The sequence below is a fragment of the Dermochelys coriacea genome, chromosome 10 (assembly GCF_009764565.3).
Source record: "Dermochelys coriacea isolate rDerCor1 chromosome 10, rDerCor1.pri.v4, whole genome shotgun sequence".
NCBI classification, from domain to species: domain Eukaryota; kingdom Metazoa; phylum Chordata; order Testudines; family Dermochelyidae; genus Dermochelys; species Dermochelys coriacea.
This window is the reverse complement of record NC_050077.1, coordinates 78,814,875-78,873,099: the sequence shown is the minus strand read 5'-3', so window position 1 is coordinate 78,873,099 and position 58,225 is coordinate 78,814,875. Positions and strand designations below refer to the sequence as shown.

At 45.7% G+C, this 58,225-nt stretch overlaps 2 protein-coding genes across 10 annotated transcripts; one reads left to right on the top strand and one right to left on the bottom strand.

The window, feature by feature from the left end:
- Positions 1–285: 285 nt before the first annotated feature.
- Positions 286–20,565, top strand: SPG21 (SPG21 abhydrolase domain containing, maspardin). Of its 4 annotated transcripts, none has more exons than XM_038419460.2 (10): positions 286–551; positions 4,122–4,321; positions 4,424–4,516; positions 9,454–9,615; positions 11,807–11,887; positions 12,668–12,813; positions 13,441–13,549; positions 18,608–18,715; positions 19,364–19,504; positions 19,895–20,565. In XM_038419460.2, the coding sequence occupies exons 3-10, from the start codon at positions 4,454–4,456 to the stop codon at positions 20,003–20,005; spliced, it is 921 nt and encodes a 306-aa protein (XP_038275388.1). In that variant the 5' UTR covers positions 286–551; positions 4,122–4,321; positions 4,424–4,453; the 3' UTR covers positions 20,006–20,565. The 4 variants fall into 4 exon arrangements, with proteins under 4 accessions (XP_038275388.1, XP_038275391.1, XP_043349349.1 ...); XM_038419463.2 differs by having other exon boundaries at positions 334–551; positions 4,122–4,194; XM_038419461.2 differs by having other exon boundaries at positions 335–660.
- A 298-nt stretch (positions 20,566–20,863) lies between these two features.
- ANKDD1A (ankyrin repeat and death domain containing 1A) lies at positions 20,864–56,167 on the bottom strand. Of its 6 annotated transcripts, XM_038419445.2 has the most exons (15): positions 55,968–56,167; positions 43,571–43,674; positions 41,648–41,746; positions 40,944–41,042; positions 38,706–38,810; positions 37,017–37,115; positions 35,933–36,031; positions 33,416–33,514; positions 32,163–32,261; positions 30,727–30,825; positions 29,859–29,957; positions 26,958–27,053; positions 24,586–24,787; positions 22,583–22,714; positions 20,864–22,090 (listed from the first exon to the last, which is right to left on the bottom strand). In XM_038419445.2, the coding sequence occupies exons 1-15, from the start codon at positions 55,996–55,998 to the stop codon at positions 22,029–22,031; spliced, it is 1,524 nt and encodes a 507-aa protein (XP_038275373.1). In that variant the 5' UTR covers positions 55,999–56,167; the 3' UTR covers positions 20,864–22,028. The 6 variants fall into 6 exon arrangements, 5 of the variants coding, with proteins under 5 accessions (XP_038275373.1, XP_038275372.1, XP_043349346.1 ...); XM_038419444.2 differs by lacking the exon at positions 55,968–56,167 and having other exon boundaries at positions 43,571–43,771; XM_043493411.1 differs by lacking the exon at positions 55,968–56,167 and having other exon boundaries at positions 40,944–40,985; positions 43,571–43,771.
- Positions 56,168–58,225: the final 2,058 nt, after the last annotated feature.

Here is a 58,225-nt window from a genome sequence, read left to right as displayed (position 1 = left end):
TCTGTGTGTGTGTGTATATAAATCTCTCCTCTGTTTTTTCCACCAAATGCATCCGATGAAGTGAGCTGTAGCTCACGAAAGCTTATGCTCTAATAAATTTGTTAGTCTCTAAGGTGCCACAAGTCCTCCTTTTCTTTTTGCGAATACAGACTGACCCGGCTGCTACTCTGAAACCAATGCTTTGAGTGTCGGGGTGGCGGCCTGTCCCTCAGCCAGCAGGGTTGCCGGCCAAGGGTCACGTGCCCGCTGTACAAGTCATATGACCCTCTGCGTAGTCAAGGTCACGTGAGCCCTGCCCCCGAGGTCGTGGCCAAGGCCTCAGGTCACGTGTCGCCACTGTTCCGCCTCGGTAGCGATGGACGCCGTCCGCGGGGAACGCTCACCTGGGTGATCACGTGGTCCGCGTGTACGCTCCCTCCGCCCCCATCGGACGCAGGCCGAGCTCCCGGAAGCGGGCTCTTGGTCCGCTCCTCGCTGGGAGGACCCGGGAGCGAGGCTCGGCGACAGACACCCCACCCCCACCCCCGAGCCGCCACGCGCGGGAGGAGCCGGTAAGAAGCGGGAGGGGTTCGTCCGCGCGGGACCCCCCCTCCCCCGCACAGAGCCCTCCCCCCTTCTCTTCTGCCCGCAGAGAATGGGGCAGAGAGCGGAGAAGCCAAGGTACCGTGATGTGCCACGGGGTTCTCTCCCCGCGTATTGGGAGGGGGCGTGAAGGGGGGGGCTCTTGGGTCCCCGTGCTGGGGGTGGGGGGGAAGCGGAACGGTGGGGGGGGGCTCTTGGGCCCCCGTGCTGGAGGAGGGGGGGGAAGCGGAACGGTGGGGGGGCTCTTGGGCCCCCGTGCTGGGGGTGGGGGGGAAGCGGAACGGTGGGGGGGGCTCTTGGGTCCCCGTGCTGGAGGAGGGGGGGAAGCGGAACGGTGGAGGGGGCTCTTGGGTCCCCGTGCTGGGGGTGGGGGGGAAGCGGAACGGTGGAGGGGGCTCTTGGGAATGAAGTGAGCTTGTAGCTCAGGAAAGCTTATGCTCAAATAAATTTGTTAGTCTCTAAGGTGCCACAAGTACTCCTTTTCTTAATGAGGGAGCAGAGGGGCAAGAGGGCTCTTGGGCTCTGTGCTGGGGGAGGGGAGAGAATGGGGGGCAGGAATACGGAGAGGGTTGGGGCCTGTAATCTCATATCCCAAAAGGTGCTGTTTTAACTCTCTGCGGTGGCACTTTTAATTTATTTAGTAAGTTAAAGCGCCTGTAGCTGTGGTGACTATGCTGCCTGTACCAATATGAGCACAGTCTGTTTCAGACCCAATTTTACTGATTCAGGTTTTGTGTCCATGGGAGCAGGAATAGCATGGCTGATGCAGCAAAAAATGTCAGGAGAGCAAACATTTTGATGGGTGGGCTGAGTAGCGCTTCCTATGGGTCTGTTGCTTGCAGATCAAATGCAGCTTGGGGGAATAGATGTCCAAACAATTAACAGAATATATGCAGTTTTTCCTCTCCTGTGACAGGCTCAAAAGAATTTCGGACCGTTAATAATTGAAAGTTACTAGAGAGGTGTTGTGAATGAGTCTCAAAAAATGTATCAGACACAATTAATCTCTATTTCTACTTATGAGATGTACATCAGTAGGCAACATTTTCCTACATGTATTTGTTTAGAAGTAGTCTTTTTTTTTTTTTTTTAATTCAAATACACTAACTACACTGGCTTGATCATTAACTAGTCTGAGAGTTGTTGATATTCACTACATATGAGTTGTATTGATTAGTTGATTTCCCAGCTACCTTTCATGGCATTGTTTCTGTTTCATGACTTCAAAGAGTGTGCAAGCGTTAATGGCACATTTACGGGTGTGAACTTGTTGTTCTGTTTCTGTGCATACTTGCATATGTTGCTTTGAACGTTCACCGAAAGTGAATTTCATACCATTGAAATTCATATGTACAAGCATCCTTGAGAGACAAACACAAAAGGGGTACAGGCATGGTCAGAGCAAACTTTAAAAACCGAGCAAATTAAGGGGAAATGTTTTGCGGTGGTGATTGGCTTTAATTATCAATTGATGGACGGCTTCCTTACATGATGTGAGTTTGAGGATCTCAATCCAATTGCTAGTAGATAGCTGTCCATTGTACAAAATGCATTGATTGGGTTCTTTATTAGCAGTCTCAGTGGTGATCCCAAGGTTTGAATGGGCATGGAGATTGATGTGCTTTATCAGTACAATGAGGGGGTCTCTTCAGGTCATTGTTGAGATACATTGATAGGACAGTGAGAGTCAGAGGGAAAAGTTTGAACAGATGCTGCCTGTACCTAAGATTTGGATTGAGGAACCCTGTGTCCAAAGTTGTAACTGGCACCTATCACCATCATCTAATAATGGTACTAAAACAACAGATAGAAGAAGAGGAACAATGAGAACTGATTCTAGATAGAATTGATTTCTAATCCTTTTGTAATGAACAAAATTATTCTTTAGCATGCCATTCCTTTTAGCAGACTAAACAAATGCTTCCTGTTTAGCATTTCCTTACATTTGTTCATACAAGGTCTTGCTCAGTGGGATCCTGATTTGGGCTTCGGACTGCTACTATAATGTAAATAATAAATATAGTACAAAAGGATAAAGTTCATTGTACTTTTTTGTTTGCAGTTACTATTTTTGCTGTACTTCATTGCATCATCCCATCCCATATGTGTTTTTATATATGAACAGGGTAAGCCATACTTTTGGCAGGTGCAAATTAGTAGAATGAACTACTCTTCTTTTTCTAATGCACAGCTGCCCTTCCCATTCCAGTAATGTCTGAGCCTGTTGCACTTTGCAGTCTGTTGGGTGGAAGAGGCATTTGGCCTCCGTTATACCTTTTTTGTGCATCCAGAGTAGCACAAGTGGTAAAATAAGTGCTGTAAACAGTAATTTAGCCAAAATTGAAATGACAGCCAACACAGTTGGATGGGAAAACTCTGAATCTGGAAACATTTGTTGTATAGTGAAAATGAGACTTTCTACAGTACTGAAAACTGTAGGTAAGAGGGGTGCATTTTTCTTGATGGGTGGGGTGAGGGGAAATATGCCCTTCCTTCAGAGTTCACATGTCATTAAACAGCAGGAGAATGGGCATCTGAGTTCTGAAGACATGAAAGTGAATTGTAACTAATTCTTTAGTCCAGGTGCAAAATGAATTGGTTTTTAATGGATTTTATACACTGTCTAGACTAGCCCTCAGGGAAACTGACCAGAATCTGTTGCAGAATCAGCAATTGCCTTATTCTAATAAGAAAAATGAACAAGTGGCCATTAATTATAATTGGGTATTGATAATTAATAAAAGGAAATTTATTATGCATTCCTTATCCACTATATTCTTGTAAGCACATGAAAAGAATCACTGTAGCAGGATTTTCCTTGCAAACTAAAGTTAACAAGCAGTCAGCATACAGCTATGAATTAAAAAAAATTATCTGGCATCATTGGCTGTACAAATGGAAGTTCTTAATCAACTAGTGCTTAATCAGCCAGTGAAATGTAGGTCCCATGTCAGTCATGTAAGTTTCATTACTACAAATAAGTAGGATCCCATATAGAATATATAATAACTTATCTACGTGGGGAAACTGACTGGAATAGCTATTCCAGAAGAGTGCCTTTAGATACTTTGTTCTGGAATAAAAGTGATTTTATTCCAGAATAATACTCCCATTTTAGAAGCACACTAATTAATTATTCCAGAATAAAGTGATTTTTATTTTGGAATATTATCCACACAGGAAGCTATTTTGCAATAGTTATTCTGGTCAATTTCCCTATGTGGACAAGCCCTGAAGTTTCGACTGTTCTTTACAATAGGTATCATGTAATCTGAAGAGAGCATTTTAACATGTTTTAAGATGCTTTTAAGTTAATTATACTTAAATGAGAGGTTCTGTCTGAATGCTTGACTAAATGGACCGTAGACCTATGAAACATAAGTACTTATACAGTCCATTGTGTGAACTGTGAGCGAAGTACCAGCAAATTCAAATAGAGGCTACCTTGGAGCAGTTGATAAACGGGCTTAAAAGGAATGTTAAAATATAATTTCCTGTTTAAAAACATCTTAAACCCTGCAATACTATCTTCCTTTCAGAAGCTGCTACACTGGAATGCTTTGTTATGAAAAGGTCTTATTACAGAAGGCACCATCAAGTCCTAATTAGAGGGTTAGTAATATTTGATCAAGAGACTGCATTTTCTGACTATCCCTAAGTGGTTATAATTAAAGCTAAGGATAAGTAAACGCAGAACAAGTTAGAAGACTGACAAGGGAGGACAGTCAACTGAGAAGAGGTAAAAACAAACGTATCCTTTGTATACACAATGAGGCTTCTATGCACTGGATTAGTGTAAACCTACATTCTTGATCTGAAACATCACATGTCTGTGTTTCAGGTTTACGCAACCTCAGTTTCATCTAACATCATGGGAGAGATTAAAGTGTCTCCTGACTATAACTGGTTCAGAAGTACAGTTCCTCTTAAGAAGGTATGTACGGTTTTAGTTGTCTGTTTATGAAGTGGTATCTTACTTCTGAAGGGTCATGGGGTGCGGGGGTGGAAATTGCCTACGCAATGGGCCTATGTGGGTAATGGAAAATAGTCACGGGAAGTGGCAGATCTAGGTATCGACATGGCCCCCATCACCTTGGTATTTGAGTACTCGGCAAGTACTTTTATATTAATGTAGCTTTCATTGGAGGTGGTCTGTTACCTCTAATGGGATTCATGGTGCCATCTGAGCTTTGGGAGCCTTCTGGAAAGCAGTGTCTGTTGGGGGCCACGAGTGCGCTATTGTGGGAACAAACGTTTGAAGCTGAGATTAGAAAGGGGTTGTGGAGCTGAAAGGGTTGCTATGTACAATCATGGCTGGGGCTGGCTTTCCCTCTATGCCCAGCAATTCATATGCTTACACAGCACTACTGTCTTGACTCATCATCTAGATTTGTTGCTTGTTTTGGGTTTCAGCTCACCTTCCTCAGGGTTGAGCTGCTTTCTCGATTCCCACAAGTAGAAAGATGTATGGGCTGCATTGGAAAGCAAAATCATTATTTGCGATAATTGGGTGGGGGAGGATTTGAGAGCTTCTGCATGTTCACACTATCCAGCCATCTTCCCAGCTGGCCCAGAGCAAGTGTTTGGGATGTGCAGACCTTTTATTACCCCTGCTCTGGACATTAAGTGCTGCAAAAGGGTGCTTATATGATTCCCAAAGAGCACTGCTTTGCAGTGGGTCTTGTAGCCCAGTATGCTAGGGACTGCATCCGATGAAGTGAGCTGTAGCTCACGAAAGCTTATGCTCTAATAAATTTGTTAGTCTCTAAGGTGCCACAAGTACTCCTTTTCTTTATGCTAGGGCATTTCACCCAGGTCACTATGTAGAGATGACATATCTGAACCACAGTTATTGTGGATATCTTTGTTCTTAAATACAGCTTATGCTTGGTCCCAAATCTTCATGTGCAATTCTCCCCAAGAAGTGATTTTTTTTTTTTTTAAATAAAAGGCATGTGGGATTCTCTGCTCATTGTATCTCACTGATTTCCATGTCAAATTCATTCCTTTTGCAATTAGTAAAATACTTTTGCTGTCAGCTTCATAAATTCATCTTGGTTTCTGACAGTCAAGCTATGGACTCTTTCCATCTCATACATTATGAGTAGTAATGGTGCTGCAGGCCAAATTACCTTTTTGTAGTCCCATTGCCTCCAGATTATGCCCAAAATGGGTATGCACAGATGTAATTGCACTTAACCTGTAGGCCAAGAGATAGCATAGGTGTACGGAGGTCATAATTTAGCCTGCATATCATCATACTGGGGATTTAATGGGATGGAAATAACACCCATAAGATACAGTGAATGTGGAATACTGTGCCACTTTCTACAGGAACTGCATTGCATGTAAACTCTTGAGCAAATATAACTCTCTACTTGCTGATAATTGATTTATTAAATAAAAATATGCATAAATTGCAGGGTAATCAGTGAGGAAGGTTTTATATGAGCCTCCAAAGTATAACTTTCTTTACTGATTGTCGCTTTTTATTTTGAAGTAAGCAGAGTTAAAGATACCACCGTGATGAATATGGGTAGTGGGTGAGACCTAAACAAGCCAGTCTTGGTCTCTGATGGGGAAAAGCTCAATTTTAATTATACTTCATTGTGGGGGTTGTTTCTAGGAATAAGACCTTTCCCTCTTTGCCTGTGATTGTTAGCAATATGGTCAGTAAGGAGGAGGAGGCAAGGCTCTCTGATGCAGAGAGAGGGTAAACAGGGCTGGCAAGAAAACAGTATAGTTACTTCTTCCCTCCAGTCCTAGCTGCTGCTTTGTGCTGCCACCAGATCAATGTAGTGAGCTCCCACAGTTTGTTCTTTGTGGGGTAGTGGGGATGAGAGGCTTGGAGATATTAGGCTATTTCTCATTGCTTTTCCTGCACCCGTCACGTGTTGTCACTGCTACTTCTCCCCCTTCCTGCTTAGGTCACAAATAAATGGAAGCCAGTTCCTTTTAGAAAGAGGCTTAGCGGGATGCTGAAAATTGAATCCGTTTTTAAAGACTGTCTTTCACTCTGCCTCTGATCCTAGTTTGATGATGCTATCTGTTTATAGCCGTACTCTTTACTACCTGCGATCGATAACAACCAAAGAGTGCAATGGGATCAGGGATGAGAACTTACTGTGGCATACTGGCTAAAGTCCACTGCAGATAACTATGCTGCTTACATAAAATTTACCCTGCAGTTCTAACTGGAGAAATGGCTCTTCGCTTCCTCTCCTTAAAACTACTAGTACTTCTGGTGCAGAATGGCTTCTGCCTTCCACCCCACTGGCAATTGCATTTTCGAAATGTGAGAAGTCATTCCCATAGTTAGGCTGCAGTGTTGCAAAGAAAAGTGCTTTATAGGTACAAGTTGTAACTTACAGATGTGTATGGTGGGGAAGAAAGTTGGTTTTGTGGGTAGAGGACAGGGCTTGGAGCCAGGAGCCCTTGTGCTGTGTTCGTCATTCAGGAAGCCTTTGCAAAACATTGTGCAAGTCATTTAAACTGCATATAGCACAGTTTCCTGAGTGTAAAATGGGCTGGGGGTGGGGAGAACGCAGAGTTTAAATGAACTCAACTTCATAAAGTGCTTTGAGAGTCTCAGGTAGGAGGTGCTGTACGAGTGGAGTGTTCAGTCTCTTTAAAATGTCACACCGGCTATCTGTAAAACAGTATGTCTTACTATCTAAAATATTATCCTGCTCTGAGACAGTTATAGGGTGAAATTTTGGCTCTGACGTCAGTGGGAGTTTTGCCACTTATTTCACTGGAGCCAGATTTCACCCAAAATGTAAATTCAATGATCAATCAAGTGTGGTATAACAGAAGAAGGTCAGTAGTCTGTCTGAATCAACTGTTAATCGGTGTGACTCAACTATGCAACATTTATTGCAGATGAAAACACATCGCAGTAAATCTACATATTATATGATTCTATCAAATGGAACAAGTGCTTGCCACGCTCTGGGTGCCGCTAGTTGTCTGGCTTTGGGGAAAGTAATTTAATCTCTCTGGACCTCAGTTCCCCATTGCATGTATTGAGTCTTAATCATTTCTTTAACACTTGCTAATATCCTCAAGTGAAGTACTCAGTGTAAGGTATGTTTCATTTTAAAATCATGAAGATATGCTCTTGTTACACAAACACAAAGGGCCATGATGAGCAGATTCAATTAATAGTCTTGCATAGCAGAGGAGAACTTTCTTTTGCTTAATATAAAAGTAGAAATGTGAGTTCCTTAGCAGTTCCAGGGCTCTGAGAAGTCCTGGCACTAAGTCCTTTCTAAATTGCTTGGAAACTTTACAAAAATGACTGATGATGTGATAATCACATGCTCCCTGAACCTCAAGTACAGACTTCCTTGTAAACCACAGATTTGTCATCAGCCTGGCAGATTTTAGGATTTGTGATCTGGCATTCCCGGCGTATCAAGAGAGGGGTTGTACTACTATGACAATGAGAAAAAGCTTTTGGTGCCAACAGTTGAATAAGTTATAAATTTAAAATGGATCACAGCTACATAAACAGAAAGGTCATGCATCTGTTGTACTGCATAGGCTTTATCTTGAGGTTTTATGGTCACCGAGTTTATTTGGCCTATAGTCCTGTACTACTGGTGAGTTTTGTACCTTTAAAAAATCATCCTAAATATACACAGCAATATGTCTGAAAAGCAAACCCTGAAAATGGGGGATTGAGACTTCTCAAACTCTTATTCTTTAAAGATGCCACTTGTGCAGGATTTTCATTCTTGGATCTTGAATTCCTAGCATAAGACAGGCAGAACACAAAGGTCTGAAGGTTTTTGGCCTGTAAGGGCAACGGTAGTGGCCAGGGTCTAAGCTAGCCACCGCTTCTGTTGGTCATGTGCCGCTCTGCCTCTCCAACTTCTCTCCCTTGAACATTCTAGTGAATTCCTCCTTGACAATAAATCGGCTCCCTCTGTCCCATTACAGCTTGTACTACTTTGGGTATCTTCTGTACAGTGTCCCTGTTTTACAATCAGACCTCCATTGTTTCAAATTAGTGATCACAATTTTCTGGGTCTGTTTAAGACAGTAGTGTTGAATAGTCACCAGTCCTGCAAGTTCTTAGCCCACCCCCATCTACCTCCATACATCAGGACCTAGAAAAAATGAGTCGGTTGCAGGGTGCTGTCCTTTCAACCCAGAACTTTGGTGGTGTTTCACAGTCGGAGGAGGATGTTCTTGGCGGTATAGATTATCAGGCCTTTAGCAGGCAAGGGGCTAGTCAAACGATAGAAGGAGTTTTCTTCCTGGCCAAGCATGTGCTGCTACTTCTGAGAGTCGGTTCTGTTTGTAAACAGACTATTGGGATGTTCCCATGATTTATTCCTAGAGTAATTTTAGGTATGAAAATTGGTATATCTGATACAGAGGACCAGAGTGCCTGATTCAGGAAGCTGGTAAACTCAAACCGAACATTAGCTCAGCTGGGGTTATGTAACTTGTATATTGGTAAGGAAAAGATTCCTACATAAAACAATTTCTGCAACCTGACAATTTACTTCTGGCACTTGCCCTGGACTTCAGTTGTTCAGAACATCACAAACTTTGATAAGACAGTGACTGTTCTATTAACTAAAACCATACTGTTCAGAGATAAAGTAAGCTAGCTTGTATCAGGTAGTCTGACCAGCTTCTTTTCTATTTCACAACAAGATGTGTGTATGTGGACAGTGTAAACATCACATTTATTAAATAGGCAAGGGGTGAAAAGTTTTATTCTGAAGGAGAGCAAAGGGTGAATTTGTTTGAAAGAAAAATCTTGTATCACAGGTTTGTGAAAAACATTACTAGAAACTGAATGGGAGATATCTGGTATCAAGCTTATACAAATTTCACTAAATTTTCTTCTTCCAGATCATAGTAGATGATGATGATAGTAAAGTGTGGTCACTATATGATGCAGGACCTAAGATCATCAGGTGCCCACTCATATTTCTTCCACCTGTAAGTGGAACTGCAGATGTGTTTTTCCAGCAGATTTTGGCCCTGACCGGATGGGGTTACAGAGTTATTGCTGTGAGTATTCTCAATGCAACATCAAAATTCAGTGTTTGTTTGCTCTTACATTACAGTAAATAAAACTAGAGTTTTAGATGCATCTGGTAAAGGTCAGTTTCTAAGTCCATTTAGCTCATAATTTTTAGAGGAATCAAAGCAGAGAACTCCAGGGAAGGCTAATCTAAGGTATGTTCTGGGGTATGTAACATGCAAAACTGGGCGTAACCCAAACCTGTGCTCACAAAAGTGAGTACGTGAAACATACAAAAATGTATATTAGATTTATACCTAGTGAATTAATTCTGTGATCTGTTTTTTTTTTTCTTTACTCCATGAACATCAGGAGTTGGAGTTTGCTGATGTCTCATTCATAGGGTCTTACCAAATTCACAGTTCATTTTGGTTCAATTTCATGGTGATATGATTTTCATAATCATAAATTTCATGATTTCAGCTATTTAAATCTGAAATTTCAAGATGTTGTAATTGTAGGGGCCCTGAGCCAAAAAGGAGTCCGGGGGTAGGGGAGGGGGAAGGGTTGCAAGGTTGTTGTGTGTGGGGGTTGCGGTACAGCAACCCTTACTTTTGTGCTGCTGCTGACAGCAGTGCTGCCTTCAGAGCTGGGCAGCTGGAGAGCAGCAGCTGCTGACCAGGAGCCCAAGTCTGAAGGCAGAGCCGCCGGCAGCAGCAGCACAGAAGTAAGGATGGCCTGGCATGGTATTGCCGCCCTTACTTCTAAGCTTCTGCTGGCAGGGCACTGCCTTCGGAGCTGGGCACCCAGCCAACAGCCACCGCTCTCCAGCCACCCAGCTCTGAAGGCAGCGCCCTGCCAGCAGAAGCACAGAAGTAAGGGTGGCAATACTGCAATCCACCTAAAATAACCTTACAACCCCCCATGATCCCCTTTTGGGACAGGACCCCCAATTTGAGAAACACTGGTCTCCCCTGTGAAATCCGTATAATATACGGTAGAAGCGCACACAAAGATCAGATTTCATGGGGGGAGGCCAGATTTCACAGTCCGTGATGTGTTTTCATGGCCGTGAATTTGGTAGAATCCTACACATTCATTTCTCTTGGAGTTTTGTACAAGAGGAATTGTAAGTTTGCAGGTGACACTCTTTCCAGTGCAACCATTTCCCACTGCCTTGCTTTGTCTCCAGTTGGATCTCTGTTTGCTCCTCTGATTCAGCTTGATATTGGTCAGGAAAATAACCATGGTAGTTGGTTTCTCTGAAAGGCCAACATAACGTGAAGTAACTGGTCAAAATACAGCCAGACTACACCACTTATCCACATCATTTTAAGAAGTGTTACCTAGTGTTTAAAAATTTAACTAAGTGGGTAATTTCAGTCATACTGGAGCCTTTAGGTTAACTGTCCTCGTATAGTTATGGGTCTCTGCCCCTCAGGCCTTTACTGCCTTTGTTTTTCCTTGACCGCTTCTGGTCTTGTTCACCTTTCTGTGTCTGCTTCCATCATAGTTTGCACCTTTCACCTTCCATCTTTCAAAATGGAGCAAAGCTGATGGGTTTTTTTTAATATGGGTAGAATTTATAAGTCTTTCTACTGGATCAGACATTGGTCAATCTGGTTTCCCTCCAGCAGTGACCAGTGTCTGTTGTTTCAGAAGGAAACCTTTCATTTCTGCCTCCTGTTCCCATGTCAGTTGTACAGTAGATGAGGGGTTGCCATCCTTTATCTTAAGAGGATGAGTTTACTGAAAAGGCATACAACTTGATTACTCACTGGCCTAGCTAGCATGTCTGAAAATATTAAGTCACAAGATTTTTTTTTAGAAGGACTTAGTTGTAGTGTGTGTTTTGATGCCTCTCTGCTGCTGTGAATTCCACAAGGAGGATCTGAATTTTTTTAGTAGAAGCCTTATTTATGCAAACAGTTGTGTAGCTTTAAGTGACTCACTACATCTTTACTAGCTAATGATTTTATTTCTGCTGATTTTATATGGTATGGAAACCACCAAAACAACATCAGTCTATTATGCAAAATTCTCATTCTGTTGTACATCATCCAGTTATCATGTTGAACGTCTTATCTACATCTATTTGGCCAGGCTTTAATATGCAAGGCTTTAAATATTTTTAAGCAGAAAGCCAAAAGGTGCTTCTGGAGATATGAAAGAGCAGTTGCTCAAAGAACAGCTTCATTTGATTACTGACTATAGTTTAATTTTACTTTATTACTCTAGTTGCAGTATCCAGTGTATTGGGACCATCTTGAGTTCTGCGACGGATTCAGGAAACTACTAGACCACCTACAACTGGATAAAGTTAGTGCCCTGAGATTGGCAAATAACGTGGGGTTGCTTATAAAAAAGTTAGGTAAAAAAGCCTAGAGTTTATTAAGAACTAACATGCAGGAAACATCTATGCCATAATGCAAGCTAATTAAAAACCAGAAATTCAAATCGAAGCAAACACGATCCAAAAGTTGTCCTGCTTTGATTCATTAGTCGCTACTGTCAGGACTTTTTTTTTTTTTTTTAAATTGCGTGTGGTTTTTTATTTCTGTTTTTTAGTTAAAACCTCAGTTAATCCTATTAATTAATGACTTAAGTCTTTGGGGCAGAGACAGTCTTTTTATTCTGTTTGGACAGTCCATGGCACAATGGGTGCTACAATAATACACATAAACAATACTCGTAGTAAGTAATGGTAGTAAATGACCTATCATAGCATCATCAATCTGGAATAGCTATTGAAGAGTGGTTAAAATAAATGTTCATACCATATTGATTTTGGCATGATAAATATACTAAAGTCCTGATTTGAATTTTTGAGACAAATATGTTGCCTGTGCCTTTATTTTCAGTCCTTTAAAGTATCTTTTTTTTTAATTACAATATCTGAGAGGAATTTTAGGTTTTTGGGGTTGAAAATAAAATTTGTGAACTTCAGTTATTTCTAATAAGCTTTCAGTTTGTCAGAATACAAGGAAAGGAATAGCATTGTAATGTTGTTTGTTATGCTTTTTGTAATATGTTATATGGATATTCAGGATTGATTTAAGTTGTTACACGGCATGTACTTATGTTTTGGTTTTAAATTAGGTTCACCTTTTCGGAGCTTCTTTGGGAGGCTTTTTGGCTCAAAAATTTGCTGAGTATACACACAAATCCCCCAGAGTTCAGTCTCTGATCCTGTGTAATTCTTTCAGTGACACTTCCATTTTTAACCAGACATGGACTGCAAACAGGTGAGAAATACTGATAAGTCAAAGACTGACATTACATTTTATAGTAAAATGTCAGAGTTTTAGACAAACGCAGTTTCAAAAACCGATTACTTGCTGGTAATCTGAGCAAGCAATGGAAAAACAGGTGGCAAAATACTTTAAAAAGCCATGTTACAAGGAAGGTGCACTTTCACAATCGGAATTTTGAAACCTGGAATTATAACGTTGGAGAGGTTTTTGTTTTTTGTCTTAAACTTTTATGACTGATACAATCGGACCTGGGGAAGACTGGGTCAAGACTAGATCTTTGTTTTGCCTACCCGAGTATATTAAACTCTACATACAGAGAAGCTTGAATGAAACCACTGTGTGGCAAAGAATACCTTTAAAATACACTCGCAGGATAAAGTCAGTAACTTTCAGTGTATTATATTCCTATACATGCAGTTCTCTATCTGTTATCTTAAAAGCTTATGCAATGATTGCCCTAGTGAAGTCCTACACAAACAACTTGATTTGAAATGAAATGTGTTTTTGCAGAGCAGGGAGGGGGGAGAAGAGAGATGCATACCAGAAAACACAACTTTTTTTATTTTTGGAGGTCTTTAAACTTGAAGAGATTCATGTGATCTCTTGTTTATATTTCAGCTTTTGGCTAATGCCTGCATTTATGCTGAAGAAAATTGTTCTTGGAAACTTTGCTTCTGGTCCTGTAGATCCTGTAATGGCAGATGGAATCGATTTCATGGTTGATAGGGTGAGTCGTGGATGTCTAAGGGTATGTCTACACTATGAAATTAGGTCGAATTTATAAAAGTCGGTTTTGTAGAAAGCGTTTTTATACAGTCGTGTGTGTGTGTGTGTCCTCACACAAATGCTCTAAGTGCATGTAGTCGGCGGAGTGTGTCCACAGTACTGAGGCAACCGTCGACTTCCGGAGCTTGGCACTGTGGGTAGCTATCCCACAGTTCCCGCAGTCTCCACGGCTCATTTGAATTTTGGGTAGAAATCCTAGTGCCTGATGGGGCTAAAACATTGTCGCGGGTGGTTCTGGGTACATATCGTCAGGCCCCCGTTCCCTCCATAAAAGCAAGGGCAGACAATCGTCTTGCGCCTTTTTTTCTTGTTACCTGTGCAGACGCCATACCATGGCAGCATGGAGACCGCTCAGCTAACCGTCACCGTATGTCTCCTGGGTGCTGGCGGACATGGTACTGCATTGCTACACAGCAGCAGTTTATTGCCTTTTGGCAGCAGATAGTGCAGTATGACTGGTAGCCGTTGTCGATGTAGTCCTGGTTGCTTTTAACCAGGTGCCTGGACAAACATGGGAGTGACTCAGCCAGGTCATTTCCCTGGTTTCGTCTCATGGCGATGGAGTCCTACTGGCAGTGCACTGTCTTTTAATCTGCAGCCAACAGAAGATGATGACCAGCAATCATACTACACCGTCTTCTGCCGAGCACCCAGGAGGAGGTGATGGCTAGCGGTCTTACTGCACAGTCTGCTGCTAGCAAGATGTATAAAGATAGATGAAGTGGCTCAAAACAAGAAATAGACCAGATTTGTTTTGTATTCATTGTCTCCTCCCTCCCTCTGTGAAATCAATGGCCTGCTAAACCCAGTTTTGAGTTCTATCCTTGAGGCGACCATTCAGTTTTTCTCAAAGCCACCCCCTTTGTTGATTTGAATTCCCTGTAAGCCATGTCGTCAGTCGCCCCTCCCTCCGTCAGGGCAACAGCAGACAATTGTTCCGCGCCTTTTTTCTGTGCAGACACCATACCACAGCAAGCATGAAGCCCGCTCAAATCACTTTGGCAACTAGGAGCACATTAAACACCACACGCATTATCCAGCAGTATATGCAGCACCAGAACCTGGCAAAGCGAAACTGGGCAAGTAGGCGACGTCAGCACGGTTCCGAGAGTGATGAGGACATGGACACAGACTTCTCTCAAAGCACGTGCCCTGGCAATGTGGGCATCATGGTGCTAACGGGGCAGGCTCATGTGGTGGAATGCCAATTCTGGGCCCGGGAAACAAGCACAGACTGGTGGGACCGCATAGTGTTGCAGGTCTGGGACGATTCCCAGTGGTTGCGAAACTTTTGCATGCATAAAGGCACTTGAATGGAACTTTGACTTGCTTTCCCCTGCCCTGAGGCACAAGAATACCAAGATGAGAGCAGCCCTCACAGTTGAGAAGCGAGTGGCAATAGCCCTGTGGAAGCTTGCAACGCCAGACAGCTACCGGTCAGTCGGGAATCAATCTGGAGTGGGCAAATCTACTGTGGGGGCTGCTGTGATGCAAGTAGCCAACGCAATCAAAGATCTGCTGATATCAAGGGTAGTGACCCTGGGAAATGTGCAGTTCATAGTGGATGGCTTTGCTGCAATGGGATTCCCTAACTGTGTGGTGGGGCCATAGACGGAACCCATATCCCTATCTTGGCACCGGAGCACCAAGCCAGCGAGTACATAAACTGCAAGGGGTACTTTTCAATAGTGCTGCAAGCACTGGTGGATCACAAGGGACGTTTCACCAACATCAATGTGGGATGGCTGGGAAAGGTACATGACGCTCGCATCTTCAGGAACTCTGGTCTGTTTCAAAAGCTGCAGGAAGGGAAAAGCTGCTTTCTTCCCAGACCAGAAAATAACCATTGGGGATGTTGAAATGCCTATAGTTATCCTTGGGGACCCAGCCTACCCCTTAATGCCATGGCTCATGAAGCCATACATAGGCAGCCTGGAGAGTAGTCAGGAGCTGTTCAACTACAGGCTGAGCAAGTGCAGAATGGTGGTAGAATGTGCATTTGGACGTTTAAAAGCGCACTGGTGCAGTTTACTGACTCGGTTAGACCTCAGCGAAACCAATATTCCCACTGTTATTACTGCTTCCTGTGCGCTCCACAATATCTGTGAGAATAAGGGGGAGACGTTTATGGCGGGGTGGGAGGTTGAGGCAAATCGCCTGGCTGCTGGTTACGCACAGCCAGACACCAGGGCGGTTAGAAGAGCACAGGAGGGTGCGATGCACCTCAGAAGCTTTGAAAACCAGTTTCATGACTGGCCAGGCTATGGTGTAAAAGTTCTGTTTGTTTCTCCTTGATGAAACCCCCCGCCCCTTGGTTCACTCTACTTCCCTGTAAGCTAACCACTCTCCCCACCTCCCTTCGATCACAGCTTGCAGAGGCAATAAAGTCATTGTTGCTTCAAATTCATGCATTCTTTATTAATTCATCACACAAATAGGGGGATAATTACCAAGGTAGCCCAGGAGGGGTGGTAGAGGAGGGAAGGACAAAGCCACACAGCACTTTAAAAGTTTAAAACTTATTGAATGCCAGCCTTCTGTTACTTGGGCAATCCCCTGGGGTGGAGTGGCTGGGTGGCTGGCCCCCCACCGTGTTCTTGGGCATCTGGATGAGGCGGCTGTGGAACTTGGGGAGGGGAGGGTGGTTGGTTACACGGGCTGTAGCAACGGTCTGTGCTCCTGCTGCCTTTCCTGCAGCTCAACCATATGCTGGAGCATATTAGTTTGATCTTCCAGCAGCCTCAGCATTGAATCCTGCCTCCTCGCATCACGCTGCTGCCACCTTTCAGCTTCAGCCCTCTCTTCAGCCCGCCACCTCTCCTCCTGGGCATTTTATGCTTTCCTGCACTCTGACATTGTCTGCCTCCGTGCTTTGTCAGTGTGGGAAGACAGCATGAGCTCAGAGAACATTTCATCGTGACTGCGTTTTTTTCGCCTTCTAATCTTCGCTAGCCTCTGGGAAGGAGAAGATCCTGTGATCCTTGAAACGCATGCAGCTGGTGGAGTACGTGCTACTGGTCTGGAGTGGTAAAGTGTCCTACCATGGTGGATGGAATAAGGCTGCCCTCCCCAGAAACCTTTTGCAAAGGCTTTGGGAGTATATCCAGGAGAGCCACGAATGCCAGGGCAAATTAATCATTAAACATGCTGGCTTTTAAACCTTGTATAGTATTTTTAAAAGGTACACTCACCAGAGGTCCCTTCTCTGCCTGGTGGGTCTGGGAGACAGCCTTGGGTGGGTTCAGGGAGTACCGGCTCCAGGTCCAGATTGAGAAACAGTTCCTGGCTGTCGGGGAAAACTGGTTTCTCAGCTCACAGCAAACAAGCGATCTTCAACCTCATCATCATCATCTTCCTCGTCCCCAAAACCTGCTTCTCTGTTGCCTCCATCTCCATTGAAGGAGTCAAACAAGACGGCTGGGGTAGTGGTGGCTGAACCCCCTAAAATGGCATGCAGCTCATCATAGAAGCAGCATGTTTGGGGCTCTGACCCGAAGTGGCCGTTCGCCTCTCTGGTTTTCTGGTAGGCTTGCCTCAGCTTAAGTTTCACGTGGCACTGCTTCGGGTCCCTGTTATGGCCTCTGTCCTTCATGCCTTGGGAGATTTTCACAAATGTTTTGGCATTTCGAAAACTGGAACGTAGTTCTGATAGCACAGATTCCTCTCCCCATACAGCGATCAGATCCCGTACCTCCCGTTCGGTCCATACTGGAGCTCTTTTGCAATTCTGGGACTCCTGCATGGTCACCTGCAGCTTGCCACACTGGCCAAACAGGAAATTGAAATTCAGAAGTTCGCGGGCCTTTTCCTACTTGGTCAGTGCATCTGAGTTGAGAGTGCTGTCCAGAGCAGTCACAATGGAGCACTCTGAGATAGACGGTATTGGCCTCCGGGAAGCTAATTGCGTCCACAGTACCCCAAATTCGACCCAGCAAAACCGATTTTAGCGCTAATCCCCTTGTTGGGGGTGGAGTAAGGAAATCGACTTTAAGAGCCCTTTAAGTTGGAAAAAAGGGCTTTGTCATGTGGACGGGTGCAGGGTTAAATCGATTTAACGCTGCTAAATTCGACCTCAACGTCTAGTGTAGACCAGGGCTCATTCTGGTAATATTGGGCATGTTTAATCTTGCTTCTAGAGATAGCATAACATATATGCCATAGGTACACTGCTGCCATCTTTACTTACCTAATATAAAGGATAAACAATAAGTGGCAGACCCTGAGCAGGTGTTACTTTGCATAGCTCTATTGACTTCAATGGAGCTATGACCATTTACACCAGCTAAGGATCTGCCTCTTGTTTGTCTCCATTCCTTAAGGGACATTTGATATTTTCAAGATGCCATGCAAACAGTGTTACTTGCCTAACTAGCTGTGGTTAAGTTCAAGCTCCATTCAAGAGAGAGAGGCTAATGTACGTGGAAGTGTATTGACTCCCTTGCATCCTCTAGAGAAGCAGCACCTGGGACACTGGAGACCCTATGGGATGCCTCTGTCATTATGTAGTTGAGAATGCTTTGAAGTCTGCCTCTCATGCCTGGAAGGGGATACTGTAGGGATGTAAAACTGTAATTTAAGCCCTTCTTAAGGAAGTAGTGGTCAGGGCTCTTTTTAAAAATGACCAGTAGCCACCATATTTCTTTGCAGGGGTGCAGTGATTGGGTGGGGGGAGAGGTGGCTCTCCCAGACCAGATGATGGAGGGGCGGCCAGAACAATTGAGTGGCATTGTGACCCCATGCACCAGGGTGCAAAGTCATTTATTCATATTTGGCCTGGTCACCCTCCTCCTTGCCCCCCATCACGATGGACCAAATCTGAGGGAGTGTTGTGGCGACCTTGTGCCTTGGGTTGCAGTGCCACTCAAATTTGGGGCAATTGGACCTAACCTAGATCCCGCTCCTTAGCAAAATTTGGGTTCTGCCCATTTCTTCTGCTATATTACCATAAACCTACCCAAGTGAAACTGAATTCATAGTCTTTATTTCCATTTATTGAAAGCTGGAAAGCCTGGGCCAGAGTGAGTTAGCTTCAAGACTTACCCTCAACTGCCAGAACTCCTATGTGGAACCTCATAAAATTCGAGACATTCCTGTAACTATTATGGACGTAAGTTGTTTTTTTTTTTTTTTCTTTTAGCCTATTGCTTCACCTGGCTGGATTGGGTAGGATTTGGCTATTCCATGAGCAACTTTAATACTTTATCACCTATGTATAACAAAACAGGGAAGATCTAATTTCATGTTAGATGTTACTTTCTACTCGTTATGCAACCCTGTGAATTAAATGTAAAATGTCATTGGGGTATCATGCACAGTACAATCTGAGCTCAGCGTGCTATAAACTAGGGCAGCATGACTTCAATTTTCTGAATTATGACATGCCTATAAAATTAGTTGATCTTAAAGATGCAACTGTTCTCCATTCCTATCAATTTCAGCGTCATGTTGAGGTCAAACTGTAATAACTGCGGCAGATGTGAACAATATAGGAAATCACTCCTAGGCTTATTACTGGAGGGCAAAGCCTCACACGTTAAATAAGCATCAGAGGCTACGTGTAATTTATTTTATACAGTAAGACAGTGGGCTTTATTCTTGGAGATGGATTTCACTGTCAGGCAAATATCACACCACAAAGAAGCTAGAAAGCAGTGAGGTGATTGTTAGAATTATTCTAAGGGCAGCACGCTTCTAGTATGCTATGGTAAGTAGCTACAAAAAACTTGATTGGCTTCAGAATTACTCTGTTTTCAAGGTGTTTGATCAGAGTGCACTTTCAACTGAAGCAAAAGAAGAAATGTACAAACTGTACCCCAATGCCAGAAGAGCTCACCTTAAAACAGGAGGCAATTTCCCTTATCTCTGCAGAAGTGCTGAAGTCAATGTCTACATCCAGGTAAGCCTCTGAAATTCAAACCTTTCCTAGCAGAGTCCCATCTTTCTCATACCCTCATCTGCTGCTGTTCCCTAACCTTTGGGAGCTGCAGGCACTGAACCTAACTGGTGAGCAGGGGTCAGGGCTACACAGCAGCCACACTTATTGGTCCTGGGTTTGAGGTTGGCTTTCACGTGCCTGATGTCTCTGCAGTCCACCTGAGCTCTTGTGTTCCGTGTAGGTGGAGCAAATTTTGGTGTATGAACTAATGCTGTGCTTTGACTGAACTGTAATGGGGACCGGTTCCTGGATTTCACTGGCTGGGGTGGCAGTGCTGCTTTCCTTTTACCTTGTACCTTACCCATAATTCTGTATTACTGCTTCAGAATTACTGCTTTTCCTGTCCAACAGATACACTTACTGCAGTTCCACGGTACGCGATATGCAGCCATTGATCCTTCTATGGTTAGTGCAGAAGAACTGGAAGTCCAGAAAATCAAGCTTCAGAGCAGCAGTGAATAAGAGCCACAGTAGCTTTCTCAGCATCAGTTAAAGAAGTGAACCAATCTGGTTGTCTTCCTGTATATAAGCAGCTGTTTCCAATTTGCCTTTTCTTATGTTAGCCGGTTATCACTGTGTAACTCCAATAGGGTTGATATTATTCAGTGTAATGCAACCGAGAACAGTAATTTACAGAAGCGTACCAGGATACTTTGGTTTAAGCTTATCTTTAAATATAAGGAAGCACCTTTGAGAAGACTCCAGTTTTAAAGAATTGAGATACATTTTGCTACCAAAGTTTTCACTACCACGTTCTTAAAACGGAACCCCATTTCTTTTTTATATTTTTATTTAGCTGTATATATTGCACATGCAGGTTGGGTACTTAAAAGCGCATTTATAATTTTGTTGAATATTTGGATTAAAAAAATGAAGTGCCAATGTTGCCATCACTTATTTGCTTTATAAGTTGTGTTGCAAGTTAGTTACTTTATTTCTACCTGAAATATAAAGCATTAAAAATTTTTTAACTTTCTTGCTAGCTGTAACAATGGTTTTCAATAAAACTTCAATTTCAACAAGTGGCTTTTTTTCTAATTGACTAAATAGAATTACTGTAGTTTAACATGATCTTTCAGAGCTGCATGTGGATGTAAATAGCATCAAAGTGCAGAGCAACCATCAGAAAAGGTCTGTTGAAGTATCTTAAAGCAAATCTAAGCAGAATTTAACATTGTTTCTTGAACAGTAAAACAGCTTGAATCATAGTGAATTCCAATTTACTTGTGTTGGATAAGAGTTTTTTCAGCATGTGGATGTGAATTTTAAAAAGTGTTTTATAAAATACAGATTGAACTGAGAGAGAAATCGCCCATCACCTTACAAGAAAAATATTCTCGTTTATTGGAGAACAGATTTTATTGCCCCCTTAAAACTAAAAAATACAAAACTTCACAAGACAAATTGCTGAGTGTTTCTTAAGAAAAGAGTGCTCTTTGTGAGGGTTGGTATAAATAACAAATGATTATCTCTTCTGTACCGAAATCGAGTAAACCATGTACTGGCACTCAAGGCAAGGATACCTGTGTGGCGAAAACATGTTAGCATATATGCTGACGTTTTTCCCTTTAGGGAATATGCAGATGTTTATGTGCCAAGGAGGGGAACTGACTCTTCAAATCTCTCTTACTTTTGAGTTGTGCACTTTTAGAGCACAAAAAGTAAGTGGGGTTCATCTATATAAGGTAAAATGAATTGGAAAAGTATTGACTCTCTAACAAAACTGTATTTTGGTTTCCCTAAATTGTGTATTTGTGTGAAGATGGCTCAAATCTATAGTATGACTTTAACCTTGGAAAGGGCAGATTCTAAATAACAAACATTCAATTGCACAGGATTATGGAATTTGTAGCCTTTCAAATGCCAGCTAATGAGAAACTGTTGAGGCTTTGGGATCCAAAATCTGATCCCTTTTTTAATACAGTCCAGGTAACATCCACCCCTCCCCACCCCACAACAAATGTTTAGCTGCTGGTGTCGATACAATTTGAGCATTCCTCCAACAGATGACAGACCAACAGGTGACAGACAAAAATTGAAGATGTTTGGGTAAAGAACACATCTTACTACACGTTAAATAGAAAGATTCTCCCCTTTGTAACTTATAAAAAAAAAAATTATATACATACAAAAAATGAGATGTAAACAAATTACAGTAAGAAAATATCAGAGTCCTGATAGAAACATAGACACAGTATCACAAATGAGATTTCACCTAGCTTGTATTACAGTCACCAGCATCTATGCAACAGCAAATAAACCCCACACTTGTATAAAGAGGTTTTAAAATTATTAGCATGTGCTGATGTCTCCTCATTTACCTGAACTCAAGTGGAAGCAGCAGAAGTGCCACTTGTCATGACAAGAAGCCCTTAAGTTTTATGGCCACTTTTTAGTGAATAGTTCAATGATTTCGGTTCAATTGCTGTCGTTCTAGGGGGAAATCAGCTGAGGCAGCATTGTACAGTCATTTCCCCTTCAGCTGTTACATTGCTGTACACTTCCTTGGAGAAGTGGATTCTGCATTTGCCTTTTTCCTAATGCTTTCTGTAAAACAAACATCACAGGTGTTTTTCCTCTCACCCGTTAGGGGAAGCAGAATGAGAAATATCACTTGTACCTTTGTACTGAGTGGCAGCTTAACATCAGTGCTGATTTTTTAAATTTTACTCCTGATGGGTGTCTACTCAGTCTGGTTTTTAATCCTACTTACTTAAAGGAGGGTCTACGTGTCTGGGTGTGGGTATTTTAGCTCTAGTAAATGCTTCTGGTGAATGGGAGATACAAAGCGGCAGGAGAAACAGCCCGGCAGTACGTATAAATGTGCATACTTCATAAAACAAGGCGGGAAAAGACAACTTCCTAAGTACTAGAGGACTTTGAGGATGTTAATAGCTTAAGACTGTATTTAGAAAAAGCACTGGCTATACTTATATTACACAACAGCTATAGAAATTAAATACAGATGTATTAAAAGGTTAATTCAAATGGTGATAAGTTTGTATTACTCAAAGGAAAAGGAAAGTGATAGATTGTTACCTGCTAAGTCTCTTCTACAAATCCCCACCAGGCCTTCGTATAATCCTTTGATTGGATTTTCTCCTGCCATGATCACACCATGAAGCCAAATAAGCAACGTTCTGTGGCCATGCTCCCTGTAGCTTTTAGTACCTGGTAAGAATGATACATGGATGAAACCGTATTTCACTCTGCATGGTGGCCGTAGATTGCGTCAAATTCTGACTCTATACCCGTGGGAACTCCCTTCAACGGTGGTGGAAATTGAGTGAATGGATGTGAGGGTAAATTTGGCCCTATTTGCTGCCCAGCCACACTTTTTTTTTTGTTTTAATTGAAGCAATCTGATATGGAAATTAAACAAAGCTGCTCTTTAAACAGCAACTCCAACTTCTTAAACCATTTGGACTCTCAGCTGCCTGCACTCACACCAGGTAGCACATTGGTTCTGTTTTTGGCCAGGACAGAATGGGTTGGTGCTACAGTAGCTTTGATGCAGTCTGCATTTTGTAGGTGTAAGTACTTCATGTTCTGTTATTTTGCTGAATAACTTTCTCAGGTCCCTAAAACCAGAGCCCTGTCTCCCCCTTTCTGCACTGTTTTATGTATGGCTCTGCAGGAGGACAAACATCTTAACTGCTGCCCTGGCAGCATTCCCTGCTCTCCTGGAAGGACAGAGCTCAAAAGCTGCACAGGTATTTAGAAGGCTTCTAAGAGAGAACAAAATTGCAGGAAAGATAATGGTCTCTACTCCGATCTATTGGCCTAATCTATCTGGACACGCTAAGGATTACAGTCTCTTACTGATGGGACAAATTTATGTCGCTTTTAATGGGTCATGCTTACATCTTGTCTGAAAATATCTCAGCAGTGACATTCCCATAACCTTCATAGTGTGAATTTCAGAGCACCTCAGTCTTTGCTTACACTCTTAATCCCCAACTGCAGCTCCCTGGCAAAACAGGAGTAGGAAACAAGGCACGGACCTCGGGAAAGTGAATGAAATTGTGGTTAGCTGAAAGGATTGGGTCAAAATAGGTTGACTTCAACAAGAAATCTGGCCCCTTAAAAGCCTTGGTACTACATCCAAAGTAATGTCAAAGATGTAATGGAATAGGTTGCAAAAAAAAAAAAAAAAAAAGGTGTGTGTGACTTCACATAACTTATTTATGGCAACCCAGGCCCTTGAACTGAAAGTTTTCTGAAAGCCACCTGCAAGTAAATGACTGAATTTGGCAGAGCATGTTTTGTTCAAATGTATGACTCTTTGGGCTCTTCTATGCTTCCACTTAGAGCTGTGATTCGCAAACACAGGGATATTTCCAAACTCAGAATGCAGTCTGTCCTGACATACCCTTCTAACTGCCTCCATCGTTCTCCGTGTGCTGAGCCAAAAGGGAAAAAGAACTGCCTGTTCCTTGGGAGGGCAGGAATACGTTGCTGGGGTCACAGCGCAGGTTTCTCTTTGGTGGCCCTCCAAATGCTTTTCTCTAGATCTACACCTAATTATCAGAGGGGCAAGCTAAGAATAAACTGGCCCAGTGGGGCCAGGGTCTTTGGTGGAAGCTGGCTCCCCTTAAGACCACCACTAATAAAATCTCTCTATTGAAAGTCTGTGGTCTCCCTGTGCGGAACATTAAGGAATGTTTATCCGCTTGCCTGAAAATGCCCTCTCTCTGTAGGAAGGTGTTCAGACCTGTCTTGCTTTGTCAGTTACAGCAATCAAGTTTCCCTTTAGGGACAAGGACTCTTATGCTTGGGCTGTTTCTATAACAGCCAGGGAGAAGAAGCAGGCCCCTTGTTTAGGAGCTGTGGACTTCCCTACTAGTCATTTTCAGGTGAGTACATATTTTTGTATTTATTGTATAAAGCATTTCAAACGCAAGCTTGTGGCTGCTCCATCTGAACCAGGTGGCTTCCTTAGCATGTGGCCCAGTGCCACTGCTGGAGAATTATCTACTAGCAATATATAGATTAAAGAGATGGAAATGCTTGGCGTAGATGAGAGGCCATCTGATTTATACCTGCCCACTGCTGCTCAATGGCTCTGATATGTGCATCAGTGAATTTCCAGTAATGTGCAAGCTTCTTCCATTCGTTGGGTTTGAGGTATTTAGTAGCTAATCTCCACATCACTGAGCGAATGTGCTGTGTTTCCAGCCTGTGATCTTGTTTAAAGGTTAAGCGTTTTGCCACCCAGGAGTCAGAGTCACTGTTGAGATTGTCCTATGATGTTAAAATGGGAGTTTCAGTGTGAGGCTTCACATTTTTTCTAGGGTCAGAGAACACCCCCACCCCCAAAACATCACAACCCTGAACAATGAATCCCTTCACTTCCAAAAAGCAATTTAACGTTCCTGCTAGCAGTGCTATGCTGAACTATGCCCTCTGTTCGCATTACCTGATTATAGGCTATAATGTTCCACATGCTGACATTCTGATGACAACAGGAAACTAACACTGGATAGTTAGCAGCAGCAGTAGCATCATCCTTAATAACATTTCCTGGACTAAAACGACCATGTGCTCTTCCAGCAGTAGACTGACCATGCTTTTGTTTGTAATGGCTGGTCTGTAATATCCACAGCCTTGCCACTGGGCAGTTTAAGTTCATTCTGACATAGCACGTTTCTGTTTTACTAACTGTCCTGTTTCATCCTAGCCCAATTCTGTGGGTTAATAAATCTTGTTAATGGCATCCTGGCTACAGAAGCCCATGCAGGTAACACTTTGCATTTCTGCAGTGCTTTCTGTCTGATGCTCTTGAATAATGTGCTTCAGTAACATGGATGAAAGCTCACAACTGCCTGTGATGTAGGCAAGTGACTATCCAACGCCACACAGGTAGCCTGTCTAAGGGCCTGGAATAGAATCCAATAGCCTGGCTCTAGGCCTTCGCTACAAGACCATCCTCCAAGAACTCCTGCTGGGATTTACAAGGAAGCCTAAACAGGTCAGGTGCTGCTTGGGGTGGTGATCTGGGAAACCTATTTACAATTTAAGAACTCTGGCTGATAATATCCTGTTGCTATGAAAGCTGCGGTATCAGGAATGCCTCTCCGTCAGTGTGTATCTACCATGCTGACAAGCCTACCTCCCAGACAAGGGACAATGCTGGGCCATTGGAACTCAGCTATGGGTCTACTCAGAGTGAAGCACCTTGGGCCAATGGGTTTGTTTGAGTTGGGAGAATGATACTTTCTCCTCTGGTCTGAAGGAAGTCAGGGAGTGGAGAGAGCTGAAATTCTCCAGCTTGGAGACAGGGCTGACAAAGCAGGCAGTTATAACTCCTGGGGGGTGGAGGGGAGACAGACAGGATGTTTTGGGCAGGTAGAAGGAAGGGGATGGACTGGCAAAGAGAGAAGAAGTGAGGTGGGGGAGAAGGCTCTGTGTTTCTGAACCCAAGCCATGCACTGCAACAGGAAGACACTGGATGACCCCAGACGCCCAATCCCCCAGAAGACTTTGGAGTGGTGAGGGAACTGAGGTAAGAAGGTGCTAGGTTTGCTGATTTTGGATGGATGTAATTTTGGAGGTTTCATCACATGACCATCTTTAATTGAAGATTCATCTTTAATTCCTGGAGACTCCAGGGCATTCCTGGTAGGATTTATTTTTTTTAGAACTTTGTGTGTGTCGTGCTATTAAAGAAAGAGCAGTAAAGTGTTAGGATCCTGTGCAGAGTGTCTGTACATTATCTGCTATACCTAGCACGTACCCCTGCGAGCAGTAAACTATAGCCAGAATACTCATGCAGCAGGAGTTTTGGAAGAAGGTGTTAAGCTATGAGCGTATCTTGGGGGTCAGCATTGGTTCCAGGGACTAAGCAGTTGGACTGCGAGGTCTGAGCTCTTAGGAGGGGCTGCTAGGTAGATGATACCAAGAGCATGTCTAGGGGCCCCAAGATAAGAACAGTGCATGGGATCTATTCAGACTCCAGAGGCTTAAAACGTCCGGGGGATTCACTGGCGGGATCTCCTCACAGCAGTCTGGTAAGTGGCCAAGAGGGGGCGCTTGACTGGGAGTTGTGACAGTGTCTAACTCCCTTTGACTTTCAATGGGGGCTAGATGCGTAATCTTCTTAGGTGCTTTATAAACTCCCACTAGGCACCAATCTGGATCTTTTGGTAACTAAATATCTGTGAAAATCCAGCTTCCCTTCCTCCCAGTGCAGCCTGGGATATTTAACAGCAGGGACTTCTATATTAATAAGCAAAGGCTTTGTACAGTTGTGGGCTGCTTTGTTTGTTTGTTTTTCTAAGGGGGCAGTGAAAACAAAGAGCTGTTTGCCATGGGATTTTCTGCATTTCTCTTCCCCTCGTACTGGTGAGCACAGAGAATTGTCTCCGTAGGAAGGATGCTTTTCGGGATACTCGGCTCAGTGCATGATCCCTACCTTCTCCCATTTGTAAAATCGATCCGCTTTGATAATCATGTCCGCCAAGTTGATATGGTTGCCCCGGGCAGCTACATCCAGGGATGTTTTTCCTTGCTGAAATTGAGGGGATTAAAAAAAACAAAAAACAAACAATTGTGTCCAAAATATATATTTGCCATTTGTCTCTTTAAGGGAATAATCGGATCCCCCTGTCACCATAGTCTTTGAGCACCTCCCAGTCTTTAATGTAGGGATTATGCTATTATCCCCAGTTTACAGATGGGAAACTGCGGCCCAGAAAGACAAAAGTGATGTCTCAGAGGTTACACAAGAAGTCTGGGGTGGAGCTGGGACTTGAACGCATGTCCTAGGCCAGCACGTTTACCATTGGACTATCCTTCCATTTCATCAATCTGCAGTGATTATGGAGCTTCCATCATATGTTGGAGCTGAAACACCCTGTTTACTACTGGTGCTAGACAAATGTGATCCACCATTACTTTATTCCCTGTTCTTTAAGAGGATAAAGCAGAATTATTTTTACCTGTTGTTATAGGAGAAGGGTTTACAGAAGCCAAATTAAGGGGATCAGCAACATTTATATAGGCAAGGTGGATTTGCAAAAAGAAAAGGAGTACTTGTGGCACCTTTTGAGACTAACAACTTTATCTGAGCATAAGCTTTCGTGAGCTACAGCTCACTTCTTCAGATGAAAAGTACTCCTTTTCTTTTTGCGAATACAGATTAACACAGCTGCTACTCTGAAAGGTGGATTAGGGTGCATTGCAAGCCTAGTGCCACCAGGGGGTGCTAGAGGGAGTCTCAAAATGGCACTTGCTGCACCACTGAGCACTAAGTGCAGGGGGCAGGCTCTAGCCACTCTCCCAACCCAGCCGGTCATCTGTCCCTTTAGAGTGCTGAATGCCACTCAGTGCTCGCCTTCTCTTCCGCTCTGGGAGCCCAGTGGTAGCTTTGCTAATTGCCTTGTGCCCCGCCCAGATCCAGGTTCCCTATGCCTCTCTCCGACAGCAACCATGCCCTCTCTGCATGCCCTCTCCCGCCCAGGCAGGAGCAACCACAACTTGGCCCAAAATGTCTCTGATCTCACCACTGAGAGAATAGGGGGCTTCAAAGCGCTTTACAGACATTCACAGAGTAACGAACGCTTGCACCCTGTGTCTTCGAGGGCACAACCCAGTACATGTTAAGACTGAGAAAAACTATGGCCCTTTGTTCAACAGATTCATTGAGGTGTATGAATCGGAACTGATCTGTGTAATCCCACAAAGTTCTGCAATTCGTGCATGAACAGAAACCATCTCCTAGAAAACGACACAGGTCAATTTGACTATTAATGTATGAACAGTATGTTGCATGAACTCTGTGTGTGCATAGATAGATAGATATGTATTCCAGTCCCATTCCTATCTATCTATCTATCTATCAAAAAGAAAAGGAGTACTTGTGGCACCTTAGAGACTAACAAATTTATTAGAGCATAAGCTTTCGTGAGCTACAGCTCACTTCATCGGCATCCGATGAAGTGAGCTGTAGCTCACGAAAGCTTATGCTCTAATAAATTTGTTAGTCTCTAAGGTGCCACAAGTACTCCTTTTCTTTTTGCGAATACAGACTAACACGGCTGCTACTCTGAAACCTATCTATCTATCAGTTATCAAAAATAAATGCAGCATACCAGGAGAGGAATTCTGGGTTGGGGTTGGCTTTTTGGTAACGAAGAGTTCTCACTTTGTACTGAGGATAAAATGTCCTCAATATAGCAAGCACGTTTTCTCTGTGCAGTGTCTTCCTCCAGGTCAGTGGGTCTCAACCAGGGATATGCGTACCCCTGGGGGTACACAGAGGTCTTCCAGGCGGTACATCAATTCATCTAGATATTTACCTAGTTTTACAACAGGCTACTTAAAAAGCACTAGCGAAGTCAGTACAAACTAACATTTCATACAGACAATGACTTGTTTACACTGCTCTATATACTATACGCTGAATTGTAAGTACAATATTTATATTCCAATTGACTTGTTTTATAATTATATGGTAAAAATGAGAACATCAACAATGTTTCAGTCATGGTTTGCTGTGACACTTTTGTATTTTTATGTCTGATTTTGTAAGCAAGTAGTTTTTAAGTTTGGAGGTTCCCAAGACAAATCAGACTCCTGAAAGGGGTACAGTAGTCTGGAAAGGTTGAGCACCGCTGCTCTAGTTCCAAGAGCTGCCAGATGGTGGCAACAACAAACAGTTATTTCGGTTCTGTACCTAAGGCTAAGTCATTGGATTTGGTTTTTGTTTATAAAACATGCTGTTGTTTAACTTTATAGCAAATTGTAGCTCTGATCCTAACCTGTGGCTGAATGCTCTTGAGTTTTCTTCCTGAATATGCAAATATGTCCAGCTACACTCTCAGAACAAAGAACAGAATTTGCCAGGTCGTCTTAAAATTCTTTTAGTTAATTGGAGTTCTGGGATTTCTTTTTTCTCCCCAGCAAGCAGAGCACTGAATGCTGGGCATTTCAGATCTACAGACACTGGATCTTTTATTTTTTTACCCATTAAAATGTTTCTTTGCACTATAATCCCTATACTTTATATGATTGTTACAAAATAACATTGTTCAGTTATTATAAGTGAAAATATGTGGCAGTAGCAGGAGTCGGATCTGAGAACTTTGCATAGCAAAGTGTGAACTACCCTGTACTTTTCTAAGACTCATTCACATCCCCTTCAAAAATTCAACACCCTCTGCTCCCTCCCCAAAAAGCATTATTTTAACTGTTTATTCCTTGAAAATGTTTGTATGTTAAGAACACTGTCAGTTTTACTAATGGGCTGAGATCAAACAAAACATGGCTTTCCTCCCAATCCCCATGCATCTATCCCATCCCTAAGGATATTTACCTTATCAATTAACTTCAAGTTAACTCCTGCTATGAGAATCATCTCAGCTATGTCTTGTCTCCCGTGTTCTGCAGCAATATGGAGTGGTGTCTGCTGCCTCTGTGTAAAAAGAAAGCAGAAGCAAGATGAAATACCTGGGAGGAAATGCTTGCCAGGAACGATGGGAAGAAACATGGCCATTTATAACAGTAATGGGAGACAAGGCTAAGTGTGTACAGAGGAGCATGTTCCGCTCTCCCTCATGCCATTCAACATCAATGTAATTCTCCCATCAACATTCTATGGCACGCAAGGCCGCAGGTCAATATGAATACCACTGTAGTGATTTTTTTTTTTCATACTGAAGGACTTCTGGAAAATCCCAGGAAATTTAAAAGAAACCAAACAAAATAATGTGGCAATTTGATGCAGGCATGAAGCAAGCAAGTGTGCATTGAGATAACTGCAAGAGTAGAATGAATAATAACTAAAATCAAATGCTGGGTGATAAAGATCTATTTGTGTTACCAAATCCATCCTTACTCCCCATTTTCAGTCATTCTTAATGGTCTCAAAATATCCTTCTGTGCTGAAATTCTCTCGTTGTGTACAGCTCAGAGGTGAGGGGCTGAATTGGCAAACTTTGTGTCTCCATCACCCAAGAAACTCAACAAGAATTCCATGTACAGAGAGCACTTGCAGGGCCAGGCCCTGCATTTGCTTGGAAAATGTGAACAATTCAGCTGTTTTCATGTTTCAGGAGCTGAACTTCCACGTTTTCCACATTTAAAAGTGTTGTTCTTTTCCCCACCCCTGCTCAGAACTGGCTGATTTAAAACCTTGGTTAATGTGGTTCACGTCTCAGAGATGGAAGGGTTCCCAGCCTTACTTTATCCGGGATGTCCAAGTTGCACTCTGTGTCGATGAGGAGTTTAACAATGGCTGGGAAGTTCTGCAGCACTGCAGTGTGCATAGCTGATGCATTTTGCTGTGGAAAGAAGGTGCATTATTTGCATATGAGGGGGAAAAGACATTGGGATCTCTAGCTCACACACAGCCTGGGTTCCTGGAGTCTGCTTGTAAGGGGGGAAATGTAAGGATCCAAGGTTGCAGGTCTGCATCCTGGGGCTATGGGGGCCATGGCTTGCTGACGCTAACTTGTCAGCACCAAGGGAGATGAGCAAAGCACCATCTTGTTAAACCTGGAAAGTCAATCACCACAGGACGGTCTATCAGAGCCCCCAAGGCCTGCAGCTGCCTGATTGGCTCAGACCCTCTACCTAAGCCAGGAAGTGAGCCACGTGGGCTGTCTGAGCAGCTGTGCAGACTTCCTGCTGCTGCCTCCATGTTGGCCCCTGCTCTTGCCTGCCTCTTGCAATTCTGATCCAGCCCTGTTCCTGACCAGCTCCTCGCTCCCGCCTTGCTCCTGCTCCATGTCTGATCCATGCCACTCTCCAGTTCCTGCCCTTTCACCTTGCTCCTGACCACTGGCTACCAATCCTGGCTCTGCCCCCGTGTTCTGACTTCTGGCTCCACCCTTGGCTCTGGCATTTGGTATCCGACCCCAGCTCCAATCCTTATCTTTGATTACTGGTCCTGACTCTGGCTCAACCCTCTAGCTCTGGGACTTGGCAGTTGACTCTGGCTCTTACCCCCACTTCCATTCTCTGACCTGGATGCCTGCTCTGCCCACTAGGCCAGACAGCCTACGTCCCGGTTCCTAACAGCAAGGGCATCTTGGCTGGAACACAATGGCTACTTCTGAAACTTAACTTCCATTCATGCAGCCTTTGGCTTAATGAATAAACTACAACCGGGATTGTTCCAGGTTCTACCAGGGAATGATGTACAGCTAGGTTTAGCCTTCTTCCCGCTGAAGTCAATGGGAACAAGCTTGCAGCTACTGTTGTCATATAAAACCCAACCAGCAACTGAACTCTGCTTTCTTGGAACCAGCTCTCTTGACAATGCCTGGTGATAGTCTACACACAGGTGCATACAGACTCAGGGTGGCCTGAAGGAGCAGCAGTTTTCTACCCAATTCTGGCCCCGCGACATGAAGGGACCCTCCATATGGTAAGCACTCCATAACTGAGCTGGCCAGGGGCATTCTCAGGCAGGGCCCAGGATCAGAGGACATGTTCTCCCTGACACAGATCTTGCCTTGGCTGAGTGGAGTGCTGTGATTAGCCACAATACGGCTCGCAGCAATACATACTTTTGCAGTGTTGAATGGAGCCCCGTATTTTTTTTGAAGAAAGAAAAGAAAGCTGGAATTTGGCTCTATCTGTTCATCAATGCTTAAAGCCATTTAATGTGACTTACATGATTAACTGCATCTATGTAGATTCCTGCATCAACAAGGACCCTGGCCATGTCTTCATAGCCATGGAGAGCTGCATAATGAAGGCAGGTCATTGCTTTCTGAGAAAGACAGCAACACAGCTGATATTAGTTGGGACCTTTATCAAGCCAAAGGACATATTTCCAGCAGGGCCTCTGTTCGTTTTGCTTCCCAGTGATCCCTGTTGTTTTAGAGGCCACCCCAAGAGTTCTCCCTGCATTCCTTCCACTGGGGAGAAAGGGAGGAAAGCAGTGCACACAGTTAAGGATGCGACAATTCTAGGATGATAGATTTCAACTGGCTAGCTCCACAACCAAAGCCATAACTACTTTCACATGGGAATGCAACGATTTGGTTGAATGGCCTTGATTGCCCATGTCCTGCAGTGATATCAGGAGTTTTGGCAGTACAAGGAATGCAGGACTGACCCATTTAGAGGGAATCTTCTCTAAGATACAAAATTCAGATGAGTTTCACCATCTCCCAATTGCCCCCATATCATTCAGAAAACACTAATGATCTTTCACTGGGTATTGTTTTTTCCCTGTAATATTCTTATATCTCTCTGGGCTGTCCTCTTCTCTCAGACAGTGTGTGTTTTCAGAGGGAAGATGATACCTGTTCAATCAGCCTGATGCGACAGCACTATTAGATTCCATCCCCATGGAGGGAACTTCAGTTTAATTGCTGGTGAACAATTCTCCCATCCTGGGCCAGACTTTACATGACAAAAAGATGGCATGCTTGTTCCCTTTGGCATGGCACTGAAGAAGTGCTTCATCTGTTGGCTGATTCCCAGCTGCACTGTCCCCTGAGAAGGTGAATTACCATGTTCTGCAAGGCAGGGTTACTAAGAGAACAAGTCAGTCTGTGTTTGGTGACAGAATAACAGGAAGTTAATGACCCTCCAAAGCTGGGATTGAAAGTGAGACCTTGCTACAAATTCCAGGGTACTTGTAGACAAAATACCATAATGGCAACTGCCTGGGCCAGGACCTTCTGGGTAAAGCATCTCACATTCAAGTGTTTGAGGCCTCGCCTTTTGGCAAATGGCTTTCCCACCTGCACTGATACTTTATTAACAGAAGTAGCATTCCAGAAGGTGAATGGAGATTAGCCGTGTGTGTGCATTGCTGACCTCGCGTGAAAGGCTGTGCCAGCCACACAGTTGCTACAGGTAGCACAAACGTGAAGTGCTCAGAGACAGAATCATCTTCAGACCGTTCCTGCTCACCTGGGTTTGGGCATTAACGTCACAACCAGCTTCCAAGAGGAGTTTCACGCAGTCGTAGTGGCCACCTTCCACAGCCAAGTGCAGAGCAGTCAGACCTTCCTGGAAACACAGCAGAACGAGCTTGACATGGGCATGCTAGTTTAGGGTGTTAGAGCCTCTAATAAAGCAAGTGTCACTCTCTGTTTCAGAGGGAAGGACAAGCCACAGTTGTGGGGTGGGAGAGTCCACTTATTAACTTGGGCTTCTTTGGCAACTTGTCTTCCCGACCACTGATGTGTTAAAATCATGGTTCTAAGGACCAGGGATTCATTCTCCCTCCAGCCTACAGTTAGAAAAAGGAAGGAAATTAACACACACTGCTAACAATACAGTGACGGCCTCGCTCCGTACTGACTGCAGTGGCAGTTTTGAGTCCAGCATGGGACTCTGAATGTTCTGATCAGTCATATCTAATACACTGTTCTTTAATCCATCTGCCAGAGGGTCTGTAAGCAAAGTGATTTTACCCACACGTATTAGCTAGTGCAATTCTACCTAGGCACAAAAGAGTGAGTTTGAAAAGGACTCCATGCCTAACCCTGTAATTTACTAGCTTTGATTAAAAAAGGTCACAATCTTAATCTTAATATCTAAAGATATTTTTGTGCATCAACAAGAACACACTATAATAAAGTAATTAAAACATATACTCCCAGGGAGTATCAAATGTCACATTACCAGAATCTTATTTACTCTGCAAAGAGAGCGTTAAATAGGATATAAGGGGAACCTGATAAACTTAACTAGTAGTGTGCCCTGCAATTGCTAAGGACTTTCTGAGCCAGTATTTGCTATCCAGGGTTTTAACTATGTTTAGGTCTCCTGATTTTAGGTTTAACTGACAAAATATCCCCAATACTGATTTCTTTTTTGTTTTTGTTTATCCAATAAACAGCAGAAATGCTTCCTTGTATCTAATGGCTTGTCTACATGCAGCAGTAATGTGGACTATGGGAGTATGATTTCTGAAGCACGCTAATGTCTTGCACATTAATTGGTCCATGTAGACCCTGCTGGTGTGCACTAAAGGTTCCCTAATGTGCTTTAACGTAGTGCTGTTTGAACCAGTACTGTTATTGCACTAGGGAACATTACAAAGAGATTACGCATTACACTGTATATTACTGTATATACAAAGAGAAAGCCCTGAATCTCCCCTGATTTTTGGACATTACATAAAAATCAAAAATTGCTAAGAAAATAAACACCCAAAATGAAATGCATAAACCTCAAAAAACCAGAAAGACTTAACTATGTTCCAATCACAGACTCTTTCGATGTTTGTCTGTAGAGAGAAAGATCTCAGATAGAAGGGTGATTTGTTCAGTGACTAAGTCAACATTGTTTCAGCACGATTTATTTGAAAACAAAATTCATTAGCTGCTTAGGCATCCCGAATGTGCAGGGGTGAGAAGATAAACAAGCGTCACAATGAGGGATTTTGGTCTTGGCTGTTAGTCCAACAGGTATTTTGTCTTTCACCGATATTCTGTGCACATGCCCCGCACTTTGGATCAGTGCATTTTAAATAAAACCAGATAGCTACATAAACTTGTTCTAGATACAGTCCCTGTGGTGAGCCGGTGTGGGTCTCCGCCGCCCCAGAGAGAGACGAGCCCCTCCAGACACCAGAGTGGGCGGAGCCTGGGAGCTCTGAGCTCACCCCCAAGAGGGTCAGGCGTGGCACAAGAAGTATAAAGGCCCGACCCCCGAGCTCACTGAGAGAGCAGCCACAGGGGAGACCAGACGCCTCCAGCCTCCCGGTTGGGAAGCCCCGGCGACCTATGGCAGACGCAAGGGCTGGCCGAGCCTGCTCCAGGCCAGCTACCTGGAGGAGTGGCCAAGCCTGCCCTGCACCCGCGATCCCAAGGAACCCATGGTGCTGGACCCCCCGAGGACACCACCCTGACCCAGGTCCCTCAAGAGGGGGACTCCGGAAGTAGCCCGGGGGCAGCCGACCCTAGTCTGGCTGCAGCACTGCCAGATCCCCCGTCAGTGTGTTGTGGCTAGGATCCCCACCGACACAGCAGCCGGTCTTCTGCTGCTGCTGGGGCCCCGGGCTGGGACGCGGTGGAGTGGGAGGGCCTGCGTCCCCCCCCTGCCACCCAACTCATGGGTAGCCGTCTCCCCCTCTCACTGTGGATAAACTGTTCTTGCTCAGCCCCTGCCTGAGGCCGTGAGCACCTGACTCACCATTGCCCCGCCCTGACCTAGGACCTGGGCTGCCGACTGTGTTGTTTCTGCCCTCACAAAGGCCGTGGAGGAAGACTCATGTGGCCAGACTAATTCCCTGCTAGACCTCCTCCCAAACTTAGTGAGGCTGTGGGGGTCCCCGCCGCCCTAGAGAGAGACAAGCCCCGGCTAACCTCATTACAGTCCCCATCAGTCCTGGCCAGTAGGGTTGGTTAAATCAGCTGGTGTGGGAGATCACCACTAAGGACGAAAGGGAGGCTCTGGTCTGGTTTGTTTTTCACTCACCGTGTTCTTTTCTTCTAGGCCCAGTCCAGTTTCTACAATCTTTTGCAGCACTGTGGGGTGCCCATTTTTAGCAGCCAAATGTAGGGCTGTGTTCTTTTCCTGCAAATAAACATTGCTTTGTGTGTAAATAAACTACATGATCAAGTACCCAGACAAAGCAACTCTCTGCAAACCAATATTTAGGGTGATTTCGTCTGACTGCAATTCCTGTAGTCATTCTCTTATCTACTAATCATCATTTAAGAAAAAAAACGATCACATTCTGATGAAAATGCTTTAGTGCATCAAAGGGAGGTCTAGGAGTCTCTTAATATACTTTGAACATTACTTTGTAACAATAATATGCTTCTCCCAGATTCCCAAATTTATATCCTAGCTGATGTGAATTATTACTGTTACGGAACACGTATCAGTCCCCCATTGGGGTAGGATCTTGTTATCACTGTAGTGTCAGTAATGCCTCAGATTTCACACTACAGATAATTGGTGCATTGGTCTCGTGGACCTTCTCTGAATGGGGCAAATGTCTTCTGTCTCCTTTGTGTAGATACCGAGACATCTCCCATAAAGTTAATATAGGAGTGCCCCTAATGTTCAGCAAATCATAGGAGTATGTACATTCCTTGATCTAGGTGACTGAACAGATGATTCTTTCATCTGTCATTCCTCTCAGTCTGGGCCCAAGCATAGAAATCCCACTGTGTCCTTCTCCCCACTAGGGGCCTACCATCTACCTGCAGACAAGCCAATGGGATGGCTTTTTCTGGTAGAGTCAGGTTGCAACTTCATCGCAATGTACCTTAGAGTTACGACATCCAGAAAGCTCAGGGAAGAGTGTCACCCCTGTCCTTGCCCCACTACACCACTACGGTGGTGTACTTGGACTGTAAACAGCTGGGCAGAAATTTCCTTGGCACAGACAATGCAGACCACTGTGTGACTAGCTGATGAGCTTATGCTCACAACCCACTTGCGCTAGATTTCAGCCAGCTACCCAGCTCCATATCCCATTAACAGTCCCTCAAGCCATCTAGTCCCTGGTTACATTTCTCTGGCCCTGTCCAATGGCTTTTGCTTTCCATACCTTGTCTTTAACACTGTGACTACAACCTGACCCAATCAGGAACTCCACCACTTCTAACCTCCCATGCTCTGCAGCCAGATGAAACGCCGTCTTGTCCATCTTTAGGTAAAAGAAAAAAGAAAAAAAGAAGAAATGTGGAAAACTGGGAAAGCACAAACACCATGATTTTTGCTAAAGGCCCAAAAATAATGTCTCTGTGAATACTCACATCCTGGCAGGCTGTTTGTATTTCAACCCCCAGTTATTAGTGCTGTAACTTAAAGGTAATAATATAAATCACCAGTAGCAAAATATTTTTTGTTTTAAATTTAGAGGCGATCCTATAGAAATAAGCTGATCTGAACCACCCCCGGGTATGAACATTTTGGTGTACTTTGGTTTCTTCTGGCACAATAAAAGGGCAAGTTAATCTCAATATTTATTTCACAGGCAGAGGGGAAAGTAAAAGGCTTATCACAAGGAAACTACAGTTTAAAAAAGAGAAAAGGAAAACTATCTGCAGCATCAATTATCTGGTGAGTCATTTATTTTAATAAAGGTTTCGGCTAAAGGTAATTTGCACAATCGACCCACTTTTCTGAGCAGCAAAATGAATGAATCACTACAGGAACTGTGTGGTAAGGAAAGAAAGGGCTGGTATTGACATCAGTGAGGGTTCTGTGTGCAGGAGGGCAGAATGTGGTGCTGGAATTGTGCCTTGTGAATGCAAGTGCTTTCTTTATTAACAGATTGAAAAAGAGGCCTGCACCTTGAACACATCAGCAGCAATCAATCAGTAAAAGACCTGTGGGAGATATAATAATAAGAAAAGGAATCTATTACCCATGCCCCACTGCATCAGCTATGTTAGGGAAGCAGGCTTCAATTAATGGAACCTGGATTGAAACTCCAAGGGACTAGCATGGGAGAGAGGGTGTTAGCTGCAGAGTTCTCTACTGACTGGAGCCAGAGTCAAATCACCATTGAGGTGGGATTCAGGGCTTTGGAGCGGAGCTGGAGCATGGAGCAGCTCCAGAGCAGTGGAGCTGCAGGTTTTTGCCTGAAGCTGGAGCAGAGCCAGAGCACAGCTCCGAAGTCCTGGTGGGATATAAGATTCACCTCCTGCTGCAGGTCTTTGCTTGAAAACCAGAGGTTGGAGTGTGATACCCTTAATTTTAATAATCCCCAGCTCCTACGCAGCACTTTTCATCCATAGATCTCAAAGCACTTCACAAATGAGGTCAGTATCATTATCCTCATTTTACAGATGAGGAAACTGAGGCTCAGAGAGGGAAGTGACTTGCCCAGGGTCCCCCAACAAACCGGTGGCAGGTCTGGGAATTGAACCCTGATCTCCTCAGTAATGGTTAAGTGTCCTGTTTGCTAGGCCACACTGCTTCCCTTGCCCATGTTGTCTAGCACCTTACTCCATGAGTGGCATCATTGACTTTAATAGGCGTGCAGTATTGTTAGAATGAGGTGCTATTTAACATCAGTAAAGGTATCAAGAATCTGGGTGTGAATAAGGAGTCAGCCCTGCTATGTTCTTAAAGCCACAACCCAGATTTGCCCCCTGTGTGCATCTGAGTGCAAAATCTGGCCCCGAGGACTTGATCCTGCTCCTGTTGAAGTCCATGGGAATGTTCCCATTAATGTCAATGGAGCAAGATTAGGCCCTATGAAACTGGAAGTGGTCCAACATCTTGCTACCTTGTCTGTCTTATCCACATGCACATCCTCCAGGTCCTCCATAATGAACTCCATCACCTTGATGTGCCCTCTCTGAGCTGCACAGTGCAGCAGGTTCCTGCCATTCTGCAGAGGGAGAAAATCACACTTCTTTACTGAATCGGCAGTTGAAATGCTTGATTTTTTCTTAACAGCTTGTTCCTTTTAGAAAACCTATCTGGCACTACCTAGCAGCTAGGTCAGCATGTGCTGCAGATGGCTGCTCACTGCTTCTACGAACCGATGTGCTCTGGCCCAACTGAGGTTGTTTTTTAAACACATCTAATGCTTATTTATTAATACAGTAGGACCTCAGAGTTATGAACACCAGAGTTACGAACTGACTAGTCAACCACACCCCTCATTTGAAACCGGAAGTACACAATCAGGCAGCAGGAGAGACCAAAAAATAAAATAAAAGGCAAATACAGTACAGTGCTGTGTTAAACATAAACTACTAAAAAAGTAAAGGGAAAGCAGCATGTTTCTTCTGCATAGTAAAGCTTCAAAGCTGTATTAAGTCACTGTTCCGTTGTAAACTTTTGAAAGAACGACCATAACGTTTTGTTCAGCGTTACGAACATTTCAGAGTTACGAACAATCTCCATTCTCCCGGTGTTTGTAACTCTGAGGTTCGACTGTAATATTGTCCATTTCTATAGCACCTTCCATCTTACACTTTCAAAGTGCCATACAAACCTGAGCTGATAAAGCTGTATACAGCTTTGCAGCAAAAATTATTATAGCCATTTTACAGATGAACACAGATGCGAAGAGATGAAGTAATTTATCCAGCCGTACACTGAGTCAGAGTCAGGAACAGAACCTGGACAGCTACTCCCCCACTCCAACCATTATACCGTATCTCCTCTCTGAAATTAGTACAGAATACCAATAGCTGATGAGAGGGACTAAAGCAGCTGATAATGGTAGTGAGTGTTGCAATGTTTCTTCCTAATGCCATGTAAACCTTTCTCTGCATTACACAGTCATGGGAGTTTACAGCATGTGTTTATCATAGACCGGGCAAAAAATGTACAATCACCACAAAGAAACTGTCCCATCACGATAATAAACTCACTGTCTATCTCTAGCTGTTTTGTATAGTTGCCATAAAAATGGCTCAAGTCTTCTGATTTCATCGTTAGTAAAAGGTTCGTGTTCTCTGTTGTGCAGGGTGGGTGTACTGGCTTGTGGACCTCTCTCATAAAAATACAAGTTCCCAACACACACACATGCTGGTTTCAAAGGTTTCTGACAGAGATTAGAACAGCTCCAAACTGGGAAGGCCACTTCAACTCATTTAGGTTGAATCCCCAAAATTCCCTGCAGCTTGGCTATAAGGTCCACTCTCCAGGCCAGATCCTCTTCAGAGAGGATGGAGTCGAATGTCAGATATCGCAGAGGGAACAGCAGCTACTGGAATTGCTGGCTGCTGCCCCTGCCATGTCACAGGAGGTAATAACCTTTAACCATCAACCTCTTACAGATGCTCCTGCATGTCACACCCTCATCACCAGAGCAGCCAGACTGTGCAAACACCATAACCGTGACATAATGTAACATGAATTAATTTTATAACACTCTCCTGGGAAGTGACCTTCCTTCAGCAGGAATGTCATGTATACAGATGGCATGAGTCTGGGTGTGCGGGAATGTGGAAGCTGCGATACGACACCCAATCACTTCTCTCAAAAGCAGTGATACAGCACAGAATACGGACCGTCATATTCCCCTGGGTTTGCTACACATATTCGACTGCTGAGAGATCTGGAAGAGTTTATTGCCCATGGCAGGGAGGAAGAGTTATAGCTCGATTTAAGCGCATGGGTATATTCTTCTTATAATATTACAAAAATGAACTATAAGATTCGAACACCCCCAGACAGCAATGGAATCATGTAAGAGGAGGACTAATGGCATTAGAACTATGAGACAGATGCTTCAGAAGACACCGGTATGGGTACAACTATCATGCTCTGTGCGGAAGCTCAAAAGCGACCCTTGCAACAGGGTCCTCAGTGTAGACAGCCCTGCAGTGCTTATAAAGATCAGGTTTCCTAGTCATTTCCTGGTTCCTGCTTTCTCAGCACTCCCAGGTTTTCCCCACTGTAATTACACACAGGAGACTAGATTGAAATTACCCCTCGCCTCTCTCTCTCCCTGTCACCTACTGGCAATGAATAGCTGATATCAGAATGCATGAGGAAGTTGCCTCACCTTGTTGACACAGCTGACCTTGGCACCGGCGTTCACGAGGATCTGAAGAACACGCAGATGGCCAAACCAAGCAGAGAGGAGAAGCGCGTTCATTCCGAACTGTGCCAAAGGAAACAGAGCCATTTCCACCCTTCCTGCGATGGCCCTTCCCTGCCCCGCCCGCTCCCCCAAACATTGCTGCGGGTCGTCATTCTTCAAAATGTCAAAGGAAATTTGAATGGAGATAAAAAAATAAAGAAAGAAAATGTTTCAGTGTTTTCCCGTTTTCTGGCCCCACTCCCTGTCTCATCACCAGGAACCCAGCTCTGGGTGCGAGCTGCATCAGTGACCGCTAAGCAGCCTTTTGCCTCTAGGCTAGCATCTAGTAGCCACTGGCAGAAAGTTGTTCCCATCTGCTGGCTTGGTTTGCTGGGCTCCATTCGCTACCGAGCGGACTCATCCAGCTGGTCCCCCCTGGCAGCCTGGTTCACAGCCTCAGCAGAGAGGTGAAGGATTTTCATAGATTCATAGATTCATAGATACTAAGGTCAGAAGGGATTTCATTGACCCTGAATGACTTTCTCACCCCTAGTGCTTTGAGACAATCAGAAGGAAGCTTGGCTGATGCGGATCCCTTGCCTTCTACCAGCACTACATTAAATTTAGGACAAATGCCCCGCCCCCAACCCCTGCAGATAGGCTGCAAAGGAGAGTCATACTCATACACTGTCTTTGTCGTCCACCGGGACTTCGAGCTCCAGCAGCAGCCGCACGGCTTGCTCGTTCCCAGCTCCAGCGGCCCAGTGCAGGGCAGTCCTGTCTGTCTGGAAAGGAGGAAAGGGAAAGGGAAGATGGATACAAGCACAGTGTGAAATCCCAGTGCAGCAGAGTCAATGGCAAACCTCCTATTGCTTCCGTGGGGCCAGGATATCACCCACAGTGCGTATTCATGCACCACGCTGCATCTTGCACCATGCGGTACTGCAACGAAACAGAAAATGAAGGGCAAGTGGACACCCTGGATTTTGCAGGTTCAGGGCCAGACCCTGGAATCTAAATGCAGGCAAAGCTCCCATTGCAATGCAAGGACTGTAGGATTGAGCCACTAAGGTCTTTGGGCCATATAGCTTTATATTGTGGGGAAACACACTTTCTTTTAAAAACTGGAGTGAGTTGGAAGCAAGTAGGACTGATGCTAAATGCATGAGATCTCTCCGAAGGGAAACAAAGTGAGGGACAATCTCAACCTATGGCCTTCAGGGGTAATTTTCCAAAGCACTTCTGTAAATACTTGGGAGGGACCCATTTGTTCATGCAGCGCCCCATCCAGTGAGTAAGTACAATGGGTTCTTGTGCAAGGACCTGCTCTGGAATAGGGGCCTGGGCACATATTGCAAACACATTGTTCTTGGAAAAGTCAGCCCGTAAAAGGAGTGGTACCGTCCAAAGAACAAGCTGCTCAGATTCTGCAATCAGGAGAGCTATGGCGGCACCTGGATAAAGGGATGGATTGAACAAATCTTCAGGTATGGCCCCAAGTCTGAATTCCTTGTGCACCCCAATTTCCCACGACTCTGCTGACCAGTACAGGGGAGTTCTGAGTGTGGGATCAAAGCCTGTCTTTGGAGCTGCAACATACTCTGTGCATCATCACCCAGGGAGACTGATGTGACCCTCACTATTAGTAAACATCCTGACATTTTTAGTTATGTCCCCTCAAAATCACCCTAATCAACTCCTCTCATTCCGCAGTGTTTACAGCTTTCAAATCCTTTTAGGCCATGGGGTGTTTGTGCCATACATGCTGTGAAAGGGTGAACATGGGCCCGAGAGGCCAATTAACCAGGAGGATGGGCCAGGACTAATTAGAGATAAAGGCCAGCTGGGTGAGAGGGGAACTGTTTCCCCCATCCATGAAAAACTGGGTGAGCCCAGTTGGCAGGGGGAAGACCAAGATGTGAAGTGAGGGGGAGTGGAGCGTTTCCTCTCTCTGGGAAGCAGCCCGAAGGAAGGCTGAGAGGAGCAGACAGGCTACTCCAGCGGGGGAGCCAGAAGCCTGACTGGGGCCAAGGGCCCTGAGGAGCTGTAGCCCTGCCTGGACCCTTGAGTGAGGGGAGGAGTGTGCCAGCCCCTGAGCCCCCGGGGTTGACCAAGGCACAGAAGCCTGTGTCTAGGCAGGCGGCCATAACAGAGCAGGAGCGGCATGTCTGTGACAAGATGACTGTCTGCTAAGCCCAGCTGGGCTAAAGATTTGGTTCTGTTTACATTTGTTGGACTTCGGTGAAGGACTCTGTGGCAAAGTGCTGCGGCCGGAGAGTCAGGACGCTACTATGGCTGCAGTAGGCTAAAAGACAGTGGGGGGAAACTGAGGCAAAGATGCTGCAATGCCGCATACAGCCAGGAGGGGTTGCATTGGGGCAGCAACTTTGATACAGGGTGCAACTCCCTGGATTTCAATGCACTGAAGAATGTGCTCTACCATTGACTACTTGGCCCTGGGTCGATGCTTTTACGCTTTGCCCAGAGGAGCAACTAATGAGGAGAGTAACATTTCTTTTATGTCTGGAGACACAGTTTGGATGCTAACGCTTTCAGCTGGCTGCAGCTCCGAGGGTCCCCTCTGCAGCTAGAAAGCAAAAGGCACCTACATTGTTTCTGGCTTTGACGTTAACCCTTGTCCTGATAAGCTCTTCCATCCTGGCTATGTCGTTCCGCTTTGCTGCATCGTGGAATTCTTTTTCTGAATGAAGCACTGAAGCACGAGAAAAGACAAGACAAGCAGTATGGTAAGTGGTGGTGCTGAGCAGAAGCAAGAAGTAATCGCCATTCCTGTTGAATGTTTCCTGCATCTCACTCACGCATCATAAATGGGCTTTAGGAAGGATAATTCACTGGCTAGGTTTCTACCTGGTCTAGTGCCTGCTAAAGTCCCAGCCCTCCAGACTTCAGTGTGTGTACAATGCTGCTCCATGCATTCCCACACGTACAGCAGCATGAATGCGTCACCACAGTCCTCTTCCAGCTCCACCAGCTTTTCATCCATTTCAGGAGCCAGACTGAAATTGCCTTCCTGGTTTCCAAACCTGCCTCATGGACTTGCTCTTGCCTATCTTGTTTCTCCATGGCCCTTTTGCTCCCACTGTCATTCAGCACTGGCCTCCTGTGTCCCCCCACACAGTCTCCTCCCTGTAGGCACAAGGGCCTTCTCCTCTGCACTTCCTGCCATGAAGAACACGTACTCTCCACCTCTCTGTCTTCTTGACTCTCCCATTCTTTGCAAACCTCAGCTGCAAACACATCCTTTCTCTCTTTCCTACACATCCCTATCTTGCTCTCCCTCTGCAGTTCTTTGTTCCGACCCTCTGTAATTGTCTTACTACCTTCATTTTGCTGCTGAGGAAACTGAGGCACAGAAAGCTCGTGATTTACCCAAGGTCACTTCAGCAGGTCAGCGGCAGAGATGGAAATAAGCCTCCTCCCCTCTTCATCCCCAATCCTGTATATCCGCTATAACCCCACGCTTCCTTTTCTCTCTGTTACAGGAAGGTTGTCCGACACTTCCCATTAGAAGACTCTGTTTCTAATTGCTTATAACTTTGCCAAACTTTTAAGTATTTAGGATGAAATATATTGGGGAAAGTTTCAGCAAGAACAGTCCAGCTGTTCTGAGAATGAGATTGGGGCAAAAATACAGTGTTTTGCCCATGTTCAAAAAATTCTTACAATCATTTGATTGAGAACCTCTAGCGCCTCCATGCTTTGGAGCAGGGGCTTGGAATTTGGCAGGGGGTCAAAGGATGTCCCTTGGTGTCAGGGATGTGCCTTTGAATGTGATAATGTAGTTAAAGATTGTATCATATGCACATGTAGGGGCTGAATTAAGGTTGCACAGGCAACCTTAATACTGGCCTATCCTAATCTCTGAGTGCTTGACTTTGCAACCTTGATGTTCTTTTAATGAGGTTTTCATATGTAATTAAAATAGGAAGACCCTGATTTTTATTTACACCTAGGGTCCTTTACACTGCTGTCAAGGGGTCTTAAAGTGAGTGTAAATTACAGTTATGCTCACTTTAAGGCCTCTTTATATGGCCAGAGCAAAGTAAAGGGGCCTTAGAGTTAATAAGAATCTGGCCCCTTGTCTTAATTAAACAGTAACTGCTTCAGGGCGAACATGAGTCAGCAGCGTTGCATAGTATAGAGAGGTTCCTTAAGTATCTCCTAGCATGGGCAGGGACTAGTTTTTAAATACGTTAATAGACTATGTTTCAGAGTAGTAGCCCTGTTAGTCTGTATTCTCAAAAAGAAAAGAAGTACTTGTGGCACCTTAGAGACTAACAAATTTATTTGAGCATAATGCAATAGACTATGGTTATTGTGAACATCACTTCTGCTAAGAATAACTGCACTAATCCTGCAGCAGTAGGAGTGAGTTAAATGGCTTTACTTTTCAGATGGGGCACTGGGTTAACACATTACACCAGTTCCCTGCTTTGTTGAATAAACCTTCCTGCTAACTAATGAGATCAAACCCCAGTTCTGCATTCTGCATCTTTCCAGCGTGTTTGACAGAGAGGCTCTACAGCTGGATTTGTAAGGAAGAAACATGTTTGGCCATTTTGCAGAGGGATTTTTTCCTGGATCACATTCTGTCTGTGCCGCTGCTCTTCCAGGGGAATTCCTCTGACAAGTTATTAATTCAGACACTAAACCTGTTTCATCAGATTGTGGATCCATCTTAGCCGCTCTGCACTGCTCTACTTTTGCCTCTTAATATTAAAGTGAAAATCCTTAGTATAGAGTGATGGTCTCAACGGCCCACTCTTGCCATCCTTCTGCCATTCAGGATTACAGATCTCTGGGGGCCGCTTTTTTCACTTCAGATGTAGATGTTGCCTCCTGAACTTCCTCATCATAGGCCAGATCATCCCCTCTGACATTGATGGACAAGGAATCCACCTCAAATCTATTGTACAGCAGCCTCCCCTCAAAACCCCCCTTCCATGAACTCTTCAGTGTTCAAGTCCCGCTAGCTGGCTGAGCAGGAATGGGACAGAGCCATGACAGCTTCCACTCTGTACCTCCTCCCCCCTGGACAGTGATGTTAGACCAGATACCAATGAAGAAGCCCCAGTGGATGTGGGGCTCAGGGTGTCTGGGCCTCCCAGTCCGCAAGGATCTCTTGATCTATGGGATTTCCCCAAGGAACTCAGGATACACCAGGGGTTAGAAAAGTCATGCCCCTGCCCAATCCACAATTGGCCAATCCATGCCCCCGCTGAACACACCAGGTTTAGAGGCTGTAGATTTTCCTACCTAACTTTGGCTCGTCAATGAATTTTTCTCTGGGGGAACATGTTCTGGGCTCAAATTTTCACGTGTTCCATCTCCATTGTTCCAAATGAGTTTAACCTTGAATTTGGGACTAGATTTTCCACTACAATTAGTGTGATGTTACCATTTCCTTCCCTGTCTTTCCACCTACTTTCCCCTGACTTCTTACAATGGGCAGCGGACTCAGGACATGCATGTCAGCAAGAAGAAAAGAGGAAGATGAAGGATGTGATAGGCCAGTATTTGCCCGTTCAAGAATCCACCCAAGGAAGTGTGACATTCTCTGATGCGTCTGCGCAGCACAAGGACCATGTAACTAACTCAGTGTCCAGCTTAATTTTTGGGAAGATCTGTGTTGACAGACCGGCGAAAGGTTGGTTTTTCTGACATTTCTGTTAGTCAAATCAAGCATGGTCAGATTTTAACCCATTCTTGAGTCTTTATGTAGTTTGTGAATTATACCTCTTTGCTCCTACAATGTGCCTCATTCTGGCTTTCAAATACAAATGGGGATTTCTAGTTCTTGCTTTACCTATGACAGCAATGATCACCTTTCTAACTCTCTGAATGGCATTGTCCAAAGAATAATAGGATGTTAGACAATCCAGCATGGTCCCAACAGCTAGCCCTGAAGTGATAGTCAAGGGAGAATCCTAGACAATAGTTAGAATAAACATACAAGTGGGGGATCCCAGAAGCCCTTACTCAGGTAAATTATCCTTACTCTCCAGGGCGATCCTACTGACTGTCATGGGCTTACCTCTGTACTAGGACTTCTCAGGCATGACCCGCTTTGAAGAATTGGGCATCACATTTCGAAACAGAAAAATCTAATTTCTACCTTGCCCACAACTAACTCTCAAGTCATACTCCTTAATTGCTGGGAATGTCAGAGTTTCAGATGGACAATGTCATTTATGATTCATTCTAGTCAATATTTGTTCAGGCGTCACCTAGAAACTCATCCCTGGCTTTTAACACCAGCAAGTTTCTTTGTCTTGTCATTTACAGCACTGTATCTGTGGATGGATGAGAGTTCTTGGACTCCTGCTTTTATTGCGTCCATTAAACAGTTGGCTTATAGTGGTCTGTGAGCTAACAGAAAAGTTACAAAAGGTTAGAGAACAGATGTTGTCAAACACTACAGATATGCAATATTTGTATTCGTCACCTACCATATGTCACCATTACATGTGTAATAGAGTATGTAGCTTAATATAGCTGTATTGCCTTTCATAGAAAGCTATGATCCACCTTACAATGAATGCAATAAAAACAGGACTCTGGGGAAATGTACATGCCATTATATAATGAAACCGATAGAAACAAATCAGCACGAGATCTCTAGCCAGTGTATCTGTATGTTATTAACAGGGTTACCTTCATCCTCTCAATCCCTTCCCATCTATTTATTAAAGCAACTTGTCTTACATTAGATTATAAATGCTTTGGGGGCAGGGGTGATGTCGTCTGTTACATTTGTACAGCACCTAACTAGTGGGGTCCTGATCCAGACTGGAGCTTTTGGGCATTACTGCAATACAAGAAATAAACAGTAATGGGCCAGTTTCATTGTTACAAACTAATACTCTGTGTCTGACAACGTTTGAGGGTAAAGTTTGAGAGATTTCCAAAGTCACACATGAGCGAGATAGACAGTGCCCTACCGGCTAAACTGCTATAAATACATCAGAAATTGGTTCCAAATCAGCATATGAAGAACTTCAGCTTTCTGGTTTTGCTTATTTTGGGGCAGGACAAAACCCATTTTTTATGAAGCAGCTATGCTTTTGGGCGGGATGTTGTAACCTGGGTGAATAATACCATGTGTAAGGAGCTTGCCCTCTCATCCCACCTTGCCTAACTGACTGTCAAGCCAAAGAGCACAGCAGGGCAGATGGCGGAACCGGATGGATGGTTTCGACTTGACAAATCTGCTGCATGGATGAGCGCTGGGGATTTTAAAGGCAGATGATGATGGTAGAAATGTTGGGCCAGATCCTCAGTGGCTGTAAATGGATGTAGCTCCATTGACTTCACTGTGGTTTTACATCAGAGGAAGGTGCATAGTGTGTGTTTATATATGTGCTCTCTCTATATCTATATAAGTAAGATACAATTAAGCATCACCTGTGTACCCTTTGCCATACATTCTGATAATCCATATGCCAGGCTTTTCATGAGTGGCAGAGACATAACTTCAACTTCCCTTTTGCTCATTCCTCCCTTTCCACGACCCTCCGCCCCCCCATCTCCCAAAACAGCTTGCCAAGATTTTCCATCAACAGAGCCACGATTAACACAAAGCTGAATGGGGAAAAGTAGTATCCTAGAGGGGACGGCCCTGCTGCTCCCACAGAAGACAAGGGGAGTTTGGGCACTAGCTTCAATCGTCATAGAAGCAGGATTATTATGTATTACATCCTCCCCTATTAGATCAGGGATGTCAATGAGGCAGTTGTTTCCACAGCACATGGGCATTTCACCAAATTGGCAATACCAGCATTACTTGGAAAGATGGGGGTAGCTTACGTAAATTGTTAATGCTGCTGATTACACATAGAGTGCCCTTGCTCCAGATGTTCATTTCTGTATATCAGGGTAAATTCCATTGCATCTCTGTTGAGCTAGTGACACCTCATGGAGGTGTCTTCATACCCTGTAAATTCATGAAGTGGCATTTCTGATTAGTCAAAAGATGCTAAAAAAAGCCACTGATTCATTCATTCACCTGGCTCAACATACAGTAAGGAGCCCTAAACCCCTAGTTCAAACATAGCCTCCGTCTGTAGTGGCTGGAATTTATTACCCTTTGACAGTGTAACATCAAACAAGTTAGTAGCCTTAATCCTGTTCTTAGAGAAAAAAAATCCACATTACTAAAACCACAAACCCAAATGAATCTTTCGTCACTGCACACACCTGGGCAATGACCAATGATTTGGGATATGCAGCAGCTTTTGAGATTAGACTCCACAGCAGCTGTGATGGTGCGACTGTGAGGAAGGTGGTGGGCAATGTGGAGGTCTATGGGTGGGGGAATTCAGTAACTCGGGAATATGAATTCTGTTATCCCAAACTATGCTCAAAATAATCTGAACAATTTAACATCAGTGCACTTGCAGAAAGCTTATTGGGCAAGAGATTTTGAAAAATAGCAAAGGAAATTTATGGGCAAAAATGTATTAAAATAACAGTCTTTGTTTTATTTAAATCAGTGGAACACAAAGAAGATCAATTATTGTGGTTGCTTCAGCCTTGCAGTGTTACCATCACTCCATGCTGTGCTTAGAGGGATCATGAATTAGTATGTGATGAAAATAGGATGATGATTGGTATTAAATCTACCATCACAGAAGTGCATGATGCATTACAGAAAATAAAAAACCGAAAAGATCCCTGTCCAGATTTTACAAAGCCTATGTATGAATGGAATTTTCTGAGGTTTCTTTAGTTCAAACCATCACCTGCTTTACTGGAGACCTAAGATTCAAAAGCTGACACTGACTATAAATAAAAATGAAAACTAACCAGTTTCGTTTCAGTAGCCAAACTGAGAGAAATGCAAAAGTAAGAAAATCGAAGAAATTGTGCAAAGTAAATTAGATGCTTAAAATTCTGTTTCAATAGTCTAATATGTTAGTAATTGGAGTGAGGAAAATTTAAAACTATAGTCCACATCCCACTTGCCTTACTGTTTATGCACTGAGAATGATCTCAGAACCTATCCAATTCCATATAAAAATGTATGCAATCCCCACTTGCTACAATGGGGTGAATTAAAATGTGAGTTTCATTTCTTCCAAATTTCCTGTCTAATTGTCCCTGGCTTTCAGCCATACCCTGAGTGTTACTTTAATATCTTGGAGTGCCGCAGTTATTTGTAATGCATGGAGCACTCAGTGTCTACAAGGGGCTCTACATAAGAATGGGCCCATTTTTCTAACGTTTCCTGTGAAAATAAAATATTAAAAAAGTAACATCCCTGATTTCACCGAGTGGGCCAAATTGCCCTAAATCAGCCCAGTGTACAGTCAATCTAGAGCTAAGGATCTCTTGATCTATGGGAGTACTTGTGGCACCTTAGAGACTAACAAATTTATTAGAGCATAAGCTTTAAGTGAGCTGTAGCTCACGAAAGCTTATGCTCTAATAAATTTGTTAGTCTCTAAGGTGCCACAAGTACTCCTTTTCTTTTTGCGAATACAGACTAACACGGCTGCTACTCTGAAACTTGATCTATGGGGTTTCCCCAAGGAACTCAGGTTACACCAGGGGTTAGGAGAGTCATGCTTCTAAAGGAAATAGTGCAGATTTATGCTGACATAACTGAGGGCAGAATTTGGTCCGGTATTCTTGAAGAGCCATTCTGAAAGAGCATCAAAAATAGAAACTGCAGGGAAACTCCTGCTCTGTAAAAAACATCCTAAATCCCTAGGGACTTCAACATGCAAACCTGATTTACCTGGAACGCATTCAAATACTAGGATGATGGGCGCTATAGAAAACCCTCAGTAATGGATTTACAAATAATGACAATTCACTTCCATTTTCTACAGTCTAATGACAAACAGGAACATAATAAAAATGGTATCACTCGCACAGCAATCCCTGGTCTTATTTTCATGTTCATTCATGTATGAATGAAACCCAAAGGGCAGGTTTCTTAAGTAATTTCCATAATCTCAACTTTGGCAAAGTTCCCTTTCCCACCTAAAGACTAACAATAGTTTGTGTAGGCATAAAAGAGTCCATCCTCTTCCAAATGGGTTTTATTTTAAGGTATTTTTAAAAATATTTGCCTTTCCTGATAATGATGGCTTCTCTCCCCCGCCCCCATTTGTATTTGATTTCACCTCTGTGTGTGTGTGTGTCTGTGCGTGCGCGCGCGCATAAGTTGAGTGTGTCTGTGAGTGATCTTACTGAGTGTGTATGCGAATGAGTGTGTGAGCTCGCTGAGTTAATCTCTGTGAATATGAGTGTGAGCTTGCTAAGTGTGCATGTGTGTGTCTCTGTGAACTTGCTGAGTGTGTGAGCTTACTAAGTGTCTGTGTGTGAGTGAATATGATTGTATGCTCCTGCTCATTTGTGTGTCTCTCTGTGTCTGTGTGAGCTTGCTGAGTGTGACGGTGTGTATGTGTGTATGAGGTTGCTGAGTGTCTGGGTGTGAATGAATATGAGTGAACATGAGTGTGTGCTATTGCTGAGTGTGTCTGTGAGCTTGCTGAGTGTGATGGTGTGAGCTTGCTGAGTGTCTGGGTGTGAATTAATAAGAGTGTGAGTGTGTGCATCTCTGTATCTGTGTGGGCTTGCTGAGTGTATGCTCTAGCTGAGTGTGTCAGCATGTATGTGTTTCTCTCAGTGAGCTTGCTGAGTGTCTGTGTGTGAATGAATGTGTGTGTGCTCTTGCTGAGAGTGTGTCTCTAACTGTGTACTCTTGCTGAGTGTGTCTGTATGTGAACATAAGTGTGTGCTCTTGCTGAGTGTGTGTCTCTGGGTGAACGTGTGTGTGAGCTCGCCGAATGTGTGTCTCTATCTGTGTGTGCTCTGGCTGAGTGTGTCTGTGTGTGAATGTGAGTGTGAGCTCACTGAGTGTGTCTCTATCGGTGTGTGCGCTGGCTGAGCATGTCTGTTTGTGAACGTGAGCGTGAGCTCATTGAGTGTGTGTCTCTAGCTGTGTGTGCACTAGCTGAGTGTGTCTGTGTGTAAACAGGAGTGTGAGCTTACCGAGTGTGTGTCTCTAGCTGTGTGTGCACTGGCTGAGTGTGTCTGTGTGTGAATGTGTGAGCTCGCCGAGTGTGTGTCTCTATCGGGGTGTGCGCTGGCTGAGCATGTCTGGGTGTGAACGGGAGTGTGAGCTCGCTGAGTGTGAGTCTGTAGCGGGGTAGGCGCTGGCTGAGCGTGTCTGGGTGTGAACAGGAGTGTGAGCTCGCCAAGTGTGTGTCTCTATCTGTGTGTGTGCTGGCTGAGCGTGTCTGGGTGTGAATGTGAGTGTGAGCTCACCGAGTGTGTGTCTCTATCTGTGTGTGCGCTGGCTGAGCGTGTCTGGGTGTGAACGGGAGTGTGAGCTCGCCGAGTGTGTGTCTCTAGTGGGGCATGCGCTGGCTGAGTGTGTCTGGGTGTGAACGCGAGTGTGAGCTCACTGAGTGTGTGTCTGTAGCGGTGTGTGCGCTGGCTGAGCGTGTCTGAGTGTGAACGTGAGTGTGAGCTCACTGACTGTGTGTCTCTATCTGTGTGTGCGCTGGCTGAGCATGTCTGGGTGTGAACGCGAGTGTGAGCTCTCTGAGTGAGTGTCTCTAGCAGGGCGTGCGCTGGCTGAGTGTGTCTGGGTGTGAACGCAAGTGTGAGCTTGCCGAGTGTGTGTCTGTATCGGTGTGTGCGCTGGCTGAGCGTGTCTGGGTGTGAACGGGAGTGTGAGCTCGCTGAGTGTGAGTCTCTAGCGGGGCGTGCGCTGGCTGAGCGTGTCTGGGTGTGAACGGGAGTGTGTGCTCGCCGAGTGTGTGTCTCTAGCTGTGTGTGCACTGGCTGAGTGTGTCTGTGTGTGAATGGGTGAGCTCGCCGAGTGTGTGTCTCTATCGGTGTGTGCGCTGGCTGAGTGTGTCTGGGTGTGAACGGGAGTGTGAGCTCGCCAAGTGTGTTTCTCTATCGGTGTGTGCGCTGGCTGAGCATGTCTGTGTGTGAACAGGAGTGTGAGCTCGCCGAGTGTGAGTCTCTAGCGGGGTGTGCGCTGGCTGAGCGTGTCTGGGTGTGAACGGGAGTGTGAGCTCGCCGAGTGTGTGTCTCTAGCGGGGCGTGCGCTGGCTGAGCGTGTCTGGGTGTGAACGGGAGTGTGAGCTCGCCGAGTGTGTGTCTCTAGCGGGGCGTGCGCTGGCTGAGCGTGTCTGGGTGTGAACGCGAGTGTGAGCTCGCCGAGTGTGTGTCTGTATCGGTGTGTGCGCTGGCTGAGCGCGTCTGGGTGTGAACGCGAGTGTGAGCTCGCCGAGTGTGTGTCTCTATCGGTGTGTGCGCTGGCTGAGCGCGTCTGGGTGTGAACAGGAGTGTGAGCTCGCCGAGTGTGTGTCTGTATCGGTGTGTGCGCTGGCTGAGCGCGTCTGGGTGTGAACGCGAGTGTGAGCTCGCCGAGTGTGTGTCTCTATCGGTGTGTGCACTGGCTGAGCGCGTCTGGGTGTGAACGCGAGTGTGAGCTCGCCGAGTGTGAGTCTCTATCTGTGTGTGCGCTGTCTGAGCGCGTCTGGGTGTGAACAGGAGTGTGAGCTCGCCGAGTGTGTGTCTCTATCGGTGTGTGCGCTGGCTGAGCGCGTCTGGGTGTGAACGCGAGTGTGAGCTCGCCGAGTGTGTGTCTCTATCGGTGTGTGCGCTGGCTGAGCGCGTCTGGGTGTGAACGCGAGTGTGAGCTCGCCGAGTGTGTGTCTCTATCTGTGTGTGCGCTGGCTGAGCGCGTCTGGGTGTGAACGCGAGTGTGAGCTCGCCGAGTGTGAGTCTCTATCTGTGTGTGCGCTGGCTGAGCGCGTCTGGGTGTGAACGCGAGTGTGAGCTCGCCGAGTGTGTGTCTCTATCGGTGTGTGCGCTGGCTGAGCGCGTCTGGGTGTGAACGCGAGTGTGAGCTCGCCGAGTGTGAGTCTCTATCTGTGTGTGCGCTGTCTGAGCGCGTCTGGGTGTGAACAGGAGTGTGAGCTCGCCGAGTGTGTGTCTCTATCGGTGTGTGCGCTGGCTGAGCGCGTCTGGGTGTGAACGCGAGTGTGAGCTCGCCGAGTGTGTGTCTCTATCGGTGTGTGCGCTGGCTGAGCACGTCTGGGTGTGAACGCGAGTGTGAGCTCGCCGAGTGTGTGTCTCTATCGGTGTGTGCGCTGGCTGAGCGCGTCTGGGTGTGAACAGGAGTGTGAGCTCGCCGAGTGTGTGTCTGTATCGGTGTGTGCGCTGGCTGAGCGCGTCTGGGTGTGAACGCGAGTGTGAGCTCGCCGAGTGTGTGTCTCTATCGGTGTGTGCGCTGGCTGAGCGCGTCTGGGTGTGAACGCGAGTGTGAGCTCGCCGAGTGTGAGTCTCTATCTGTGTGTGCGCTGTCTGAGCGCGTCTGGGTGTGAACAGGAGTGTTAGCTCGCCGAGTGTGTGTCTCTATCGGTGTGTGCGCTGGCTGAGCGCGTCTGGGTGTGAACGCGAGTGTGAGCTCGCCGAGTGTGTGTCTCTATCGGTGTGTGCGCTGGCTGAGCGCGTCTGGGTGTGAACGCGAGTGTGAGCTCGCCGAGTGTGTGTCTCTATCTGTGTGTGCGCTGGCTGAGCGCGTCTGGGTGTGAACGCGAGTGTGAGCTCGCCGAGTGTGAGTCTCTATCGGTGTGTGCGCTGTCTGAGCGCGTCTGGGTGTGAACAGGAGTGTGAGCTCGCCGAGTGTGTGTCTCTATCGGTGTGTGCGCTGGCTGAGCGTGTCTGGGTGTGAACGCGAGTGTGAGCTCGCCGAGTGTGAGTCTCTATCTGTGTGTGCGCTGGCTGAGCGCGTCTGGGTGTGAACACGAGTGTGAGCTCGCCGAGTGTGTGTCTCTATCGGTGTGTGCGCTGGCTGAGCGTGTCTGGGTGTGAACACGAGTGTGAGCTCGCCGAGTGTGTGTCTCTATCGGTGTGTGCGCTGGCTGAGCGCGTCTGGGTGTGAACGCGAGTGTGAGCTCGCCGAGTGTGTGTCTCTATCTGTGTGTGCGCTGGCTGAGCGTGTCTGGGTGTGAACACGAGTGTGAGCTCGCCGAGTGTGTGTCTCTATCGGTGTGTGCGCTGGCTGAGCGCGTCTGGGTGTGAACGAGAGTGTGAGCTCGCCGAGTGTGAGTCTCTATCTGTGTGTGCGCTGGCTGAGCGCGTCTGGGTGTGAACACGAGTGTGAGCTCGCCGAGTGTGTGTCTCTATCGGTGTGTGCGCTGGCTGAGCGTGTCTGGGTGTGAACACGAGTGTGAGCTCGCCGAGTGTGTGTCTCTATCGGTGTGTGCGCTGGCTGAGCGTGTCTGGGTGTGAACGCGAGTGTGAGCTCGCCGAGTGTGAGTCTCTATCTGTGTGTGCGCTGGCTGAGCGCGTCTGGGTGTGAACACGAGTGTGAGCTCGCCGAGTGTGTGTCTCTATCGGTGTGTGCGCTGGCTGAGCGTGTCTGGGTGTGAACACGAGTGTGAGCTCGCCGAGTGTGTGTCTCTATCGGTGTGTGCGCTGGCTGAGCGCGTCTGGGTGTGAACGCGAGTGTGAGCTCGCCGAGTGTGTGTCTCTATCTGTGTGTGCGCTGGCTGAGCGTGTCTGGGTGTGAACACGAGTGTGAGCTCGCCGAGTGTGTGTCTCTATCGGTGTGTGCGCTGGCTGAGCGCGTCTGGGTGTGAACGAGAGTGTGAGCTCGCCGAGTGTGAGTCTCTATCTGTGTGTGCGCTGGCTGAGCGCGTCTGGGTGTGAACACGAGTGTGAGCTCGCCGAGTGTGTGTCTCTATCGGTGTGTGCGCTGGCTGAGCGTGTCTGGGTGTGAACACGAGTGTGAGCTCGCCGAGTGTGTGTCTCTATCGGTGTGTGCGCTGGCTGAGCGTGTCTGGGTGTGAACACGAGTGTGAGCTCGCCGAGCGGGCCTGCTCGTGTCTGCACGTACGCGCCGCTGAGCCGTGCCCCCGGTTCCCATCCCCGCCGCCCCAGCCCAGCCGCCGCCCCGCCGGCTCCCGCCCCGCAGCCCGGCCCGCTCGCAGCCCGGCGGGTCGCACTCACAGATCTCCTCGGAGCCCAGCCCGTCCTCCATGCTGCAGCCGCCGGAGCGCCCGGGCTGCGCTCCCCCGTCAGCGCCCGGGCATCGCTCGGCTCCCGGCGGCGCTGCGGGGGGATCCGAGCCCCGGCGAGCCCTCAAGCCCCCGGCCTGTGGCGGGGCCGCCGCGCCGCTCGCGGCTGCCCTGAGCCCGGCCGCGGCCAGCGGCTTTGTTGCTCAGATGGTGTCAAATGACAGTCTCCAGCCCTGCCCCCCCTCCCCGCCCCCGGGCTGAGGGCTCCTCCCCAGCCAGACCCGGAGGAGACGCCCCAAAATCCGCCCCCGCGCCGCGCTCCGGAGCCGAGCCCCCCACCGCTGGCTCCAGTGCCTGGGAAGTGGCCCAGTCCCGGGTCACTCTCCTCCTCCCTCCAGGAGCCAAAGAAATCAGGAGCCCCAAGCAGGCGGCCTAGAATGGATGGGACGCTCCAGGAGAGCTTGGCCGTGCCCGACAAAGGCCCTGTGCCCAGCCCAGCCAAGCCAGCAGCGGGGCCGCCCGCCGGGAAGGATTGGACCTTTACTGGTAAATGCTGCAAGAAGAAAAGGAGGACTTGTGGCCCCTTAGAGACTAACACATTTATTTGAGCATAAGCTTTCGTGAGCGTCCGATGAAGCGAGCTGTAGCTCATGAAAGCTTATGCTCAAATAAATTGGTTTGTCTCTAAGGGGCCTCAAGTCTTCCTTTTCTTTTTGTGGATACAGACTAACACGGCTGCTACTGTGAAACCTGGTAAATGTTGTTAGCCGTTGATTTCCCCATACCGAAAACGGGAGGGGAAATATTTCCATCCATAATAATTGCAACGTACAGAATAATGCTGAGTCCGGATAGGGTGACCAAATATCTCGATTTTATAGGAACAGTGCCAATTTTGGGGTCTTTTTCTTATACAGGCTCCTATTACCCCCACCCCCGTCCCGATTTTTTGCACTTGCTGTCTGATCACCCTATGTCCAGAACTTATTGGCATTTGATTGCAGGACATGTACTATGGGCTGGTCTACACGACCAGCGTAAAAAGATACGTCGCTCAGGGGTGTGAAAAAACCACCCCCCCGCAGCGACATAAGTTACATCAACTTAAAGTGGTGTCCACACTGCGATATGCCAATGGGAAATGCTCTCCCACCAACGTTGTTTCTGCCTCTTGTTGAGGTGGAGTCATTACTGAGATGGGAGAGCGCTCTCCCATTTACACGATGCGTCTTCACCAGGCGGCAGGGGTGAAAGTAACTTAAAGGACTTACCGGTACTCCGGAGTCCTGAGCAAGGGGGCATGGCTTCAACCGGAAGAGGAGGGGCCTTTAAATACCCGGGCCCTTTAAATCAAGATTTAAAGGCCCCACAGCTCCAGCTATGGCTGTGAGCCCCAGGGCCTTTAAATCACCCCCGGAGCTACCAGCTGCAGAGGCGGCTGGGAGCCCCGGGGGTCGGGGCGATTTAAAGGGCCCTGGGATCCAGCCGCCGCTACCGTAGCAGAGCCCCTGGCCCTTTAAATCACCACTGGAGCCCTGCCGCCGCTACCCCGTGGCTCTGCCAGTGGGGCTCAGTCGGCACTTTAAAGGGCCCAGGGCTCTCAGCAGTGGCTGGAGCCCCTGGCCCTTTAAATCACTGCCGGAGCCCTGCTGCCACTATCCTGGGGCTCTGACAGTGGGGCTCGGGCGGTGCTTTAAAGGGCCCGAGGCTCCCCACAGCAGCTGGAGCCCCTGACCCTTTAAATCGCCGCCGGAGCCCTACCACCGCTACCAGGACTCCGGCAGCAGGGCTCGGACAGCACTTTAAAGGGCCCAGGGCTTCCCGCAGTGGCTGGAGCCCTGGGCCCTTTAAAGCGCCACCTGGGGAAGCCGGTCTGGTCCCGCACAGCGTACTGGCTTTTGCCGGTACGCCGGACCGGATTGGCTTACTTTCATCTCTGCCGGACAGACTACATCAGCGCCGCTTTAGCTCTGTGATGAAGACAAGCGCTTTGTCTGTTTTGACGTGGGATGTTGGTGATTCGGTGTTTTAAGGATTATATATCTCAACTGTCAGAAAAGACTTGTTGACTGACAGCTCTCTCATAGTTTCCCGCAACTGTGACAATGTAAATCAACAAAAATGCTTAAAAATAAACACCAGGATTTTCTGTCAAAACAATAAAGATATAAAAATTGGATTCTGCCAAGCATACTCATATGCTTTCTCTTTCGCATCTGAGCCTGCTGACAGAGCCCAGTACCCCACTGA

Excerpts from the sequence above, each read along its gene's own strand:
- ANKDD1A (XM_038419444.2), bottom strand. The coding sequence starts at position 43,771 with ATGCAGGAAACATTCAACAGGAATGGCGATTACTTCTTGCTTCTGCTC. Across the intron at positions 37,116-38,705 it reads ATGTGGATAAGACAGACAAG|ATGGACAAGACGGCGTTTCA; the intron begins GTAGCAAGATGT and ends TTTTACCTAAAG. Across the intron at positions 29,958-30,726 it reads ACTTGGACATCCCGGATAAA|AGGCAGCAGACACCACTCCA; the intron begins GTAAGGCTGGGA and ends CTTTTTACACAG.
- SPG21 (XM_043493414.1), top strand. The coding sequence starts at position 4,409 with ATGTCTGTGTTTCAGGTTTACGCAACCTCAGTTTCATCTAACATCATG. Across the intron at positions 9,616-11,806 it reads GGGGTTACAGAGTTATTGCT|TTGCAGTATCCAGTGTATTG; the intron begins GTGAGTATTCTC and ends TTATTACTCTAG. Across the intron at positions 18,716-19,363 it reads TTCCTGTAACTATTATGGAC|GTGTTTGATCAGAGTGCACT; the intron begins GTAAGTTGTTTT and ends TCTGTTTTCAAG.